General features: G+C 44.0%; 1 long non-coding RNA gene across 1 annotated transcript; it reads right to left on the reverse strand.

The window, feature by feature from the left end:
* Nucleotides 1–15,189: 15,189 nt before the first annotated feature.
* On the reverse strand, nucleotides 15,190–37,384 carry LOC139082506 (uncharacterized). Its single transcript, XR_011538570.1, has 3 exons — nucleotides 37,281–37,384; nucleotides 34,514–34,640; nucleotides 15,190–20,392 (listed from the first exon to the last, which is right to left on the reverse strand). It is a non-coding gene; the product is annotated as an uncharacterized lncRNA (long non-coding RNA).
* Between the last annotated feature and the right edge of the window lie 34,705 nt (nucleotides 37,385–72,089).

Genomic DNA, 72,089 nt, shown 5'->3' on the forward strand with positions numbered 1-72,089 from the left:
ACCCTCTTGTCTGAACCAACAACAACAAAATGGATCAAAAAGATGAAACAAAGGTTTTCAAGGCACTGCAACAGGCAATGGAGGACAGTGATCCCTGAGAAGTAGGAAATAAATGAGGTAACCCCTATGATTGCCCCAGCTTACTGGTGGCCTCTCCAGCCAGGGGGCAGGGAGAGGGATGTCAGGAGAATCCAGGACTTCCTAAGTTGAGGAGACAAAGCTGAAGGTACCAAGGCAACTAGACTTGGCAAGGCAGAGTACCAGATAGGAAAGAGCTTCACAGAGAGAGAACTACAGACCCGCACAGGGTCTCCCTTGCATGTTCAGCACACACATGCGAGGAAACCAACCCAAGCCTGGAGAAAGGATCGGAGGAAATAGCACCTTGTGTTCACACAGTGCCAGGAGCAGTGCCTGTTCCCACCAGACAGGTTGGAGAACCTCACAACTCAAGAGCTATTGGGTAGAGTACTCAGAGGGCCTTGAGTTGGTAAGGGGGGATAATTTGTCTGAAATTAAACACTGTTCCAACCCTACCTAACAAATCTAAAAAGAAAGACCCAAATAGATTAGACTGCTTCCAAGTAGCTTAACTGCATCTCAGAACAAAGCTCAAGAATATTCATAGGAATATAAAAATATCTAGGACCTGGGGCCTGCCCAGTGGCATAGTGGTTAAGTTCGCATGCTCCACTCCAACGGCCTGGGGTTTGCTGGCTCAGATCCTGGGCAGACTTACACACCGCTCATCAAACAATGCTGTGGTGGCATTCCACATGGAAGAACTAGAAGGACTCACAACTATTATATACAACTATATACTGGGGCTTTGGGAAGAAAAAAAAAGAGGAAGATTGGCAACAGATGTTAGTTCAGGGCCAATCTTCCTCACCAAAATGCATAACTTAAAAAAAAAAAATCTAGCACCCAACAAATGACTGGCAATGACTGGCATCAAATCAAAAATTACCAACAGACAAAGAAGCAGAACCCATAATGAGAAAGAAAATGAACCAATTAACACTGACTCAGAACTGACAAAATATTAGAATAAGCAAACAAGGACACTAAAATAGTTATAAATGCATTGTATCTTTTCAAAAATTAGTTATATGGGAGGCTGGCCCCATGGCCTAGTGGTTAAATCAGAGCACCCTGCTTTGGCAGCCCAGGTTCAGTTCCCGGGCATGGACCTACATGACTTGTTGATGGTCTTGCTGTGGTGGCAACCCACATACAAAATAAAGGAAGATTGGCACAGATGTTAGCTCAGGGTGAATCTTCCTCAGCAAAAGTAAGAAAAGAAATTTGTTACATGGAAGATATAAAATAGAGGCAAATTGAACTTAGAGCAATGAAAACTACAATGTGTGACATAATAAAATGAAAAATATACCAGATGGGATTAACAGCATATTAGACACTGCAGATGAAAAGATTAGTGATCTTGAAGATATAGAATCTACCTAAAATAAAACAATGAAAAAAAGAAAAGAACACTCAAAAAATGAAATGAGTAGAGAAAAAGTATCTGAAGGAATAATGGTAAAAAAAAATCCAAATTTGATCAAAACTATAAACCCACAGATCCAAGAAGCTCAATAAACCTCAAGCTCAAGAAACATAAGGAAAACTATACCGAGGCTCATCATAATTAAATTTCTCACAATCAGTGATAAAAAGACAATCCTAAAAGCAACCAGAGTAAAAAGACATATTACAAAGATAAGGAATACAGCAGATTTCTTATCTGAGACAATGGAAGAAAAAAGACAATAAAGTAATATCTTTAAAGTTAAGTTTCTTTCTTGAAAGAACAGACAGTGAGAAAAAGAGATTCACACTGAGTAGAACAGAAACCAAAAGAAGACTCAGCTAAGATAGGGTTCCATCAATTTCACAGAAGCTGGAGTTTTAATGCTAGGCTTATTGTTCAAAAAAATGGACTTTAATCACCCTCACACACAAATATAAATTCCGGTTGGATTAAAGCTATAAATAAACTAAAGTTCTATATCCAGCAAAAATATTTTTTCAAAAATATAGATTCTTTTTTTGAGAAACAAAAAGCTAAAAGACTTCATTACCAGCCCTGCACTACAAGAAATGTTAAGGGAAGTCCTTGAGGAAGAATGAAATTGACACCATAGGGAAATCTGGATCTACACAAAGAAATGAAGAGGGTCAGAAACTGTAACTACATGAGTAAGTATATACAGTTTTGTTCTTATTAACAAAAATAATAACAATGTATAGTGAGGTTTATAACGTGTAGAACTAAAAGGTATGACACCAATAGCACTAAAGGCCAGAAGGGAGAGGATGGCAGTACACTATCATAAGATTTAAGACTGCATGTGAACTGTGTAATTACACTTAAAGATAGTTAACGCTGTATACTATAAACACTAAAGCAATCATCACATTAAATGTAAGCAGTCTAATTACCCCTATTAAAAGGCAAATATTATCAAATTGAATAAAAAAGCAAGACCCAACTATGTGCTGCCTACAAGAAACGCACTTCAAATATAAAGACACAAATAGATTAATAGGATAGAAAAATATATACCATGTTAACATTAATCAAAAGAAAGCTGGAGTGGTTATATTAATATCATACAAACTGGATTTCTACCTGTAGCAACTATATCCAGGTAGAAAATGTGGAGGATAAAGGTAGATAATTGAACACCCTCATTTGTCTGTACTCCTTCTTGAAATCTCTATGTAACACAGTAAAAGCGTGTTTTTTTTAATGTCATAAACCCATGAAGACAAAGATGATAGGAGAGATGATAGAAACAAGGATATTTTGGCAGCTGGAGGTGGATGCTAAGTAGTAACTAACTGACTAAACCTGAGGAAATGGACTTTTAAGCCAGATGTGGGATAGGAAATGTGCCACTTGATTTACACCATCAAATTCCCACAAAACTCAAGAATTAAAGCACCAGAAAAGATGGTTTAAGTGGGCTTATAGAGAGCTGGAAACAAGAGAAGCAATTGAAAGTATGTTTAAAAGGAAGTAAACTCATTTCATCTCTCGCTGAAAGTGTCTGTGCAGTGGCTCCTCTCCCACCCAGCAGTGGTCACAATGTCTATGTTCTTCAGAGAATAACACAAAGGTATCTGGGCCAGGAGACAGTACAGGGTGCTAAAGGCGAGGGTACCATACTGAAAACAAAGATTAAGAGAAAGTTTATGTGTGGAATACTGAGACCCTCCCTCTATCTAAGCTGCCTCTCTCTCTTGAGCCCCAAATTTCTGGCAACCAGGCTTTCTGCCTCCATGCAGGAGATCATAGAGCCTTCTCTGGACAATCTGCCTGGCCCGAGAGGAAAGCCATCAAAATGGACCAGCCAGGTCACCCCATGATGAAGCCAGTTTGTTAATAAGCTTGTTTGTGCCTCATTCTTAGTTGTATACACACAGCCAAAGTTGAGAATAATGGTCAATACTTATATAGCACTTACTGTGTGCCAGGAACTATGAGGTAGTTAGTATCACAATTCCTGTTTTACAGATAAGGAAATAGATACTGAGAGGCTGAGGAACGTGTCCAAGTCCACACCACTGGAAAGCAGGTGGTGCAGAGCCCATGCTCCTCTTGCTCTTATCTTGGCATATATTATCATGATTTTAAGCGGACCTTTTTCCCTACCCTGCACTGTTCCTCTTCATCCCTACTACCATGATTCCAGGCCTCTAAGCATTTCCAATGTTTCTCCCATGGAACTTTCTTCAGGAAGTTCCTAGAGGATGGGTTTTACCAAATGAGGCAGTAGGCCAAAAAGAGAAGATGAGGAGGCATCCAGAACACAGGAGACCCAAAGCAAGAGAAAGATGAGGGGAATTCCCAAGATGTGGTGTCAGCAGGCTGAGAAAGCAGCCTCTCTAGATTGGAGCCTGTCAGGAGGCTCCAGGAACAACTTCCTTGATAAAACCTGATATGGAAAATACCTGAGTTTTATGAGCATATTGAGAGGAGATATATACACCCAAGGAAGAATGTGGGGTTGCAGTAGTAATCAATATAGAGAAAAACTCAGTTAACAAAATTAAGAGAGTTATTAACTACAGGAGAAAAAACAGTGCAAGAAGGAAAATTAATTCATCTTAATTTATGAAATTACTGATTTGTAAATAATGTTTACATAATCAAAATAATAGAGACACTGAATATTGATTCAAAAATAATATGTCATAACCACATTTGGAGGAGATGCGATGGGAAGCATGAGTTCATCCAAGAAAAGGGGAGTAGAAAGAGGACTAAATTGTCAGCCTCCACATCAAGAAGTCAGTGGATAACACCTAAAACCAAAAAGTCAGGAACTAGCAGTACAGTGTACTTTGTAGAAATGCAGAGGTAGATGTAAAACAATCAGCCAAAAGAGGGGCAAGTGGTTGACTCCAGAAAGCAGGCAAGGGGCACAGAGGGCTGAGGGGTTTGTAATGTGACCTTTGAGCTATCTCAGTCTTTAAACAATATATATATTAGCAAATATATGTGTTTAATAAATATGTAAACATAATTTTTAAAAGTAAATGAAACAGAAGAAAAATCCATTTAAAATATCAACAGTAACATATACCCAAAAAAAAGAAGAAGAAACCCTAGAAATAAATTAGAACAAATACGCATACCCTCAATATATAAAGTTTTAAAACTCTAATGAATAACATGAGAGAAAATTTGATTGAATGGAAAACTATGCCTTTTTGTATATGAAAACTAATATTTTAAAGATCTCAATTCTTCCTAAATTGATCTAGAGATTCAGATGATCCTAACAAAAACAGCAAAATTATGGGGGTGAGTGCATATCTTAGTCTACCCAGGCTGCCATAACAAAGTGCCACAGACTAGATAGCCTAAATAACATTTATCTCTCACAGGTCTGGGTGCTGGCAGGGTCAGTTTCTGGTGATACCTCTCTGCTTGGCTTGTAGATGGCCACTGTCTTGCTGTGTCTTCACTCGGCCTTTCTTCTGTGCACATGCCCTCTGGTGTCTCTCCTCTTCTTATAAGAACACCAGTCCTATCGGATCAGGGCCCCACACTTACGACCTCATTTAACCTTCATTACTTCCTTAAAGGTCCTGTCTCCATATACAGTCACATTAAGGGTTAGGGCTTAAACACATGAACTCTAGGGGGACACAATTTCCCTGTAACAGGGAAAATCTGACAAAGAGACACTAAATTTGTCAGAGAAAAAAAACTGAGGATAAGCAGAAAAAGTGTATTTTAAAAAAGAGTGATGGAGTTGAAAAAGGAAGATATGCAGAACTGACCCAATGAGATATTAGGTTGAACCATACAAAATTGCCATTTTTTTACTAGCAAATCGAATACAACAATACATTAAAAAGATCATACGTCATCATCAAGTGAGTTTCATTCCAGGGATTCAGGGATGGTTCAACATCTGCAAATCTATCAACGTGATACACCACATTAACAAAATGAAAACTAAAAATCACATGATCGCATCAATAGATGCTGAGAAAGCATTTGACAAGATATAGCATCCATTTATGATAAAAACTCTAAATGAAATGGGTATAGAAGGAAAATACTGCAACATAATAAAGGCCATATATGACAAACCCACAGCAAATATCATTTTTTTCAATTTTTTTTTTAAAGATTGGCACCTGAGTTAACAACTGTTGCCAATCTTTTTTTTTCCTACTTTATTTTTTCCCTCCCCAAAGCCCCCCTGTATGTAGTTGTATATTTTAGCTGTGGGTCCTTCTAGTTGTGGCATGTGGGACGCCGCCTCAGCATGGCCTAATGAGCAGTGCTATATCCTCACCCAGGATCCAAACCCTGGGCTGCCGGAAGCGGAGCGGGAGAACTTAACCACTCGGCCACAGGGTGGCCCTGCAAATATCATTCTCAATGGAGAAAAAGTGAAAGCTATCCCTCTAAGAACAGGAACCAGACAAGGATGCCCACTGTCACCACTCTTATTTAACATAGTATTGGAAGTCCTAGCCAGAGCAATCAGGCAAGAAAAAGAAATAAAAGGGATCCATATTGGAAAAGAAGAGGTGAAACTGCCACTCTTTGCAGATGACATGATTGTATATATAGAAAACCCTAAAGAATCCACTAAAAAAGCTTTTGGAAACAATAAACGAATACAGTCAAGTTGCGGGATACAAAATCAACATGCAAAAATCGGTTGCATTTCTATATACTAAAAATGAAGTAGCGGAAAGAGAAATTAAGAATACAATCCCATTTACAATTGCAACAAAAAGAATAAAATACCTAGGAATAAACTTAACCAAAGAGGTGAAAGATCTGTACACAGAAAACTATAAAACATTGTTGAAAAAAATCAACAAAGACACAAAGAAATGAAAAGATATTCCGTGCTCTTGGATTGGAAGAATTAACATCATTAAAATGTCCATACTTCCTAAAGCAATCTATAGATACAATGCAATCCTTATCAAAGTTCCAACAACATTTTTCACAGAAATAGAACAAAGAATCCTAAAATTTATATGGAACAGCAAAAGATCCCAAAGAGCCAAAGGATTCCCAAGAAAAAAGAACAAAGCTGAAGGTATCATACTCCCTGATTTCAAAATATACTACAAAGCCATAGTAACCAAAACAGCATGGTACTGGCACAAAAACAGACACACAGATCAATGGAACAGAATCGAGAGCCCAGAAGTAAACCCACACATTTATGGACAGCTAATATTCTACAAGGGAGCCAACAGCATACTATGGAGAAAGGAGAGTCTCTTCAATAAATGGTGGTAGGAAAACTGGACAGCCACATGCAAAAGAATGAAAGTAGACCATTCCCTTACACCATGCACAAAAATCAACTCAAAATGGATTAAAGACTTGAATGTAAGACCCAAAACCATTAAACTTCTAGAAGAAAACATAGGCAGTATGCTCTTTGACATCGGTCTTAGCAGCATATTTTCAAGTACCATGTCTGACCGAGCAAGGGAAACAAGAAAAAATGAACAAATGGGACTACATCAAACTAAAAAGCTTCTGCACAGCAAAGGAAACCATCAACAAAATGAAAAAACACCCTAACCATTGGGAGAAGATATTTGCAAACCATATATCAGATAAGAGGTTAATATCCAAAATATACAAAGAACTCATACAGCTCAACAACAAAAAAAACCAACAATCCAATTAAAAATTGGGCAAAAGATCTGAGCAGAGATTTATCCAAAGAAGATATACGGATGGCCAACAGGCATGTGAAAAGATACTCAACATCATTAACTATCAGGGAAATGCAAATCAAAACTACAATGAGGTATCACCTCACTCCAGTCAGAATGGCTATAATTAACAAGACAGGAAACAACAAGTGTTGGAGAGGATGTGGAGAGAAGGGAAGCCTCGTACACTGCTGGTGGGAGTGCGAACTGGTGCAGTCACTATGGAAAGCAGTATGGAGTATTCTCAGAAAATTAAGAGTAGATCTACCATATGATCCAGCTATCCCACTGCTGGGTATTTATCCAAAGAACTTGAAAACACAAAGGCATAAAGATACATGCACCTCTAGGTTCATTGCAGCATTATACACAATAGCCAAGACTTGGAAGCAAACTAGGTGCCCATCAAGGGATGAATGGATAAAGAAGATGTGGTATTTATACACATTATAAACAATGGGATACTACTCAACCATAAGAAATGATGAAATCCAGCCATTTGTGACAACATGGATGGTCCTTGAGGGTATTATGCTGAGTGAAATAAGTCAGAGGGAGAAAGTCAAATACTGTGTGATCTCACTCATAAGTAGAAGATAAAAACAACGACAACCAAACACATAGGAATGGAAATTGGATTGGTGGTTACCATAGGGGAAGGGGGGGGAGGCAAAAGGGGTGATTAGGCTCACATGTAAGGGGATGGACTATAATTAGTTTTCGGGTGGTGAACGTGATATAATCACAGAATTTGAAATATATTATGATGTACATCTGAAAGCTATATAATGTTATAATCCAATGTTACTGCAGTTAAATAAATAAATAAATAATTTTGAAAAATTGCCATCTTTATATCAAAAATGCTTGATATTGCTGATTGTATACATTTTAACTAATACAACTTATTCTAAAGCTATAATAGTTGAAAGTTTGGAAATCCAGAAATAGATTCAAATATATATAGGAATTTAATATATAACAAAAGTGCCACTTAACACTATGAAAGAAAATATAGACTATTCAATAAATTATATTAGGCCAAGTGGCTAGTAATTTTAAACAAATAAAGTGGATTCTGACCTCATTCCCTAAAATAAAGGTATTTAGAAAGTTCTGGAAATGCATAGTGGCAATGGTAATACAACATTGTGAATGTACTTAATGTCACTAAATTATACACTTAAAAATGGTTTGAAATGATAACTTTTATGTTATATATATTTACCACAATGAATTAGATGAGGTGGGTGGAGAAGAAAGCCCGTGCATATGAAACTCTGGAGTGTTAGGTAAGCCATCCACAGAGAAAGAGGTGGCTGCCAACACCTGTCAGTCCCACAGGAAACCCCTAGAGTGGGGCTGATCCTCTTGGATGTCAAAGTTCTTGTAGCATCTAGCTCCTCAAAGTGTGGTCTGTGGATCAGATGCTGACTCTGATTCAGTAGGTCTACCTGAGATCAGAGGTTCTGCATTTTTTACAAGCTACCAGATGATGCCTGGAGTTGCAAGCTTGTAGAGCTGTGGTTCTCAGCTTTGGTTGCACATTGCAATCTGGGGAGCTTTGTAAAATGTCACTGGCTAGGGCCCCTCTCTAGACCATTAATTAGAATCTCTAGGGGAGAGGCCAGATAAGATATATTTGGATTTCCACAGCTGGTTCTCATGTGCAGCCAGAGAGCACAGCTGCTGATGTAGAGACACAGATAAGTTTAGAAAGGTTGAAGACGTTAGTGAGGAACGTCTTTCTTCCCCACTCCCAGTGTTTCCTTTCTCTATGAAGGGAGATTGATTGGCATAACCCTGGGTCTCGTTCCATCTTTACTCACACCATCTGGGAGATGGAAACTTGGGATTAAGAGCAAAAATGTTCAGCTCAGCTCTGCCCTTTTCTATCTCAGGAGCAAGTCTCCCAGCAGAGAGTACACATTTCACCTGTGTTCCTCTATGACATGAGCCGGCAGTTCTCAGAGTGTGGTCTCCACACTGGCAGCATCTGTATCACTTGGGAACTTGTTAGAAATGCAAATTCTGGGGCCTCACCCCACACCTACTAAATCAGACATTCTGGGTCTGAGGCCCAACAAGCCGTGATCTAGCAAGCATTCCTTGTGATTCTGACGCTCACATAATTAGGGAAGCTCATTCCAGTGCACTCTGGCCAGGGACTGATGGGAATATCCGTTTAATTCTTGGCTTCAGAACTAGAAGCTCCTTTGGCTAACAGACCTAAAGCTACATCCTCTATCTTGGCTTTAATCAGTGATAAAGGTGATGAAGTAACCTTCAAAATAATAATAATATTTACAAGAATCAAATAGTTAACGACAAAAATGAAAATGTAAACACAGTTTTGATGGCTTTAGATTATGAAAGCAAAACTAGAAGCTAAAAAGAAAAAATAAATTTGTCTACATATAAATTAAAATCGCCTACCAATCAATCACCAATATAGCCCAAAAATAAGCAAGATCAAAAATGAAAGTCAAATTGAAAAACAATGCTACACATACAGCAAGCAAACAGCTAAAATATACAGTAATTCCTTAGAAATCAACAAGCAAAGAAAACCAGGCCAATTGAAAATTCAGCAAAAGACTTAAAGACAGTTTGGAGCTTTGTTGTCCAATATGGTGATGCAGCACCTATTAATGCTGACAACTGAACTTTCTCTCGAGCTCTGTTTCACCTTGGCCTTTCTGCATTCTGGCTTAAAGAGAGGAGAATCTCCCACTATGCTGCTAAGGAGACGCTCTGACTTCTACACTTTACACTGGTAATTAATCACCCTCAGGCTTTCATTATTTTCTCCAAAGTGTCGATGGCCCCCAGCAACAGCCATCTGATTCCAAAGTCCTTACAATGACTACCCACCCCACCCCCACCCAAACTCTTAACCACCTGATACATTGCACCTGACGCTGTGCTTCCTCCCACCAGTACCCCATCTCAGCTCACCACTCTAAAAAATTCAATAAATATGCCACATCTTCACGTCAGGGGCTATCAGTGCTCCACCCACCCCCAGTGATGCCAGTGATTGCCAGGAGGCCAATGAGTGGTCTATCTTCAAGATCTAATTTTAGATTTTGTTTCCTAGGACCGTTTCTGGTACCAAATGTCAAATATCACCAAAGAATAGTCTCTAAAGTTCTGAGCTTTTCATACAAAATGTTTATTAGGATTGCTCTTGGGAATCACATCTATAATGGGTCAGGGAAGCAAGACTGAACAGAGGAAGAAGTTGAAATGCCAGGAAGTCGCAACAGAAAGTTCGGCTGATCCTTTTGTAATCTTTGGAGCTAGAATGGCTAGAATGGTGTTCTTTCTTCTTGAGGCCAGAGGTCTGGGCCTTGATACACCTCCAATCATCAACCAGTCATTGGATGCAGGCTGCCCACAGGAAGTGGGTAACCTTAGGCAAGGCAGAGGGCAATTCCAAGACAGGGATTTAGCTATGAACTATCAGCTGCCAACACAGACCTCCTCAGTCCTGAAGGGCGATCTGGGTGGTACTCAATAGCATCTGCTACCCTCATCATAACACTGTGAGTAAAGGAAAACAAGTAGTTTTGCTATCATTTAAAACTCTTGGAAGTAGATAAATACTTACCAGTATTCCTTTCCCCAGCCCAAGGCTCTTTCCACTGAGAGAAAGGGAGAGGCTGAAGACTTTATACTGCTCTAGACTTCATGAAAACACGTGAAGAGCAGACGGCAGAAGGCTCCAATCCCCATCCAGCAGAAGTATCTTTCAGCCTGTCTCCCTGTCTCCATTCTGGCCTAAACAGGCCACAAATGGCCCACAGTCTTGCTATTTGTACTTGCTATCTTGTACTATTTAATACAATTCAAGATATAAGCAATTACTATTTATGGAACACCTGTATGTGTCAGACCCTGTTGTAAGTGCTGTGTGTTTACATATATATGTGTGTCTTTCTGTGTTTTCTTGTAACTCATTGAGTTCTTTTATGATAGCTATTTTGAGTTCTTTGTTATTTAGGTTATGGATTTCTGTGTCTTCAGGGTTGGTTTTTGAGTACTTGTCATTTTCCTTCTGGGTTGGAGATTTAATATACTTTCTCATACTGCTTAATGGTGTGGATTTTTGCCTCTGCATGGTGCTATTATCTGGTTGCAGCTGCCATGTGCCTCCACAGGATGGGGATCAGGTGCTGTGTATTCTGAGCCCAGCACTATCAGGGGCTCCCCAGCTCCAGCCACTGACTGCTTTTCTCTCTGTGTGATGCTCTGACCAATGGTAGATCTGGAGCACTAGGCAGGGGGAGGGGTACTCTCCCTCACCTGCACTTACCCCAGCCTCAGCATCTCACACTGGGCAATCACAGGGCTGGAGTGCCAGGCAGGGGAAGGGGCAATTTCTTACACCTGTGTGCCTCCCCCAACCACTGCCTCTCTCTCTGCATGGTGCTCTGGGCACTCACAGGGCTCCACCAGCTGCTGCCTCTCTCTCTGCACTGTCATGGGCTATCATGGGGCTGGAGTGCCAGGCGGGAAAAGGGCACCTCTCCTCACCTGCACACCTCCCCCAGCAGCAGCCCCTCTGTCTCTGTGCCACACTCAGGGCGAGCATGGGGCTGGAGTGCCAGGTGGGGATGGGGTGCCTTGCCTCACCTGTGCACTTCCCCAGCCACAGCCCCTCTCTTTCTGTGGAGCTCCTGCTGATCCACTTACACTTCCTCCAAAGGATCCAGCCCCACCACCACCATCAGACGTATGGTTTCATGGGTCTCTCATACATCTTTTGTGTTGTGTGTATGTCCTCTGTTGGTGTGTGAATGTCCTTTGGGTTGTAGTTTAGAGAGGAGAGTCCAAGGGAAGAGCTCACTCTGCCATGATGCTGACATCATTCCCTATGCTGTTGTCTTTCAAATGAGAAAGGAGAAAAAAGTTAGAAATAAAAAACAATTATTCTGTCTTTTGTATTTATCTATGTGGTGTTCTTTATTTTTTCATAAATTTGAACTAATGTCTAGTGTCTTTTCATTTCAACCTGAAGGACTTCGTTTAGCATTTCTTGTAGGGCAGGTCTACTAATGAAAAACTCCCTCAGTTTTTGTTTACCTAGGAATGTCTTAATTTTGCCTTCATTTTTGAAGGATAGTTTCACTGTATAAAATTCTCTGTTGACAGACTATTTCTCTCAGCATTTGAACATGTCATGTCACTGTCTTCTGTCCCCATTTCAGATGAAAAAGAAGATCATCTGGTAATCTTATCTAGAATCCCTTGTATGTGATGAGTTGCTTCTCTCTTGCTGCTTTCAAGATTCTCTCTTTGTCTTCAGCTTTTGACAGTTTGATTATCATGTGTCTAAGTGTGGATCTCTGAATTTATCACACTTAGGGTGCATTGAGTTTCTCTGAGGTATAGACGAATATTTCTCATCAAGTTTGGGAAGTTTTCCATGATTATTTCTTCAGATAGACTTTCTGTCCCTTTCTCTCTCTTCTCCATCTGTGACCCACCCCCATTACGTATATTTTTTATGCTTAATAGTGTCCCACAGGTCTCTTAGGCTCTGTTCTTTTTTCTTTATTCTTTTTTCTTTCCATTCCTTAGATTACATATTTTGAGTTGATCTATCTTTAAGTTCACTGATTCTTTCTTCTGCCAGCTCAAATCTATTGTTGAGCCTCTCTAGTGAACTTTTCATTCCAGTTATTGTAATTTTCAACTCTAGAATTTCTTTTGGTTTTTTTCTATCTCTAATTGATATTCTCTATTTGGTGAGACATCATTCTCATACTTTCCTCTAGTTCTTTAGATGTAGTTTCCTTTAGTTCTTTGAATGTATTTTAAAAAGCTGATTTAAATCTTATTTAGTAAGTACAATGTACAGACTTCCTCAAAGGAAGTTCTGTTGACTGCTTTTTTTCCCTAAACAGGTGTACCTCAGAGATGTTGCAAGTTCGGTTCCAGACAACCACAATAGAGTGAATATTGCAATAAAGTGAGTCACATGAATTTTTTGGTTTCCCAGTGCATATAAAAGTTTTATTTACACTATACTGTACTCTATTAAGTGTGCAATAGCATTATGTCTAAAAAAAAGTATATACCTTAATTCAAAATTATTTTATGACTAAAAAATGCTAACTATCAATTTGAGCCTTCAGCCAGTCATAATCTTTTTGCTAGTGGAGGGTCTTGCCTCTGTGTTGATGTCTGCTGACTGATCAGGGTGATAGTTGCTGAAGGTTGGGGTGGCTGTGGCAATTTGTTAAAATAAGACAACAGTGAAGTTTGCCACATCTATTGACTCTTTCTTTCATGAATAGTTTCTCTGTAGCACACCATGCTGTTTGATAGCGTTTTACCCACAGCAGAACTTCTTTCAAAATTGGAGTTAATCCTTTCAAAACCTGCTGATGCTTCATCAACTAAATTTATGTAATACTCTAAATCTTTCGTTGTCATTTCAACAATCTTCACAGCATCTTCACCAGGAGTAGGTTTTATCTCAAGAAATCACTTTTTTTGCTCATTCACAAGAAGCAATTCCTCATCTGTTAAGGTTTTGTCATGAGATTGCATCAATTCAGTCACATCTTCAGGCTCCACTTCCAATTCTGGTTCTCTTGCTATTTCTATCACACCTGTAGTTCCTTCCTCCACTAAAGTCTTGAGCCCCTCAAAGTCAACCAGGAGAGTTGGAATAAACTTCCTCAAACTCCTGTTAATGTTGATATTTTGTCCTCTTCCCATGAACCACAAATGTTCTTAATGGCATCTAAAATGGTGAATCCTTTCCAGAAGTTTCTCAATTTACTTTGCCAGATCCATCAGAGTAATTACTATCTATGGCAGCTATAGCCTTACAAAATGTATTTCTTAAATAATAAGACTTGAAAGTTGAAATTAGTCCTTGACCCATGGGCTGCAGAATGGACATCATGTCAGCAGACATGAAAACAACATTAATCTCATTGTACATCTCCGTCAGAGCTCTTGGGTGACCAGGTGCACTGTCAATGAGCTATAATATGTTGAAAGGAATATTTTTTTATGAGCAGTAGGTCTCAACAGTGTGCTTAAAATATTCAGTAAACCATGTTGTAAACAGATGTGTTGACATCCAGGCTTTGTTGTTCCACTTATAGAGCACAGGCAGAGTAGATTTAGCATAATTCTTAAGGACCCTAGAATTTTCAGAATGAGCATTGGCTTCAGCTTAAAGTCAATAACTGCATTAGTCCCTAACAAGAGAGTCACCCTGCCCTTTGAAGCTTTGAAGCCAAGCATTGACTTCTCCCCTCTAGCTATGAAAGTCTTAGATGGCATCTTCTTCCAATATAGGATTGTTTCATCTACACTGCAAATCTGTTGTTTAGTGTAGCCACCTTCATGAATTATCTTAGCTAGAGCTTCTGGATAACTTGCTGCAGCTTCTACATCAGCACTTGCTGCTTCCCCTTGCCCTTTTATGTTATGGAGATGGCTTCGTTCCTTCAACCTTATGAACCAACCTCTGCTAGCTTCAAACTTTTCTTCTGCAGATTCCTCACTTCTCTCAGACTTCATAGAATTGAAGAGAGTTGAGGCCTTGCTCTGGATTAGGCTTTGGCTTAAGGGAAGGTTGTGGTTGGTTTGATCTTCTGTCCAAACCACTAAACTTTCTCCATATCAGCAATAATGCTGTTTCACTTTCTTATCATCTATATGTTCACCAGAGTTTCAGTTCTCATTTCCTTCAAGAATTTTTCCTTCGCATTCAAAACTTAGCTACCTAGTCTTTGGCCTGTCTTGGCTTTCAACATTCCTTCCTCACTAAGCTTAATCATTTTTAGCTTTTGATTTAAAATGAGAGATGTGTGACTCTTCTTTTCACTTGAACACTTTGAGGCCATTGTAGGGTTATTAATTGGCCTAATTTCAATATTGTGTCTCAGGGAATAGGGAGGCCCAAGGAGAGGGAGAGAGATTAAGGAACAGCTAGTCAGTGGAGCAGTCAGAACACATACATTTATGAATTAAGTTCACTGTCTCATATGGGTGTGGTTCACGGCACCCCAAAACATTTACTATAGTAACATCAAACATCGCTAATCATAGATCACCATAGCAAATATAATACTTATGAAATTTTGAAATATTGCAAGAATTACCAAAATGTAACACAGAGACATGAAGTGAACAAAACCTGTCAGAAAAATGGTGCCAATAGACTGCCCAATGCAGCATTGCCACAAAACCTTCAATTTGTAAAGAACAAAATATCTGCAAGGTGTAACAAAGTGAAACATGCCTGTATGTGGACCATATTTTCTTGTTTCTTTGCATGCTGAAAACTAGACATTTTAAATAATATAATGTGGCCGTTCTGGAAATCAGATTCTACCCACTCCCCAGAGTTTATTTTTGTTGCTGTTTGTTGTTGTGGCTGTTGCTGCTGCTGTTTGTTTAGTGACTTTCTTGAGCTAATACTGTAAAGTTTTATTCTTTATTATATCTGGCCATAGAAGTCCCTGCTCAGTTAGCTTAGTGATTGGTCAATGATTGTACTTAGATTTCTTTAAAGGCCTGGAAACAATAAATCTCCTACTCTTTGCAAAGGGGCTCTGTGTGCATTTCGGGACATGCTTTCAGGACCCATCCAGGAAGTTGACGACTCTGCCTTAGCTTTCACTTCTTGCTTTTCAGAGCCTCAAGGTCAGCCAGAAGTGAGAGCTTACAGCTTTCTTGCTCTAAAAATATGCACAGCCCTGGGCATGTGCACAACTCTATGCTTACATGTGGCCTTCTAGAGTCCCAGAAATACATCAGAGCTTTTCAAAACCTCCTAGGGACATCTCAATCTCCAGCTTTTCCTTTGGGTTTTTTTTTTTCCCCTCTTCTTTTGGGTTTTTTGGTCAGTTGTCTGCCCCAACCACTGTCACCACATCAGGCAGCTGCAATGCTAAACCATCACTCCTGATTGTTTTTGACAAATGCCTCTTGTTTGCACTGGACAAGCTCCAAGTCAAGTCAAACAAAGGCAACTCTTGTGAGTGTAGAATGACCAGACAGGTCAAATAATGACAATTCTCTGCAAATGGGTCTTTGGAGAAGCTCCAACCCCATTCTGCCCACTCTAGTGGCTGTTAGGCTGCTCCTTCTCACATTTGCTATGGATTGTTGGTTTCCAAGGCTAGTGCAAAGCTGAAGAGAGGTGATGGGCATACGGCAAATCAAAATGCCATAAAGCTAGCTGTTCTTACCAAGATTCATATTTTTTTTGAATGAATGCTCCCTGGATTGTAGCAAGCCTTTTGTTAATTTCCAGAGTACTGAAAAAGTTGATTTTGATAATTCTTAGCAGTGTTCTCATTGACTTTATGGAGAAGAGGATTTTCTGAGGTCCTTACCCCACCATTCCCACTGACATCCTTTCCACATGCACTTAGGACTACATCAGAGTTATAGCTTTTGCTTCAATTGCCAAACATAAATTGGGAAACTCAAGAGGAGAAGAAAAGTCTATTGTATTTAACCATATTTTTATTCACCATGTTGTTTCTTCCTTCCTAACGTTCTTAGATTTCTTCTTTTATTGTTTCCTGTTTAGAAAACTTCCCTTAGCTATTCTTTTAGGGTGGGTCTGCTAACAACAAACTCTTTTAGTTTCCCTTTATCTTAGAGTGTTTTGATTTCCCCTTCATTCCTAAAGGGTGATTGCACTAGATATAAGATCCTGGTTTGACAGTTCCTTTTTCTCAGCACTTGAAAAATGTTGTGCTACGTTTTTCTGGTCTCTGTGGTTTGGATTTTGATAAATCCAAATTTGCAAATTGCAAAGGGGCTCTGTGTGCATTTCAGGACCTGCTTTCAAGACTCAGCCAGGAAGCTGACGACTCTGCCTTAGCTTCCACTTCTTGCTTTTCAGAGCCTCAAGGTCAGCCAGAAGTGAGAGCTTACAGCTTTCTTGCTCTAAAAATATGCACAGCCTGGGCATGTGCACAACTCTATGCTTACATGTGGCCTTCTAGATTCCCAGGAATATATCAGAGCTTTTCAAAACCTCCTAGGGACATCTCAATCTCCCGCTTTTCCTTTGGGGTTTTTCCCCCCTTCTTTTGGGTTTCTTTTGAGCTTGAATTATTTTTCCCCCATAGGTAAGGAGATATTTCTCCTTCACTGCTTTCAAGATATTTCCTTTGTCTCAGTTTTCAGAAGTTTGACTATAGTATGTCATGGTAGGGATTTATTTGGATCTATTTATCTATCCTGTTTAGGGTTCGCTCAGCTTCTTAAATCTGTAGGTTTGTGTTTCTTGCCAAATTTTTGAAGTTTTCAACCATTATTTCTTTGAGTACTTTTCTAGCCCTGTCTTCTTTCTCCTCTTCAGTAATAATTATTCCATGAAAAAAAATCCTACTAGATTATGTTGTATCGCTATAAATATGCAGCTAGATAAGTGTACTTAATTTATTTGGAATTTTTATCTATAATCATAAGTGGAAATAGTCTAATTTTTTTACAGATTTTTGAATTATATTTTTGATAGTCTTATAAAACAAATTGTGGAACTTTCCAAATTTTTCTATGGTCTAGAACAGTTTAAACCAGAGATGGTAATATATAATCTTAAAAGAATAATTAGAAATCACCTCTCAAAATCCATTTGGATGTTTTTTAATAGAAGCTATCAAAGTGCTTTAACCACCTCTTCTGTGACTTTTGATCTATTTGGTTTTCTGCTCCTTCTTGGGTTAATTTTGGTGGTTTAAATTTTTTCTAGAAAATCATTGATTTGTTATGCCTGTCATATTTAATGTCATTGAGTTACACATGATATTACTTATAATTTTTCATCTCTCTTTTATATATCTGTGGTTAATCTTGCTTTCCCTCCTTTTCCTTGATCATCTATTAGGGATTTGTATATTTAATTCACCTTTTAAAAAAACCAGCTTTTGCATATTTAATTTGTCTTTTATAAAAGTTATCTTCAGTTTTGTTTACCATTTCTACCATTTTAACATCATTAATTCCAACTTTGATCTTTATCAATTGCCTGCTTCTCACGGTTAATGTTTTTGTTTGCGCTCCTGGGTTTATGACTTATAATGCCGACCCCTGACAGCTCTTCAAAGGCTGAGCCCATGAGGAATTCATTTTTATGTGCTTCAAACTGCCCAGCACATTGCCTAGCATAGCAGGTGTACAGCAAAAATGAGTTGATGAGATGACTGCCACTGGATTTCCTAGACCTGAAAATCTGCAAATTGATAGCCACATGGTTGGGATACCAAAAAAAAAAGTGAGATGCATATCTTTGCCGTCAGAGAGGTTAATTTCCCAGGAATTGAGGGTGAGGGGAAAAATATGCAAGATCATGTTGAAGTGTCATCAGAGGACTGGAGGCCACAAAAATCATTTCAGTTCTGCTGGGTCCAAGCTGGTTCATGTTCCAGTCCTTTCTCACCCTCTTGCTTTACACTCCTGCTATAAATGTGAGAAAATCCAGACTGGAGGCTGTTTTACTGAAAATCCCTGGGCTACAAACAAGAATTTTCTCCACACTTGTCTAGTGGAAACAGATTGTGACATATGCCATCTCCAACTCAGGCACCTTAAATGATGCTGGTTTGGTGTGCTTTGGAGTGTGAAATTAATCAAGAGAGCAACGAAAATATCTCAGTCTTTCTGGAGGACATTGCTGAGTATGATTGTACAGGATCTTCTAATTGCCTCCAAACAACTAAGAGCTAAGCAGCGATTGTGTTTTCCCAACTATCTGCAACCATTGTACCCACTGAATTGGACAACCACAGCCTGTGGCCACTGGTGCTATAAGAATCACCCATGTTAGACATCAGAGATTTCCTGGTCCTGGTAAAAAAGCTCTTCCACCTTCCTGTCATAACAGTCACGTGAGTAATAAACACTTACAGCCCTCTTTGTAAATTTGGGGAGTTGAGCAAAGAGGAGAAAGATATTTTCCCTCCTTTGACACTGGAGATATGTCAGTACTGCAGAGGCACAAACAGCCCTTAAGACTTACACTGTCATCCACTAAACCTCGGATTCACAAGGAGCCTGAGATTTGGCCTAATTAACCCTCCTGTAAATCTGGAATTAACTCCACAGTGTTCTCGTGAGGTAGTTATCCACTTCTTCTTCTAGCAATGGGGTCGTAGCCCATTGTGGGCAGTCCCGCTGGTCAGCCTCACATGCATCCCCAATGCTTGGCACTGTCATGTTCACTAGATGTTTGTTGAATGAATGAGTGTAAGAACACTCTTTTTGTTGAGCTGATCTCAGACTCCCCCCTAATTCCACTCTCCTGGTTTTTCTCTCCTCTGAATCACACACAAATACACACTTTTCTCAATTGTAACTTTGGATACATTTTTTTTTGTAAAGATTGGCACCTGAGCTAACAACTGTTGCCAATCTTCGTTTTTTTTTCTCCCCAAATCCCCCCAGTACATAGCTGTATATTTTAGCTATGGGTCCTTCTAGCTGTGGCATGTGGGATGCCACCTCAACGTGGCCTCACGAGGGGTGCCATGTCCACACCCAGGATCCAAACCCTGGGCCGCCCAAGCGGAGCACTGGAACTGAACCGCTTGGCCACGGGGCCGGCCCCCACGGACACATTTTTTTTCCACTTAGACTTAGTTTTCTTCGTTACTAAACGAAGTTGAACTGTGTTTCCCTCAATTTGATAGTCTTTTGTTTTTGTGTGTTTCAGTCGTTTGGGGCTGGGGACTGAGAATGGTTTGCTGGCGGAGGCTCCCCAAGCACTGGAGAGATCCAGGTGGTAAGTTAGTTTGAATACACTGTAACTAACCCTCCAGAGCTGACCTGTAAAATTCCAGGGGGCCTCTGGGGTCCTCAGCTCCCACGAAGCTCTGTCTGCCTGACGCCCACCTTCTATTACTGAGCTCCCCGGACCCAGGGCACATGCAGCCAGCCTCGTCCATCCCACATGCTTTGGGAGAACAGCGCTCCCTCAGACCTTGTGCAGGCGGACCCAGCTGCAAGGTTCCTCAAGGTGCTCTTGTGTCTTCTCTAGTCAGGCTCTTTCTGAGGACGACCTGTTTTGGCACAGACACTTTAGTCCTCCAGAGGTGTTCTCTTTGTCTGCACGCATCCTGGGGGCCCACGCAGACACAACAGTCAGGCCTCTGGAGCTGGCCCGGGAAGTCCCAGCCGGGCACTGCAGAGCAGACAGAAGCCGGAGTTAGTGATGACCCAGGACGAATTCTAGGGAGGAACAGGATGTGAGCATTTTTGTTTTAAATTTCCTTATCACTATTTTCCTATTGTCACCTTAATGGTAGCTTTTTTAAAGTTTTTTCCCAGCTTTATTGAGATATAATTGATGGATAACATTGTATAAATTTGTGTACAACGTGATTTTTGCTGTACATATACGTTGTGAAATGATTATCACAATAAAGGCAGTTAACACACCCACCACCTCACATATTTTTTTTAAAATAGTAGATGTTTTAAGATGTCTATGATACAGTGATAATATCATATAGTTAGTGCGCTGTATAGAAAAGCTCTGTCTCAGGGTCTCAAATACAATTTCCTGCAGGTGCCAGGACAACAGCACACACTTAGTGAGGCGGGCTGGGTGGGGACCCGTCTGAAAGGACAATGACGACTTCACTCAAGTTGCATTGCTGCACAGGAGCCTGACCTGGTGTTGCTCCTTTAAAATATTTTTTAAAGTCTTGGATTTCAAACCAAACACATCTGCAAGCCAGCTATGGCCCAGGGGCTGTCAGTCTGCTAGCTCTGTCCTGCGCCATCACAGCTTGGAAATCTTGACTGAGAAAGAAAGAGTACAGTCCAAGTCAATACTTTCCGACAGTCCCTCTCACTTAATGACTCCCTGTAAAAGTTGACCTGGTCCAGCATCAAACCACAGGCAGGACGACACCCAACAGAGATTTTGAAGGAGACACATGAGCAGATTGTAGGGAGGCCCCCTCGCCCCAAGCTCAAGTCTGCACAGCCAAGGAGAGACCCTGGAGGGTTCAGCCTCTGGTCCAGGTGAAAGCTGGCAAGGACATGATAGAGGGAACTAGCTGAGGAGATGGGGAGCAGAGGCCTGACACATCCTCCAAAGCTGTGGACTTCAAACCCGTGGATTGTGGTGGTGGTGGTGTTTTGCATATGCCCCAGGAATTATGAAAATGATGCACATTTTAAAGATGACATTTGAATTATTTGATCTTATATTTTTATAATTGCAAGGGATGTAATTTGCATATTATAAATATTTGCAATTTAAAACAAAAATATTACAACACTTATTTTAAATGTATCTAATGGAATTTAAATGCCTTGCAATTTGATACTATCATTTATTTAAAAATATATTTGAACCTAGCTCTTTAAGAGCTGGAAATTTAACAATGTTCCTTTTTCTCCTAATTGTATTTCCATTTCCCATTTCCACCACTGAATTTTATCCTAATATATTTTATGGCTGAAAGCCCATGATTGATTACTTTATCTCACTTCCCTGCAGCAAAAATTTGTATGTAATTGAAATACAGATTTTTTAAAACGTTGCCTCTGATTAAAAGGCTCTAATAGGTGTTAAGAATGTTTATTTTTTAGTTGAATCATCATTATAATTATTATTAGTATGCAATTCATGAAAATAGCATAAATATATTTTAAATTTGGATAATCAAAGTACATGAAAAGGAAAATTTTTTTTTTTTAAAGATTTTATTTTTTTCCTCTTTCTCCCCAAAGCCCCCCAGTACATAGTTGTATATTCCTCGTTGTGGGTCCTTCTAGTTGTGGCATGTGGGACGCTGCCTCAGCGTGGTTTGATGAGCAGTGCCATGTCCGCGTCCAGGATTCGAACCAACGAAACACTGGGCCGCCTGCAGCGGAGCACGTGAACTTAACCACTCAGCCACGGGGCCAGCCCCATGAGAAGGAAAATTTTATGGTAAATTTATTGCTTAATGAGATGAATGGGATGTTTATAAATTACTTCATGCATACAAAAGTGAGTATTAACTATTCTTCAGTTTTTTAAATCTGAGCCTTGAGAAACTTTGTTCTCTTGAATAAGTGGATGAGAATGAGGTTTGTCATAGAGATGTCCCTCAGTTCTTTGAATCGTTCCTAGTTATTTGCCAAAAATTAAACAATAATCTATCATCAAATATTATTTTCAGTGATCTGTCAGCTGACAAATTGATTCAATTTTCCTCCAATTTTGTTGAAAACAAAGAATAGGAAACTATGTGGCCTGCAAAAGCATGTATTACCCACTCATTCAAACAATTCTTTTTCTCAATGTTCAGTTACTTAACTGAGATATTTACACACCAGGCAGTGCAGCAGAGGAAGATCTGGGACGAGTGAGAGGTTCCCCTTCCTTTGGTAAACTGACAAAGGGCCCCTGTGACAGGGGAAGGGAGCTGCACAAGGGGAGTGGGGAAGGGAACCCCGTGTGACCTTTATTGAAGTCCAACTTTAGGAACATTGGTTTAGAGAAATGTACAAATGAATGTGGGAATTCATTCTGTCAAAACTATCTATGCTTGCATATCCTTTTGTAAATCTTTGTGCATCCCCAGGATAGGTGTATCCCAATTTGAAGACCACACATCTAAGCTTTCTCTGGATGAACGGTGTATATTTGTGTGTGATTCAGAGGAGAGAAAAACCTGGAGAGTGGAATTAGGGGGAGTCTGAGATCAGCTCAACAAAGAGAGTGTTCTTAAACTCATTCATTCAACAAGTAGACATTGAGCGTGACTGTGTATCAAGCACTGGGGATACACGTGTGGCTAACCAGCGGGACTGCCCACAATGGGCTACGACCCCATTGCTAGAAGATGTGGATAACTACCTCACGAGAACACTGTGGAGTTAATTCCAGATTTACAGGAGGGTTAATTAGGCCAAATCTCAGGCTCCTTGTGAATCCGAGGTTTAGTGGATGACAGTCTAAGTCTTAAGGGCTGTTTGTGCCTCTGCAGTACTGACATATCTCCAGTGTCAAAGGGGGGAAAATATCTTTCTCCTCTTTGCTCAACTCCCCAAATTTACAAAGAGGCCTGGAAGTGTTTATTACTGACGTGGTTGTTAAGACAGAAAGGCAGTATAATTTAGAAAGGGGTAGGCCAGAGTGATCGTGGTCGTTAATTTTATGTGTAGGCTTGACTGGGCTAAGGGATACCCAGAGAGCTGGTAAACTACCATTTCTGGGTGTGCCCATAAGGGTGCTTCTGGAAGAGATCAGCATTGGAATTGGTGAACTGAGCAAAGCAGATGGCCGTCCCCAATATGAGCGGGCTTCATCCAATCTGTTGAGGGCCTGAATACAACAAAAAGGTGAAGAAAGGAAGAACTCACTTCTCAACTTGAGCTGAGACTTCCATCTTCTCCTGCCCTAGGACATCGATGCTCCTGGTTCCAGGCTTTCAGAGTCAGACGAGGACTTGCATCATCAGCCCTCCCACCCTGAATTCTCAGGCTTCTGCCTCGGGCTGAATTATACCACCCCCTTTCCTGGTTCTCCAGCTTGTAGATGGAAGATAGATTATGGGACTTCTTGGCCTCCATAAGCACATGAGCCAATTCCTATAAAAATCTCCTTATATATATTATCCTATTGATTCTTTTTTTCTGAAGAAAACTGATCATACAGTTATATGGTGATTTTTCTTAATGGCAAGCCTGATGGAGACTTCTCTTGGCTACAATGCCTCTAATGTTTCCCACCTCTTGGCATAATGCTCAAAAGCCTGGTCTGGCATTCACGTCCCCATACAAGCTGGCCCCAGTGTAGGTGTCTCTCAGAGCTGGTAACTTCCCATGCTAGCCACAGTCATTCTGTCACCCTGCAACCCCGTCACTGATATTCGTCCTCCTCGGAACTCAGGCCCTCTCCTGCACTTTTCCCCTACTTGGTCAGCTGTCTTCTCTAGTGCCCACTCCACCCCCTGCCCGTGGAGCTCTGCCTCTAAAGAGCTGGTGAAACCACTGAGATTCCAACACACAAGGAAGACGTCTCTTGTCCCAGTTCTGTTCTTCTCTCTCTTAGCTACGTGGAGCAACCAAAGAAAAGTCCATCCTAATCACTTCCAGGCTTCCCTCCTTGGGGGGGAAATGGCAACTTACTTTGAATTCTATTATCCTTGTAAACCCCCGGAGCAGCAAACAATATCAACAGAGATGTTATACATCCTGTCGGCAAGGGCTAAACATAACTTAATTTTATGTACAAAATTTTAATTCAAAACTGATGGGTCAGGAACCATTTCAGACATTCTCAACTTCTCTTAAGATTCTGTTTCGTTTTCAAAATCCATCCCATTAGCGCCTCAATTCAGTTCTGTGCTTTCTTCCAGAACAAATTAGAACCTGCTTCCACTTTCCTTTCTTTTCTCGTTTTCCCGCCTCAACATCCCTCTTGGATTTTAAGCTTTTGTTTTCTTTCACTGCCCACTGGAATGATTGCTCTGTCCTGCGCAGCGTGTTCTTTCCAGAATTACTCAATCATGCTTCCAGTTTCACTTCTCCCCTCCGCTTCCCCTCCTGCTCCCGCTCTGATGGCATCATTTTATTGACTTTGGACCTGGTGGGCTTTAAATCTTTTGTACGTTGGAGAGGAGAACTGCATGCTTCCCTGCACGTGTTCAGTTAGCAGACCACATCTGACCACAGCTCAGACCTGCTGTGCAGCCTATCAAGATGCTGTTTATAAGTTGGTTTGCTTGCTCTTGAGTTGCTTAATAGGGGCCCCTGGCCAACATACTTTAGAAGGGGGCTCTGGCTATCTGGCCTTGTGTCACCCTGCCCCTAGTCCACTCACCACCACTGGAAGGCAGCTCACAGCTAACATTCCAGCTCCCTCCCAAGCCCCATCCCTTCTGTGCCTCCCTCCATCCTGTCACCATATGGGTCAATTCTATAAGCCCTATTTAAGATCCAGATCCACCTGGCTCGACCCTATTTGATAACCATTTCCCCAAATGGACCAGTCAGGCCTTCTGTGTCCAGTGTAAATCTGGCCATTCCCAAGCTTCCATGGCAACTTGAACATGTGGATTTTTAGCTTTGAAAGTGGTCTTAAGGAACTTCTGCCATATTTGCTGTGTCTCTCCAGATACAGAGTTATAGAGCCTACAAATGCACCTGTCATGGCATCGTGTGCAGAACCGGTACCTGCTGTTCACGCACTGTTGACTCTCCCAGGACAGGGACATAACCCACGTGCCCTCTGACACATGACTGGATACAGCCTGACCACTGGACTGGGAGTCAGCAGAAAGACCTGGTGCTAGTCCCGTATCCTTCTACTCCCTAGGCAAGTAAAATCACTGCTCTGAACATCACTTTCTTAGTTTTTTCAAAAAGGATGACAATATTCCCATGCTTAATTCATAAGGCTTTAATGAGAATCAAATAAGATAACACATGTTGGGAGAATGTTGCTGAAAAAAATCCATAATAAGAAGATACAGTTGACATCATTATGTTGTTGCTTTGAATAAGTAACTGCGCTTTCATTTGTCAAATTTCAGTTCTTGATCTCAGGCTCGATAACTGACAAAACCACCTCTTCTCACACGAGGGGTGCTTGGAGGCGCTGAGGACACATTAGCCAGGCGAGGGCATGGTCAGGATGGAGAAAGAAAGAACCTGTCATCACTGTCAAACTTCTCAAAACACCTCGCACAGCAGGAGTCAGACATGTTCTGGTCCCATGTTCTCTGTGTCCTGGGGCACTGATTTCAGTTTAGCTACCAGGAGACTGAATCAGCTTAGGATAACGACACACTTGTAACAGTGAGGATGGGTTCCAACAACGCAAGGCCCAGGCCGATTCTGCCTTTCCAGATGTGCTGCTGTGAAAAAATTCTACCATGACTGCACGCTCCTCAAAGGACCTCATGAATGTTACTTCATTTCACCCCCATCACAACCCTGCGTGGTGGGGGTTATAATGCCATCTCTCAGCTGAGGATAAGAGAGGTTAAATAACTTCCCCAAAGCCACCCAGCAGAGCCAAGACTGGAACTCATACCAACCTAACTAGAAAGCCCAGGCCTTCCACGCTGTGTCCCTCACAGATGTACGGGGGGATCTGCACTGGGAGAGCCCTGCGAGCTGTCCAGGCCACTTTAAGGCCACCATGGCCCTAAGTTTCAGGGCTCTTTGCACCCCTTTTCCACGCTGTGATGCTTCTCTTAACTGTCACCTTTTCCTTGATTGTAGCTTACAGGACTCATGCGTCAGACCCCTGAGAGTCATGATGGTACACAGGTTCCCCCGGCGGTGGACGCTCTCTTAGTCCCCTCTGTTAGGTTGGCAAATTGAATCTATTCATGGCCTGTTTGCCTTCCTTACCCTCATGAGTCCGTGAAAGGACAAACTGTACAGTTCCTGGGGGCATTCTCTTTCCCCGAGTAACATGGTTATTTTGTTGTGTTCTTTTTCTTTGGAAAGTCATGTTACTTCAAACTCCTTTCCCTTCCCAGTAAACGAAACCTTAGTGGCTGTCTCCAGTCACCATCAGTCTGTTTGTCATCAGTGCAGCAGTCCCTCCTCATCCGGGGGGGATACGTTCCAAACCCACAGTGGATGCCTGAGACCACGGAGAGTACCGCACCCTAGATAGACTATGTTTCTTCCTATACATACCTCTGATAAAGTTTAACTTATAAATTAGGCACAGTAAAAGATTAACAGTGAGAACTAACAATAAAGTTGGCTTTGGGGCCATTATTAAGTAAAATAAGGGTCACTTGAACACAAGCACTGAGATGCCACTACAGTTGTTCTGATACCCGAGATGGCTAAGTGACTAATAGGCACATACTGTACACAGTGCAGATACGATGGACAAAGGGATGGTTCGCATCCCATGTGGGACAGAGCAGGAGGGTTCAAGATTTCATCACACTACTCAGAACAGTGTCCAATTTAAAACTTATGAATTGTTTATTTCTGGAATTTTCCACTTAATCTTTTCAGACCACAGTTGACCTCGGGTAACTGAAACCATCTAAAGTGAAACCGTGGATAAGGAGGGACTACTGTACAGGAAAGGGAGCAATAAGAGTAGTCGTCAGGAACAGGGACTAGGAGCACACGCAAGACCAAGCACTGTCCTCGATGCTGTTGTGTCTTGTCTGGTTTAATGCTTCCCAAATCCCCATGTTGCAGCTGATAAAGAAACCCGTGGTTGAAACCTGCACACCCAAACTGGGTGAATGGAGCAATAAACTGTGGTCCATCCAGACGATGGGACAGTATTCAGTGCCAAACAGAAATGAGCTATCAAGCCATGAAAAGACGTGGAGGAACCTTAAATGCATATTACTAGGTAAAAGAAGCCAGTCTGAAAAGCCTGCATATTGTGTTATCCCAACTATGTGACATCCTGGAAAAGGCAAAACTAAGGAGATGGTAAAAAGATCAGTGGATGCCAGGGGTTTGAGGAGAGGGAGAGATGAACAGGCGGGGCACAGAGGGCTTTAGAGCAGTGAAATACTCTGGACGATACTGCCATGGTGGGGACATGTCATTACCCCTTTGTCCAAACCCACAGAAGGTACAACACCAAAAGCAAAGCCGGATGTAAACTATGGACTTTGGGTGATAATGATGTGTCAGTGTAGGTTCATCAATTTAACAAATATACAACTCTGGTGGGGGATGTTGATAGTGGGAGAGGCTGTGCATGAGGAAGAGTTAGGCGCGTATGGGAAATCTCTGTACTTCTCTCTCAATTTTGCTGTGAACCTAAAACTTCTCTAAAAAAATAAAATCTGTTTTTTCAAAAAAAGAAAGAAAGTGACACTTGAAGAGGTCAGATGATCTGCCCAAGGTCACACGCTCGTGATTGACGGGGTTAGAATCTGGAGTCCAGTCTTGTCTGGTCCATCGCCCACTCTTCTAATGAGTAGTCCCTGACTTAGCTTTGCCTTTGCGTAGTTGCCTCGTGTGGCCTCCACACCACAGGCAGTTTCTCTTTCTCAGTCTCTGGGCTGATTCTGAGCAGAGAGCAAGGGAATGTCTCAATGGGGCGGCCCTCAGAGTGCCCGTGTGACATGTGAGAAGGGACTCGCCCAGCCCCACATGCAGAACGGAGCTGGCATCACAAGCTGCCACATTTCTGTCTGCTGATAACGTAAAAGTGGAGGCCATCTGCACACAAGGAAATGCTGATTAATGAGAAACGGAAATTGAAACACCGTAAATCAGGTGCCTTCCATATGTTGAGGAGTAGAGTCAGGAAGATGAAGGTGCAGGCCAGAGCCACACAAGGCCTGACCGGGTGGAGATGGGGGAAATCCTCACACTGGCCACATCAGGGGGCATCCCAGCGCAGGCGGGGCTGTGATCGCTGCGCCAGCGCGGAGTGAGGTCAGACTTAGAAAAATGTGGCTATCTACCCAACAGAGTCAGCGGGCTTTATTTACTGGACAAATAATCTCTTTGTAATCAGGATAATTTTATCCATCACCTCTTAAGGGTAGGACATGAATGGTTTCCTTGTACCACCAGAGGAAATTCTTCTTAGAGACGGGGTGCTTGCCGGGGAAACTATTTTATTAAGTATTCTGGGTGAATATAATACTGATTTCAAACAACTGTAGCTGAAGTCATCAAGAAGTACAATGGTCATTGTACACACAAGAATCAGGGCTGCATTTTATCTCTAGGTAAAAACTATTTTTAAGGTATTTCATAAATCACTGGCAAGGTCGACCGCACTAAACATTCCGTAACACACAGGGGAAATCTCCGTGGGCGTGCCCAGACCTCCAGCCTGCTCGACTCATTGTTCTGGTGCTTCCTGCACCCGGCACAGCGCTGTCCCCCGTCGTCAGCAAGTCTGCAGAGCCGCAGCAGGGCCTGCGGGAGGAGGCAGGCTCACCACACCAGCCCACAGACGCATATGGCGCTGCGTTCACACCTCCTGTCTCCAGGCAGCAGGGTGCCCCAGCTCTGGGCTCACCCCTGCAGGCCCGCTGTCTGCATGCAGCCCTCAGGGTTGCGGTGAGCAAAAGTGAAGCACTAAACCCAGAGCACCGTGCACCTAGCCTGTCACACAGTCAGTGCTCAGTAGTGGTCAGGGCTAGGGACACTGGCCTCATCACCAGGCGCAAGTGCACATATCAAAGCAGTATGTTCAGCCCTGAGGCTCGAGATAGTCATGAATAAACGAACGCAGGCATGAATAATGAAGCACAAATGAGGGAAGAACTCCCTACTTTCACAGATGAGGATCGTAAGAGTCAGAAAAAGTGTATTATGTTGCCTCCCTTGAGTCAGAGGTGGCCAAGGAGATACAAGTGGAAGTTGTGAGTGCAACTCCCAGGAAAGCAGGTTAGGAGGGAGACTGACTAATGGCATGAGACTTTCTTGCTCTCCTGTCCTTCCTTTTTCTAGAGGTGAGGATACAGATGTGATGGCTGGAGTTCCAGCAGCCATTACAGACTCTCAGTTGACCTTGAAGATGAAGTTGCAGGCTAACAGTGGCAAAACTTAGATAGATGTCTGTGTCCCCAACAGTGAGGCCACCATGTCACCCCTGGGCACACATCTCACTTTTTACATGGCAGGGGGAAACATCTTTCTATCTCATTCCAGCCATCATTATGTTTGCTCTCTGTTACTAGAAGCCAAGTGCATTTCTAACTGAAAAAGTTCTGTGACATGACCACCTCTTGTTTTTGACCACCATACTGCCTGCCTCTCTCAGCCTCCTTTGCTGGGCCCTAGTCTTCTCCCTTCTCTAAACACTGGATTGACATAGGGCTCAGGCCTACAAATCCCACACTTAAAATATCATCCACAAGCTGATGATACCCAAGTGATATTAACTCAGACCTCTCCTCCAAGCCCCTAGACTCATATCCTCGTTAGCATCTCCACATAGCATGTCCAAAAGAGAACCTTAATATTCCTCACCCCTCAAAAACCTGTTTCTCTCCCTACCCCCCACCTCAGAACATGACTCCACTGTTGCTCAGACCAAAAGGCTAAAAACCTTCCCCGGTCCTTTTTTTCCCTCAAGCCATCACAAGGTCTGTCTCTCCAGAGCAAGATCCACAACAGCCCACATCTCCGCAGCCCCCAACCACCATCATTACTACTCCTCTGCCCTGGGCTCCCGGCATCCATGTGGGCCCTGGCAGCCTGCCCTGCACATGGTGTCACTTTTCTGCTCAGACCCTTTGACAGTGTCCTGTGGCCTTAAGAATACAATCCACACACCTCGCCATGACACCCAAGGCTCTGTGATCTGCGCTTGCCTTCCCCCTCTGCCCACATCTACTGCCTTCCAGCCACAATGGCTTCTTCTCTCCTTCTGAGACGTGCCGGCCTCCTTCCTCTCTCGGGGTTGTTGCACTTGCTGTCCCAGCTGCCTGAATGTCCCTCCCCAGGATCATGACAGGAATGGCAGCTTCGCCCCCCACACTGCAGCTCAAATCTCACCTTGCGGTCTCCTGACCGCCCCGTGCAGGCAGCCTTCCGCTCTCTCCATTCTCCCCCTCCATTACTTTGTATTATTTTCTTGGTACTTCATCACCATCTGAAAATTGTCTCATCAATGCCTTCATTTTCTAGTGCATGATTTAGAGTACGGGCCTCACAAAACCAAGATTTCTGTTTGTCTTCATCCTGGGCTTCTGATCTGTGCCTGCTCAGAGACCCTTCTCAGTCTGCACACATCCATCAAGAATTCAAGAGCCACACCATTATCAAGTGACAGTTTTTATTTATTATGTATCTTTAGCCTCGTTCTGATCTCTGGCTTTTTCACTCAAAATGGCAACATGCAGACATTTATCAATTGACCCATCCCTGAGTCCTTATGTCTGATTCTTCTCTCGGTCATGATAGTATAAGGTTTAGCAGACTTTCGGAGTCCTTGCATATAAAATGTTTTCGTTGTCTTAACACATACAAGTTAAATTGGGGGCAATAAGCATGATTTCTCTGAAAACTTAGAAGTTGCCCCATTATCTTCCAAAACTGACTGCTGTGAATGAATACCTAACATTAGTGATTGGCTCCTTTCTGAGTAACATGTGCTCTCAGATGAATGCTTCCATGCCTATTTTTAAATCACTGATAAAATTACTAGGATATATCTATGTTTGGTGGTTGTTTTTTGAGCAAATTTGCCCTAAATATAATTATTTAAGTCAGTCTACAAACCAAGTTTATTTTTTCCCAGCTTAGAAAAGTTTTCCAACATTCTATCTTTGATTATTGCCTCTTTCCACTTGTTTTCATTTCTTCCTCACAATAGCCATACTACTCAGGGTCGATTTACTTTTATTAGGCTCTGTGACTGTGATATTTCTTCTTACTATTTTGGTCCTCCTGTCCTCTTTCAGTGAATTCCAGGAGAGCAATTCAAGTTGGCCCTCAACATCACAGCGCTCTTCTGCTGGCTGCGTTCTTCCCTTCGCGGCGCTGCCAGACCGCAGCTCTGCCGTTACCCGTCTGTTCTTCAAGGCTCCCCCTTAGATCAATGCTTGCCTTCCTCTGCGCTCCTCATGTCAGCCTACTGCTTTTTCAACATCCTGATCTCCTCTAATAATCTCAGACATTCTTACAGCTAACTAAGAACATGAAATACGGGTCTTTAAATCACTTTTTATTCCCTCCTAAAAATAATTTTTTCAAAAGTTGTGTTTTCAAATGTAGTCAGTGTGCTCAGTTCAGAACTTTTTCGTTCACTCGCTAGCGGTTCTGTATTTTCATCCTCCATAAAGGTATTTTTCTGTATTTTCATCCTCCATAAAGGTCTTGTTGACAGAAGACATGCAGCACAGTTTTACCCTTCGGGCCAATTCCTGAATCCCCCGGTGCCCTGGGGAATGCCCCCTGGACCGCTGAAGCCGGAGAGCGAAATCGGTACACGCCCCGTCCTGATGTCAGTGCTTTGGTGTCAGGCACTCATTTGGCTCATTTGGCGTTGTCTGCTGGGCTGAGGACAGCCCGGTTCTCTGACACACTTAGGGACAATTTATGCCCTCGTAAATATGGGGAGGGCTTAGTTTTCTTTGACGGGATACAACGCACAGAAGACGAAACACGGCTCTTCCTCCCTCAGCACTGCCAGCAGCATGGCACCTTTGGGGGCTGCCTTTCGGGATTGTAGTGACATGCACACCCCCTCCACCTACCCCGGACGCAGTGGGCAGGGTGCTGTTCAGTACTCTCCTGGCTTCAAGGACTTCTTTAGACCTCGTGGGAGGGGCACCAAGGCCTCTTCTCGCTTACCTCTGGCCAACAGAGCCACTAACAGTGCAGATGCGGTCAATTGTGCTTCTGAAATCCTCTCATTGTTGCTGAAGATAATGGAAACCCCTCCCAAGGCTAACCATTGTTGACAGCGTTCCTGTGAGTTTTCGTGTTGTTTTTGGTCATTTTCTGTACTTTCATGTGTATTTTAAGGACAAGTTGGAAGATAGATTAGTCGGGGCTAAAATAGCCTCAGGTCACAGCCAGTCTGGTTGTCTTTGCCCACAGCATGGAGCCCAGGAGCTGGCACACAGTGGGTTCTCAGTGAGGAAAGTACAGACACTTCAGAGTTTGAGCTGAGATGTTTGGGACTAGAAGCTGATGTGGAACATCAGGGCTGGGATGTAACGGGTCACACAAGAGCAGGAGCAGTCCAAAGCTGTCTGAAACTACAGATAGCAGGAGGGAGGCCAGGAGGGGAGTCTGGTGTGTAAAGCAGGCTGCAGAGGAAGAGTCAGCTTAGGGCGTCAGGAGCCCAGAGGTCCCTGTGGAGCTGATGTTGGACCATCGGGGATTCTGAGGTGTTGCTATTCCTCCAGGGAGAGCGTCAGTGATGGCTGAGCTCAGAAATGCCCTCACTCTGCTGCAGGCCTCAGGCCACAGGATGTGAGACCCTGACTCTGTGGCCAGGCTCCCAAGGCCCGTCTGCAACATCTCCAGCATGAGGCTCCATCCTCACAGGCGCTCCTCAGCATGCAGGGACCCGAGGCTCCCACAAGCCTTGCTTCCATGAATCTGTTCCAGCCGCTGGTCCTAGTTCTACCCAAGACAATGCCTCCTTCCCCCTCAAGACTTTCAACCTGTGGTCGTGTGATCGTTAAGACTCCCCTGGCCCACGAGTCTTGCCAAAGTGTCCTTTATAGATGCCCATCTCCTCCCCACCTGTTTACAGAGCAAGTGCAGGGAGAGGGGGCGTGGCCAGGAGAGGCAGGGGTGCTGAACTCTCCCCTGCTCTGTAGGGCTGAGGACAGCAGAGCCAGAGAGGCGAGAAGTCTCTCCCTTCCCCTTGCCCAGGTCATCAGGGGAAACAGGCAAGAAGAGCTGTGGAAGAGCAGAAGAGCCAGGATGCTCTCAAAGTGCTCTGAAACCACCTGCCACTCCAAGAACTGCACCGGCCTCTGCAGGGCCACTGCAAACGCACCATCACGCTGCCCCCCTGTCCTCTCCTTGCCCGGAGGATGAGGTTTTGGCAGAAAAACTCTCCCATCCCGGTTCTACTTCAAGAAAGGTAAGAAAAAACATGCCACCAGTCAAGGGCAGCCCACTCTCCAGGACACCAGCCCACGTATGACAGTTGTCACCCAGGGACGTCCCTGAAACATTTTCCATGTTTAGTGGTTTGTTTTTAAGTTGTGCTTGCCTATAGGAAGCAAGGCAGAACACTGCCAGATGGCCAAACTGGAATCGGTCCACACCAGAAAGGTCCAAGATGGCAGTGGGGGACCGTGACCAAAAGAAAACTCGTGCAAATGGTGCAGTGCGCAAGAAGGAGATTTGCGCATGCCCCAAACGCCCCCACCCAGAGCGATGACACGGACACCCCTCCCCTTTCACGTCCCATAAGAACCCTGTTCACCTTCCCTTTTGGAAAGAAGGTGTTTGGGCACTGATCTCTGCTCCTCCGTTCATTGATCAACGATGACGTTTCAGCGCTGCTCTGCTGAACCGGCTCTCCTTCTTTTGGCGCCACTGGCTCCAAACAAAAGGACCCACGCGCAGTTCACTGGTCCCTTAGGGCTCAGTAACACTGTCCAAGCTCAGAGGGTCCCCAACCTGCTCCTGTCCCACCTCCTGGAGCAGTCAGGACAGAGAGATTCTGCATGTGCTTTCAGAAGAGAATAATTCTTTCTTGGGGCATCTGGAACTATTCGACAGCACATGCCACGTCCGCCTTAAAGGGAGGTTAGACACGCCTAAAGAAGGGGGAGCGACTTCACGAGCTCTGAAAGTCCCCAGCTCGAAGAGTGGATGAAAGGTGAAGATACGGGCGGGGCGGGGGACTTAGGAGGGGACCCACCTGCAAACACACCTCTGTGCTTTATGCTCCACTCTTCCAAGCTGCCCATCTTCACACTGCGTGCCAGTGACGCACATCTACACTGGACGAAAATTAAAACTTCCTACTGTGCAAGATACTGCAGAAGCTGAAAGACAGAAATTCAAACCCATAGTAAAAGAAAGAAAAAAAGTCATCTTACTTTTTAAAAAATCACAGACTTGTCCCACCTATCAAATGTATTTTTGTTATGCAAAGAAATGGGGGTAAAGAAGCATAAAGTACAAATATAGCAAAAAAAAAACCAAAACAAAACATTGTTAGAAGAGACAAAGAGGATTAGATAATGTCCCTGATATTAATAATACTAAAAAATATTTAATGTTAAGTCGGTCACTGAACTGAGTCTACACCTGGGCATGAGCCTGGGCTTTGTAAACTAGCAGCAGAGTGCTGGTGGTGTGCTGGTGATTCTCTCTGGCCGCCTTCTAGTCACTGTAGAAAGTGGTGTATTATTTTTCCCATTAGCACAAAGTTCAGCCTGTAGCCGTGTGTGCTCAAGGTATCTCAATGACAACATCCAAACCCTGCTTCTCACCCTCAGGGCCTTCTAGGTGTGACTCAGCCCGTTTTTCTCATCTATCCCCTGCTGGTCCCTTCAGTCCCTGTAACGTGAAGCTTTAGTCCTGTGTGCACCACCATCGGCCATCCCTTTCCCGGGGCTTCTGTCAAAATCCCACTCAGCCTTGAAGGACGGTTTAATCCATCTTCTCCAGGGAGCTGTGCCTGTGCCTCAGCCTGGAGGAATCTCCTCCAGACTCTGGTTTCCCAGCACATTCCATACTTTCCTTTATGGTCATTTGTAAGCGTGTCGTCCTCCCTTGGAGACCGCCAGCCCCCCGAGGGCAGTGACAGTCCCTCAGCACGTGCACTGTTCCCGGCACCTGGACATGCAGCAGATTTGAGAGTGACTGAAGCATGAGGGCTCTGCAAGCTCTCCTACTAGCTGTGTGAGCTGGTCTCATGAATTGTCATGATGCAGGGAACATGCTTCAACATTTCCATGACAAGGAGAGAAAAGAGAAGATGGGAAAGAGGAGGAAAGAAGAGGAAGAGGAAGGATGGAAAGAGACGCTTGAGAGAAACAGGTATAGTGAACTCCTCAGCGGTGCCTGGAATCCTGGAAATACAATAAGTTCTTCTCTTCAGAGTAGCACATCCTACAAAAAACAAAACAAAACAAAAAAAAAACCAAAAAACTACTACCTGGCTGTGAGTTTAAATACGTAGTTAGGCAGAAGAATGTGATACTCAAAATTCCTATTTATTCAGAAAAAAGCTTCTTACTAAGCCCATGAAGGGTAAAAAGCTGAGTGTCTGGGGGGCATCTAAAGTTGGGAGGGATGGTCCTGCCTGGACACAAAGGCTGGCTATGCAGGGATGGGTGTGAGAAGGGGACAGGAATGGGGAGCAGACAAGATGGGCAAAGCCGGGGGACAGGCATCCGGGTGGTGGCTTCACACCATCGGTACAAGGGTGCAGAAATCACGCAGTGCTTGCTGTACGTGGAGCTGTGGAAACCAGCAGTGAGCAGGTTTCCCTACCCACGACCGCGGCAGAGCAGCAAAGCTGTCACGAACCTGAGGCCATGGCTCTGCCTGTGAGCAGCAGGGCTCACAGATGCGCAGGGTCTTATCACAGCCTGAAGAGTTGGGATTTGGGCCAATTACATCAACATATCAGCATTCTCAAGGGGCAATAGGGGTCTCGGCTTTCATTCACTCACACACACACATACACACACACACGCACAGAGGCTTAGCACAACGCCTGGGACAGAGCAGGTGTTCCACATGTTTATTTGGATCAAACTGAGTTGGTTTGAAATGACAAGTGGCAGTTTGGGAGCAGGGTGCTGCCACCAGAACCTCGCAGAAGTTTCTGTAGATAGCACGGTGCCCTCCACTGCCCGTGTTCTGATTCTTCCCAAGCTTTACACAAGCTTTACGCCAGAGGCGGGCTCTGCATGGCCGGCTATTCTAAGCGGGGACCCATGGAGGACCCAAGTCGTGTCAGATTCGGATCCTCAAGACACTCCACTGGGTGGCCCCTCTCCCCACAGGGCCATGCACACGTGCTCACAGAGCGGGCTCCGTGCCTCTGGGCTGGGCCTCGTGAGTCCATTTGGAGGATGATTAGAAAGGGGAGGGAGGGAAGGAGGACACAGTAAATAATGTGGAAAATGGAGTCTTGTTTACTTTAAAGATGGAGAAGACAGCTTGCCAATAAAATACGGCTCTCCATTTCCCTCTAGAATTCTGTTATTAAAAATAATCTGCGATGAACTCCCAGCACCTCTCTCACACAGCCTTCCAAAAGCTTTAAAAATAATAATAATAAAGCATGCTCAAGAAGAGCGGAACGCATTCCAGCAAGACAGCTGGAGCAAATTGCCTTCTGCATGGCTGGGGGGAGTGGGAAGGACGGCAGCTGGTGGCTTCATAAATTAAGCAGATTAAGGACAAAATTGGTAAATGTAAGTAAAAGAATGTTGTTCCTCCAGCTCTTCGGACACACCTACAAACACAGTCTAGACGTAAACACGACTTCAGCTCATAGACCCACTCCTACATACACACACAAACACCGCAGAGACACACACCCGCAAATGCAGACCCACAAACACACGTGCAGACTTGCATACAATCACATCCTGACACACGAGACACATAAAACACACATTTTTGCACACATGGACACACCACAATAACAGCATATGCACACCAACCTGGAAGTAAATGCACCAGCGCTTTTCCATCCATTTCAGTGTTAACCTCATGTGCTACTGCCTTGCAGGCCTCTGCGAGTGGCATGGGTTGGGTGGGGTGGGTCAGAGTCTCCACAGAATCTCATAGAGTCATTCTGGCCAGAGTAAGTGTTTTACATAATCCTCTGGCCTGGAATGGTGAAATAATAATGCCTGGAGGGTTTGCTGATCACCACAGAAAATGAGGCCTTGTGGATTTCCCCTCTCCTTTCCCAGCCAGCCCTGAAGAATGCTTGGGTTCAAACTGTGCAGAAACTATCTCAGGGTCCCCGTGGAGGGGCACACCCTGACCCCTTCCCCAAAAAGCAGTCATCATCAAGATATGCAGAGAGAGCTTGCGGTGGCCCAACCCTGTCCAGGTGGAGAAAAAAGACATTGTTTATTAACCTCCACTGCCCTCCATTTTAAAGTCAGTAATTTTACAAAATGTTCATTTAAAAAATCAAATATTTTGACTTTGAGAACACATATATCTTGTAGGATGTAGCTGGTACAGTGTGCACTTGTTGTCTTTCTCTGCCTCATACCACTACTCTTCTAGTAAGGACACCAGCCTTCCTCGAGGAAGGACCACAGAGGGTAAGTGACCAGACTCTGCTCCTCAGGGTACAAGAGTCAGTGCACAGTGAGTACAGGGCCCCAGCCTGGCCAACTGGAGTCTTGCTTTGAGGCTTTGTGTTGGGACTCAGAAGTCGGATGCTCTCTTCCCTGTAGATTTGCCAACATGGATGACCTAAGCCTGGTCCTCTGCAGCCATGCCCTCCCTTCCCCACTTCAGGGAGAGGGTAAGTCAGTGCAGAGAGTGGAGCCAAGAAAGAGAACAGGGGAGGGGAGGAGAGGCATTGACTTTGCTGGAGTCCTGAGGGCAGCTAGCTTGACTTGAGCGATGATCAACACTGATAAAGTCATGTCTAGAAGACTGAGTCTATTAAACTCAAATCTTATTATCACATTTCACATAGACATTAAAACTTCTCAGATAGCCACAGCTATGTGTGCTGGAGGTAGAACTGGGGATTTTCAGGCATTGGAGAAATTCTTTTGACAGGAGAAACCAATGTGATGAAGGAAAAGGGCAGATGCTCAAAGTGGAACTGGCTCCTGGGAGCACTGAAATAGAAGACAACATGCTTCTCCTGAAGAGTGACAGTCAGTCCCTGCAGGGGTTAACCGTCACATCAGCGAGGGCCTCTGGTGGGGGGCACACTGCGGCCACAGAGCCTGTGGAGATGGGGGCTGCCCGTCTGGCAGACGCAGGCACAGCACAGGCAGGATGGCGGAGCCTCCCACTTGGCCTGGGGGTGATTCCTTGGTGCGGGAACGTCTCTCTTTCTCTATTTTAGAATATGACGCATAGTAAGAGCCACATTCTAAAAGGTTTGATTTTTAACTAAAAAATAATTGTTCAATGAAATCGTGGAAGATACCCACCTCATAATACACAATGAGCATAAAATTTTTTGTGCATCTTTATTACTACATCTTTAAATTCAAAATAAATCAAAACAAAATTTTCTCAGATAAAATGTAATTTTGTCCATACAATGGATTCCTTTCCTCAGCGCAATTGTCATTAAACTTTATCGGAAGCCTTCCCTCTATTATGAACGGAAAGAGCAAGTGTGAATGATACTATTTTCTTTTGGAAATATTTTCTGGATTGCAGAAAAGCATGTTGAGATCCTTTCAATTTATCTGGAATAAACTGATGAGTCAGAATTAATTTTCTTCAAAACTTTCAAGACCGAGCCTAGAGAATTAATGCCTGCACACATGTGCACATACACACTCACACACACTCACAGTGCCGTGCTAGCTGCCATGGGGAAATTAAGAATTAATAAGATGCAGCAGAACCTGCTGCTGAGGCCTCCCACTGCTGGGAGAGCTAATGCAGACCCATAAATAACTCTACAACAGGCCAGTGTGAGGCTGTCAGAGCGTTTACAGAGGAAGTGAGTTCCGAGGTGGGACTTGAAGATGGCAGGGCTTCCTGTAGTGAACATTCTCAGAGGCAGGGGCTGAAGTGTAGTTTGTAACCAGACGGTGGTATGTCCTCAAACTCCAGCCTCAGAAGTCTGAATGCTATTTCACAGGCAAAGCGAAGTCAGGGAAGGATGAGAGCCACAAACTGACATGCTCAGGTCTGTGTCTCATTGAGGACATTCTAGTGGCAATGCGGAAAGTGGACTGAACTGAGTGAGGCGGGAGGCCTCTGAGGGTGTGATTGAATCCGCTGAGCTGCAAAGGTGAGGCCAATAGACAGGATTGGGGTTTCTTTCCGACCGGCAGAGTAAGTGCAAGGAGGAGTCAAAAACTCTGACAAGAAAAAAAAAAAAAAAAAACTCTGACAAGACAATGCCATTTACAAAGGCCAACAGACAGAGAGAGCCTAGGTATCCCCAAGAAATTAGTTCTAGAGAGAAAAACAGCAGTCCCCTTATCCTGGTGGGAAAGTTCCACCAGCAGAAAAAAAAACAGGAGACGGCAATTCTCCTATATTGCCTTCATATTCTCAGTTGAAGAACCATTAAACCCCCCAAAAAAGGGGAAAAAAAAACATTAAACCCCAAGTGAGGAAGAAGAGATGCTGAGGATATCCAGAATGCATGCGTGAGTATTCTAGAAATGCACGTGGGTTTGGAGAAACCAAAACCTACTCTGGTTTCAACTTTTTCCTAAAATGGCAGGCTGGGTGCTTGCCCTTTGGTAGGACTGTGCCTTTACTTATAGCAAACGCTTTGCGAATCTCCTCCTTGCTTCCTGCTTGGGTTTTAATCACTGGGAGTTCTCCATACACGCACTAACCTCCACACTGATTTCCCTGGGACTCCATCATTATTTGGTGGCAACCATGTCCTCATATTGTGATCAAATTATTTCTTTTGAGGAATGAGGTAGTCCGATGGGACCATAGTCAGGGTATGTATTATACTGTTTCTTTACAATAATCTTCCTGTCAGTGCTTTCTTACTGTTTAAAATCGCTAAGGAGGAGGCATGGGCACCAAGGGGAAAACCCAGAGAGTGGCTGAGGGGAGCTAATGAGAGGAGAGGGTGAAGGGCAAGTTTGGGGCACCCAGGAGTGTCGGTCCCAGGTCAGAGTCAATCGTGCATGCTCCCCTCCTCCCAGCCCCTCTGCTTGTCACCAGAGGGCTGACTGTCCCCAAACCACCGTTTACATTGACCATTCAGCCACCAAGAAGAATCCTACATGTTGAAAGCACACTGGAGAAGAGAGAAAGAAGTCTCAGGAGCATGGAGGCCAGAGCAGACTGTGGCTGGGAGAGGGGATGAGGGGTGTAGCAAAGGTTGACCTGGGAATGTATGCAGTGGGGGGAGACCCAGGAAAGGTCAAAGGTTAAAACCTGCTCTTGATAAGCCTTGACAAGGGGCCCTGGAGTCCATTCCATGTGCTCTAAATGGTCAGGGTCCTGCTTCTCTACCACAGCGTGGTGCCTGGATCACAGCTGTGCCATTCACTGTGCGCGACCCTGCCAGACAGGGCCTTTGGCCACCCGGCATTCTCCTTGAGCAGAAAGATCTGGACTTCGGTACATAAACATCATTTATTCAGCCTGTTCAAGCAAATTTATCACTGATGGTGCTGGAAGCTCATCAAAACAGAGCTTCCTTTTCAGCCTCGACAGATAATGTTATCATGTATGTTAATGTCACAGGTCAAAGGCCATAGAGATTGCCTTTACCTTAGGGAATCTAATTTTTATTTTACTGAATATTGTTTGAGATAAATGCACTACTCAGAGGCCTATTTTCCTAAACAATGATTCAATCCATGAACCCTTGTGGATGCTGCATGTATACTGGGAACAGAGGCCGTTATAGACCTGAACAGTTTGACTCCTGGGGACTGACTGTCACAACCCATGTGTGATGTAGAGACAAGGGAGCCACCAAGCACCAGGGTGACCAGCGAGCCCAGGAGGGGACACTGAACAGGGGTCAGGGGGACAGGAGGGGATTGGCTGGGCAAAGAAAAAGAGAAAGGCAGTTCAGAGAGAGGAAATTCCTCATGCAAATGCCAAGATCTTGAAGAATTAGACTTAGGAAGTAACAATATAAATAGAGAAAGGGGAAAAATACAAGAGCTAAGAAAGGAGAGTGAATGCCAAAGACCTTGCATAATGAGGTTAAGGAGCTGAGGCATTAAGGGTGACCCCAGTGTGAGGGTTGAGGAGCCGGAGCCAAAGGTGGTGTCTCTGACTGAGATTGGGAATAGGAAGAGCAGGTTCCAGGGAGGAAATGAGTTCAGTCTTGATCATGACCGTGGGACAGTCCAATACAGGTCTCTACTCGACTAGACTCCTCTGGAAGTCAGGATCAGGGTCCATGGCAGAAGAAAACCCAAGGGGTTTGAGTGACACAGAAAGAGCACCTGATAAATTAGCAGAGAGCAGAGCTACGTGGAACACATATTCCCTACTGAGTTTGTAGAATGAAAACGTATATGATGTGTGCAGAGAAAGAAGATCTGGTTTGTGTCGAACATCCCAAAATCTAGAAAGAGCAAGTGAAGAGCGGACTGGTAAGCCCTGCAGTCATCAGCAGCAGGGCGCTTTCTGTGTGCCAAGTGCATTCTCTCCAAAGCCTCGTCAGTCTTCTCGAAGACCGTCAATCTTTGCTAGTCTTCCCATTTTGTAGGTGAGAAAAGTGAGCCTCGGAGCTGTTAAGTGACTAGTCCATCATCACACAGCCGTTACATGGCAGAGATGTGATTCAAATTTACCGCAAAGCACATGTTCTTTCTACGATGACGGCAGCACCAGGATTGTCAAAGAAGAATGCAAAGTCACACCTTCAGATTCTGGAAAGAAAAGAGTTGAGAGACTGAAAATCTCCTGTCTGCCCTCATCTTAGGGCATGGTTGCCCGCCCTGTTCCCGTGGAGTTTGGGAAGTAGGAGCTGGACTGAGTGACTAAAGAAGAGATTGGAAGGGGAGCAACATATGCCAGGTTCTCTTCCAGAACCTCGAGTGCAAAGATGACACAGACAGCTTTCACACAGGCTTCGGAGCAAGAGCATGTTTGTTCTCTCCCCCTTTTGCCGCTGTTGATGTTTTAAGCTTGCACATGCTCATAATCTGCAGGGAAGGATTCAAAGAAGGAAAAATTGAGGACTCAGGAAAGCAGGGGTCAATTACAGGAAGAAACAAAGTATCTAGGAAAAAGGAGGTAAGGCGTCAAGATCTGAGATGGAGGAATCATCCCTGGGTGCAAGGTTGGCCCCTTTGCTTCAGAGCCCCGAGAACAGCAGGGAAGGACATTTGTGGGTTTGGGGGCAGGAAGCTGGAGGAAGTCTCATCTACCTTAAAGTAGGAGGTGCAAGCAGACGCTGAGCCGGGGGAGTGCGGAGAGGGACTGGAGGAGAGTGGTAACGGTAGAATGGTCATTCAGTGAGAAAGGAGAGCTGCCAGGCAGAGTCCTGTGTGCGGTGGAGCATGAAGGCCACACACTGGTCCTTGAACCAACAGCATAACTCTCCAGTCTCTTGACCAGCTCTCAGCTGCAGGTGAGCAAGAAGGGGAAAGCAGACGGCCCTACTGACTCACGGTGGGGCGCTGGCAGAAGGTCAAGGGGAGAGGGATCAGACAGGGCTGGAATGACCTTGAAAAGACATTTACGAGAAGAGAGGCATGTCGCAATGTGTGTTGTAATGGGAATTGGCAAGACTCTTAGATTACCAGGCATCTGTCTTCAGTTTTAACTAATGTTGAATAGCTCTCCTTAAAGCTTTGTTTCAAGGTTTCCTAATCTTGAACCCCCAACTCTCTTTCAACACACAGTAGATAAATGCTAAATAGACAAACTTCCCAGTTTGCCTCAGTAGATAGAGAAGAACAAAGCTGTCGGGTCATCTAAGACGTAAACGGGAAAATGTGAAATGTCTACATGCACAGGCAGCTTGCAGTGCCCCCCAGTGGCCCTGGGCCCCGAGGACCTCAGGACTACTGATGCTGTTCTCATCCTCCAGGATTTGTAAGCACATCCTTCAGGGCTCGGTTTCCTTGGAACCATCTTCTTCCACATTCTTCTCCTTGCAGCAGTATTTGTTCCTTTATCTGTCAAATAGGGCCCAGGACTGTGAGAGACTCTGTGCCCTCAATTTCTAGCAGTTCATGACCCTTCCTTCTCATTGAGCAGTTGGTCTATAGCCATTTCCTCTGCGTCCTCCTAAGATATCCCCCAATGCAAAGCAAAAACCATTCAACTTAGTGTGAGAGCCATTGGGAGAATGAGGGAGACCCATGTGGAAATGATAATTCTTTTCGGAAAAAAGTGAGCAGACACTATAGGAAAGGGCATGCTAGGCCCTAGAGTGCTGGGTCTGGGCCCCTTCCTAGCTTCCAGGTGGATGCCAAGCCAATATCAGAGGCATGGGCCTTGGGAAGACAAGAAGAAAGAATGAAAAACAATGCCACTGTTTGACCATCTTCCCAGAGTCTTGCACCCCTTCACCATAGTCCTTTTTTTTTTTTTTGGAGGAAGATTAGCCCTGAGCTAACATCCGCTGCCAATTCTCATCTTTTTTGCTGAAGAAGACTGGCCCTGAGCTAAGATCCATGCCCATCTTCCTCTACTTTATATGTGGGACGCCTACCACAGCATGGCTTGCCAAGCGGTGCCATGTCCGCATCTGGGATCCAAACCGGCAAACCCTGGGCCACCAAAGCTGAATGCGCAAACTTAATCACTGAGCCACCGGGCTGGCCCCACACCATAGTCTTAATAACCATTTAGTCCAAAATATTACCTTAAAAAATGTGTTGAAGATATGCTGCTTTCAAAAAATCATGCAACTGCCACTGTGAAAAACAGTATGGTTGTTCCTCACAATATCAGTCATAGAATTATCATATAACCCAGCAATTCCACATCTGTGTATATACCTAAAAGATTGAAAATAAGGATTTGAACAGATATTTGTACACCCGTGTTCATAGCAGCATTATTCAAAATAGCCACAAGGTGGAAACAACCCAAATGTCCATCGACAGATGAATGGATAAGCAAAATATGGTACATACACACAATGGAATATTACTCAGCCTTAAAAAGCAAGAAAATTCTAATATATGCTATTACCTAGATGAACCTGGAAGACACTATCGTAAGTGAAATAAGCCAAACACAAAAGGACAAATATGGTATGATTTCACCCATATGAAACCTAAATGTCTTAGTCCATTCAGGCTGCTATAACAAAGATACCACAGAATAGGTAGCTTATAAACAACAGAAGCTTATTTCTCACAGCTGTGAAGGCTGGGAAGTCCAAGATTAAGGCGCTGGGTGATTTGGCATCATAGGCACCAATGGTTCACAGAGTGCCAGCTTCTCACCATGTCCTCACATGGCAGAAGGGGCAAGGGAGCTCTCTGTGGTCTCCCTCATAAGGGCACTAATCTCAATCATGAGGGCTCCACCCTCATGACCTAATCACCTCTCAAAATCTCTGCCTCCAAATACCATCACATTGGGGATTACGTTTGAACGTACGAATTTTGAGAGAACACAAACATTCAGTCTATAACACTAGAGTATTCAAATTCATAGAGACAGAAAGTAAAATCGTTGTTGCCAGGGGCTTCCCATCCCAGGGGGTATGGGAGGTTATTGTTTAAAGGGTATAGAGCTTCAGTGTTACAAGATGAAAAGGTAGTAAAGACGGATGGTGGTGATGGCTGTGCGACAACGTGAATGTATTTAATACTGAACTGCATGCTTAAAGATGGTTAAAATGGTATATTTTATGTTATGTATATTTTACCACAATAAAAGAGTATCTTTTAAAATCATTCAAATGCTTCCTTCTCCTTTTCCTACTCCAAAACCACGACCCATGCTTCCTTCCCAAGGAGTATGGCTTCCACAGAGTGCACGGGGTCAACAAGAGATGTTGCTCCCATGCACTCCTCTGCCTGGAACCTAATGACAGATCCACACAGACAGAGGATCCCTTGCAGAACAACCTGGCATGGAGGTGCCTCCTGCTCTGGCAGCAGCCAAGACTTGAAGAGGGAACCAGGAACCTCCACTCCTCGTGGGCCGTCCTCGCGCAGCACCTGGCAGCCACCACGTGCCATGTAGCCAGTCCCCCCACCTGCCAGTTTCCCCATCTGACATCAGACCTTGGATTTGTGACCCTACACAGCTCTCCTGCCCTGAGGCGTGGTTAATTTCTCAGTCTCCATCAAAGATGCACACTCCCGAAATTCTAGGACTAGCTCACAGGAACAAGCGCGAGGCCGAGCCGCCACTCCTGGAAGGAGCATGCAGTGTTCACAATGGACAGAGAAGCAAGGTTGACACAGCTTTGGGTGAATGAAGCATGGGCCCATCGAGGACATGGTTCCTGGGGCCTAGCACACTCCCCTCCCACAGCAGCCCCTGCTGACCCATGGGAGAGCAGCTTCTTCCCATAGCAAGACCAGGCCAGGGGTGCGCACCTGGGGGCACAAAAGAGCGCTCCCAACAATGATCTGCACAGGTAAATGCAAATCCCAACTCTCCAGAGGGTCTAGGCTTCCTGGCGGACATCGTCCCTCTAAATCCATGGGGTGAACCGGTTTACACTGAACCGAGTCATGAAAGATGCAAAAGAGTTAAATGGGCCAGGTGGAGGTGGAGAAGGGCATTCCCCACAGAGTCCAGTAAGAGCTTGGGTATGTGAGGAGCTATACTAGACAGCAGAGGCCTTGGTTCTCTCTTCCCTGCAAAGACTTTATGCAAAGGAGTCAATACTATGTAAAATAGCCTGGCCTACTTGCTATACAGTCTTTCTGCAGTGAGTCAAAGGAAGGCAGAGGGCGCTGGACAGGCCCGCCCTTCACAAGCTGCCCCCAGCACAGCCACCCATTGGCACAGGCCAGCCCAGCTTTAGTCCTGTTCTCTGCCTACACTCTGTCTCTGTCTACACGCACTCCTTGGGGATTTTGTCCACTCTCGCAGTTTAAACGCCACCTATATACATCAAAGTATATTCCTCTCACATGGAACTTCTCGCCTCAACTCCATACTTGCATTTCCAATATTCTACCAGAAAGCTCCTCTCAAACGCTGAATCTTAAACAGGAAAGCAAAAAGCAAAATCCTGATCCCCCCCACAAAAAAGAAACAGCTCCCCCTGGATCTTCTTTTCCCCAGTAAATGGCAGTCTCTTTCAGTTGCTTAGCCACAAATCTCATTTATCTGTGACAACCCTCCTTCTCCTCCGTTCCAAAGCAATGCCAGCAAATCCTGTTGGGCTGCACTTAAAGCAAATCCAGAATGTAGGCACTTCTCATCACCTCCATCACTATCAGGCCAGGCCAAACCTGCACACACCCCCACCGTCTCCCCCAAATCATAACGTGAGCCTCTTTTCCCTGCTTCAGCCCTGGCATCTGCTCCCACCCCCAATCTAGTCACAACACAACAGCCAGAAGAATCTTTTCAAAGCTCAAGTGAAATCATGTCACTCCATTGTCTAAAATCCCTCAATGCCTTTCCCTCTCAAAGGCCTTAAAATGGCCCAAATACTGACCATGGCCTGAAGTCCCTCACCATCTGCCCCAGCCATGGCCTCCTCTGTGGAAACTTAGCCTGACTCCACCCACACTGGTCTGGGCTCCTATCTCAGGGCTTCATAGAGATGTCCCCTTGCTTGGAATGTGCTCCCCCAGGTCTCCTCCTGGCTTGTCCCTCATCCCTTCAGGTTTCTGCTCAAGCTACTTTCACAGCAGGCTTTTCTTGCTACTTTATTTAGAATCGTGGGCTCCCTCCCTCCTCACTACCCAACTCCTCTTCCTGTTCCCACTGTGTTTCCAGAGCTCTGATGACTTTCTTCCATTTGATACATTTTAAGTTGTTTACTTGTTTATCCCCACCCCTCCCCTCACTGCACAGAAGCTAAGCAAGCCAGGATTTTTCTTTTATTCACTTGCAGTTGCCCACTGCTAAGGTCAAGAGGAAGGCTTCAATAGATATTTGTTCAATAAATGCATTAAATAATAAATCATGTCTCTCTTCACATTCTCTCCTTCTTTATGTATTCTTTCCTATAATTTCCATCACTTTTTCTTTTTTATTTTTAGGAAGATCAGCCCTGAGCTAACATCTGTGCCCATCTTCCTCTACTTTGTATGTGGGACGCCTGCCACAACATGGCATGATAAGCAGTGCGTAGGTGTATGCCTGGGATCCGAGATGGTGAACCCCGGGCCACCGAAACCAACTGCGTGAACTTAGCTGCGCCACTGGGCCGACCCGCACCACTTTTTCTTTCTGCTCTGATCTGTGAGGATCCCTCAAGTTACACTCCTCTGCCCTAGATTTTAGAATCTGTTTGTCACTCGTTACCTCTACTGAGTTTTGTTCTAATTTGGGCCATTGTGGACGGTTTTATTTCCGAGAACACTCTCTTGTTCTCCTGCTGGTCCTTTTTCCATAATTGTCTACACTTTTGTTTAATCAAAGCAGTGGCTCCCGAACACCTTCGGAGACTGTCGTGTAAAGACACTCTGTTTACTGCGCTATTTGGGCCGGGGTCCTTTGTTTGATTGCCTGGCTAGCCCGGTCCTTCTGCACTGCTGGCTCACAGAGCCACCCAGTGGCCCTTTGTGGCCCACCCATGTTTGTGAGCAGAGGCCTTGATGGATAGGCTTGTAGTCAGAAACCAGATGTCAGCCTCCTGCTGGAGCTGCCCCTCGGGCCTCACTGCCCACCTGCCTGATGCAGGGCTGAAGTAGACGGTCTTTAACCCCCTTTCCAGATCCTGCAGTTGGTGAGTGCATGAGTAACATACTTAGCAGCATTTGATAGCTACTGGGTATTTTCTTATCACTGAGGTAATTATCAAGGTAATTCCACTTCCTTGTCATCACTGTCACACAATATTTATAAGGTACCTTGCCAAGCATGGTGTGGAAATCATAGCCTTAAAAAATAAAATGATGCCTGTTGAGCACCGCTGCATGCAAAGTTTTAGGTTTGTCAGGGGACACTGTGATCCTTGTTCCCATGAAGCTTACACACTCATTGGGGAGTGTGCTGGTTATCCGCAGCTGTGGACCAAACAAATCCAAACCGGGTGGGTAAAAACAATCGCTACTTCATTATATCTCACAATTTCTCAGCTCAGGAAATTTGGTAAAGTTTGGCTGCGTGATTTTTCTGTGCCACATGGCATTGCAGAGATCACGTGCTGGTACTGAGCTGGCAGGTGGGTCCTTTTGGAGGGGCCAAGCTGGTTTCACTAACACATCTATAGCAACTTGGAAAAGATGGAGGACCGCTCAGCTGGGACTGCCACCGGAGCTCCCACACGTGCTCTCTCCAGCATGGTGGTCCCAGACTAGCTGGACTTCTCAAATGGCGCCTCAGGATTCCAGGAGTAGGTGTTCTGGTAAATAAGGCAGAAACTGCATGGCCTTCTATGGCCTAGTCTCAAAGTCACATAGCATCACTTCTGCTATATATCATTGTTCATAGCAGCCCACTCAGATTCAAGGGGAAGGGACAAGGACACCACCTCTCAATGGGAAGAGGGTCAAAGAATTTGCAGCTACATTTTAAAATCTCCACAGGAAGCAATAATACTCAAAAGGAAGCTCTTTAAAAGAAAAGCAATTAGAAAGGAACTTCTTAAAAACAACTTGACCTACACATGAATGTTTATGGCATGTCTGTTCACAGTCACTAACAACTGAAAGTAGTCCAAATGTCCTTCAGCAGTTAGATAGATAATCACCCTGTGGTATACCCATACAGTAAAAGACACAGGGGCCAGCCCCGTGGCCGAGTGGTTAAGTTCGCACACTCCATTTCGGCAGCCCAGGGTTTCACTGGTTCGGATCCAGGGCGTGGACATGGCACTGCTCATCAGGCCACGCTGAGGCAGCATCCCACATGCCACAACTGGAAGGACCCGCAACTAAAAAAATATATACGACTAAGGACTGGGGGGATTTGGGGAGAAAAAGCAGAAAAAAAAAGATTGGCAACAGTTGTCAGTTCAGGTGCCAATCTTAAAAAGAAAACAATAAAAGACACACATTATTGATACACACAACTTGGATGAATCTCAGGAGTATTATGCTAAGTGAAAGAAGCCAGTTTCAAAAGTTATGTACTCTGTGATTCCACTTGCATGACATTCTCAAAATGACAAAATTACAGTGACAGGGAGTAGTTCAGCGGGTGCCAGGGGCTGGAGGTGAAGGGACGGTGTGACTGTAAAGGAACAACACCAGGGAGTTTTTGGAGGGATGGAATGGTTCTGTGTCCTGACTGTAGCGGAACGTATACATGTGTGAAAACTCATGGAAATGTACAGCCCCCCAAAAATCACACTTACTGTATGTTAATTGTTAAAATGAAACAACTTTGATTCAAGCGACAGTTAACTTATTCCGGACTGAATACATGACACTGAAGCAATTCTAAATAGAAGACTGACCAATTGCGCAGACTAATGATGTGTGTGCTGGGGGAGGGAGGGGGCAAGCCTGTCTCAAGCTCTTCGCCCCCTCACCAAGGCTCCCTCAGTTCATTGGCACCCAGCTCTGGGGAGCAGAGCCTGCACCTGAGGGCACAGAGGCACAGGACCATTCAGGAACCTGCAGAAGTCACACACCACATCGGCAGCTCTGGTTGCCAGGACCTCCTGCTTACAAGCTCCTCACAGCCGTGTGAGCGCCCGACAGCAGGCACAGGGACACCAGCCAAAACTCCTCCAGACCCCTCCCCACATTTCATTTGTCAGCAATTAAAACATTTGTCAAAGAGGATTTAATCCTAGTGTTGTAAAGTGCTATGTCAAACAGATTTGGCTCAATATTTTTAAACGTTCTGCGAAATGGCTGTTCCCACCAGTAATTCAACTATGTTACCATGGCTTTAAACAAAACAGCAACTAAAAAGATCAGATTTTGATGTACCAGGAAAAATCATTTAGAATCACAGAGTCATGAATACTTTGGCAAAAAAGAAAAAATTAAGTCCAATGTAAAAGAAATCCCTAAAATGAAGTCTCAGAAAACCTACAAGTCAAAGGAGGGACAAACGCAAATCAAAGGAAAGCAGAGGTCGTGATAATAATACCAAACTGTGCAAGAGAGTGATTTTTTGAGAAATCCTCAACTCATTTTACCCCCATTTCTACTCACCACACTTTGCTTGGATTGCCCCTCTGGATCAGGAGTAGTCTGAAAAACAGTGCTTGTGATAAATCCAAATTGTAAAGTAGATAGCTATTTCCATAAGTAAAATATAAGTATTTGTAGGGCTGCCCAGTGGCGTAGCAGTTAAGTTGGTGCAAAACAGCCCAGGGTTCATAGGCTCAGATCCCAGGCACAGACCTAGCACCACTCGTCAAGCCACACTGTGACAGCATCCTACATAAAATAGAGGAAGACTGGCACAGATGTTAGCTCAGGGCCAATCTTCCTCAAAAAAAAAAATACATATATATATAAAAGTATCTGTGTGAGTAGGATGAGTTCATTTATGTGAAAGAGTATTTGCAAATGTTAAGAACAGATTGTGGCCTGAGGAGGTGCAGGGAAGAGAGGGGGAAATGAAAGGTAATGCAAAGAAGGACAGATGGCTGTGAGGTTCAGGGACCTGGAGAACAGGGCAAGCAGTGAGCATAGCAAGTGGGGGAGGACAACATGGTGGCAGGGAGGAAGTGGTGGGTGTAGAACGTGGCTGGAGGCCTCACAAACACTTAGGAAGGGACACAGCCCTCCCTGCCCAACTCAGACCGATGGCCCAGACTCCCAGCCATCACTGCATGCCTCGACTACACCCAGATCAGGAGATGAAAATCTCATGCCAGCCACCCAGAATGGACCACTCTACCTTGGGTCTCCCTGAGGGCCACCCCTGTCTCCTTCTCCTCTCCCTGTGAGCGCCTCCAAAGCACTCATATTACCGTTGCACCATGAAATATCTCAGGTTCTTTCTTCTCCTTGGCCTTCCATGTCTTCATTTTTATTTGTTTGTTTGTTTGCTTGTTTGTTGCTGGCAAATAAAGAATAAATGAGGAATAAACAATCCTTTACAGAAGCCAAAGTTGCGCTTTTGTTCTTGGTCTGTTACTAAAGATTTAATTAAGAACTTTCAATTGTTTTTTCTTTTTAATTTTATGCAACACACACAACCTAGAATTCTATGGAGAAAAAAGAGATGCAAAGGCATAAAAAGGATCATATCATGATGTTGGGAGGCATAATCAAAAAGAACATTTGACCCGCGCAATGGTTCCAGGCCCAAATAACGTCATTAGTCAACACATAAAATAACTCTTACGGGAATTATAAGAACAAAATAGAATAAACCAGTGTCCTGAGAGGTTTTAACATATCTATTTTAATAGACATTTTTAATAGATAAAGTACATTAAAATGAAGATATTAAGGATCTAAATAAAATATACTCAGTCTTTGGTTCAGAAGCACTCTCATTATTTTTTGTGGTCTATTTTCAGAATAGTGCTTTAGGGGAACTTATATCAATCATGTTTTCAATTACAAAAAGAAAATGAAATGTTAATTCCAAATGTTTACCATAAAACTCATCCCTCTGCTCAGCTTCCTGTGAGTCTCCTGGAGAATGATGCAGCCGTGCCCAGTTGTGTCCTATTAAATCTACACAGGGGGGTGGTGAAGTGCACAGTCCCTGGGATTGAACCAGCTGCACCTGGTTCCAAAGCCTGTCAGTAACAGTGTGACCTTAGGCATCTCTTTCTACCTTAGTCGTCGTCTTCTTTAAAATGGGAAATTGACAGTCTTGGCCTCAGAGCATTATTGTAGAGATTACAAGCTATACACATAAGATGCTTCTGAGAGAGCCCAACAAATAGTGAGTGCAGCTATTACTACTATTACTACATGATTTGGGACTTAAAGACACTATGTAAAAGCAGCCATTCAAAGCAAGAAATAGTTTGAGAGATTTGTGACTTTAAGATCGTAAGTGAGGGGGCATCCACAGAAAGGGAAGTAAAAGTCTTGCACAGGAAATTACAGAGAATAATTGTCATTCTGTATCACTCAGGAGCTTCACAGTGCACATAAGAGAAAGCCCAACCCAGCCCCGCTTAAAAACAAGTAAAATACGTAACTGGAGGTCCAAGCGAAGACAGCTTCAGAAGTGGTTGACTCAGGGACTCTCCAGTGTCATAAAGTTCTAAGGTCCCTTCTCTCTGCCACAGTGGGAGCTCCATCTCCTCGTGACTGCAGTTTGGCTGCCTATGAAAAAGCAGACTACAGGCTTCTTCATTCTCGCCTAGAAAAGTCCCACCTCTGCACGCTCTGTACCCCTGCCTCAGAGGGTATGGCCAGGGCAAGAGCCGGGGCTGATCCGCAGCAAGAACTGGGACGGGTACAGCTTCATCCCAAATGGTAGAAGATGGAAACAGGGAAAAGTTCAAGAGAGAATGTGGGCGATAATAGAGGCTGAATCGTTCCCCACGGGGTCTGCTGTCTCCCTGAGTGGGTTTTTCAGGACACAAATACTGTCTAGTTAATTAACTGTGTTCAATACACACAGTCTATGATCCTTTGAGACAAATTTGCCACGTGCAAGTGGGCCAGTTCTGCCCAAAGGGTGGTCAGTGAGCTATTCTGTCAGAAACCATTTGCTGATCTAATTAAATATCCAGAGAGATAGTAACATATCTATTTATGTTATATAAAGAGTTATATAGTTATAGTTATAATAGTTATATTAGTTATAACAGTTAAATAGTTATGTGATATAAATAGATATGTGAGGGCTTCTCACCTGTCCCTTTCAGCCCAGTGTTTCTGTGCTGGGTACCACGAAAGTCCAGGTTGATTGGTCCACTGGGCTCAAAATGGAGACGTGGCCCAGGAGGCCCCGGACTCCCAGCGCCTGGGGCTGAGATCCAGTGCTGACCCAGACCCAGGGCACGCTCCATCCATCATACTTCCTCAAATTAGCAGTCCTGATTTCATAATTACACAACATTCTAAATTCATCCAAAATTCTGAGAAAACATTTTTTTTCCAAGTCTGGTTTATTTCCAAAGGTGAAAAAGTCTAAATTATAAAATAGTGCAATGTCTCAACAAAAGTAAACAAAGGAGAATTAGGTGAAAAATCATAGAAGTTTATAAAAACCCCTACACAGAATGAAGAAGCCCCAAGGGGATTTTGTCTGGTTTAAATTAATAACTTATGCTATGATTAAAACACCATTTATATGAATCCTCCAGTTACTCCACTTAATGAGAAAGGTCAAAGTATGACCACGTGTGATGTATGGGTTGGGGCCCGGCTCACATTCTTTCATTTGGAATGAGAGCTCTCCCAGCTGAACCCGGAGCCTCCGAGCTATCGGCACAGATGCACGCAACTCCTGGAGTGTCAGGAACCTGTGACTCCACTTCTAGAGCGGAGTGACAACAACTGTGGGCCCTGTACCTTTTTGTTTAAAATTCAAAAAACAACATACATATCTCCAAGATATAAATAAAGAGCTGAAGATAAAGTAAGATATTTCTTAACTGACTTAGGCAGAATCACTCAGACAATCAGAGCTTAAAGAAAACATTAATTTAACCCTGGAAACATTTATTCTCCCGGGAAGAGTGAAGGACTATTGTCACATCTATTTAGGGGCATCTGTTTACCTTTTCAAGGTCCGCACTCAGCAGTTGCTCCTGGGGAAGAGTTCTACAGCTTCTCAAGTGTGTTTTCAGCCATCCATTCAGGAGATTACAAGGTTATTTTGTTTGTTTCCACCTTAGTAACATGCTGAATAATGTTAACAGATTTCCTTTTGTTGAACTATCCTTGAACGGCTTGGACAAACCCTTCTTGGTCCGGACCTACTGCTCTGTAAGAACAGTTTAATCTGCTAACATTTTAACGGAGATTTTGCTTCTTTGTTTATGAGTGAGATTAACCTATACGTTTTCCTCTTTATGCTGTTGATTTTTTCCAATGTGGGATCAGGTTTATGTTCACAGTTTAGAAAAAGATGAGGATTGTTTCATCTTTGCTGTGTTCTGAAACAATTTAAATAACAGAAATTATCAGTTCCTTGAAAGATAGTGACTATTTTAGTAATACATTTGAGAACACATTTTCAATATCTTCCATAGTTATTGGGATTTTTTTGGACCCTTCTTGAATCAAATTTAGAAATTTAGTTTCCCAGAATTTTTTTTTCCATCTAGGTTGTTTAAACACATTCATAAACGATTTCTTATTTTAAAACATCTTATCTTTCATGAACCACACTGAGTTTCTCATTCTTCTCTTTTTCTCCTGACTACTGTCAAGAGGTGACCCATTTTGATATTTTCAAAGAATTATCCTTTTTATTTCACTTGTTAATCTTCATTAACTTGCGCTTTTTTGTTGTTTAACGAGTCCTTCCTACTAATGTTGTTTTTGTTAAATTTGTTTTTCTTATCTTTTTTTCTCTCTTGAGTTGAGTCCTTATTTTTTCTTATCTAAGAAATATATTTCAAGGCAGGCACATTCTTCTGACTTGCAGTTAGACACAATATTTCATTTCTAAATAGTCTGTACTTTCTAATTGATGTTCTCTATAGCCAAGAGTTGTTTAGAAAAGTGACTTTGTTTCCTTGGTTTTGCTTTTATTTTCAAACAGATCAGATTGGAGGGACTCTTTTTTAGTCATTGCCTTTCAGAAAGTGCGGCATGTATATTTCTTATTTTTGTAATAATAGTCAAAATTTCCATGGGTGTTGGAAAAGAACATGTATCTTAATTAAATATTATAGCAGACAAATTATATTAATTGTATTATTCAAATCATCTACATTGTTACACAGTTTGTCAATATTCTGGCAATTTTCTGAATGACATACAAAAACCCACATGATTAATGTATCTCAATAGACTTTTTAACTTTTGTAATATGAACACTGGCCCAAATAACTATAAAAATTCAAAAAAATTCATTAATATGGATTTATGGATGGATAAAGGGATAGAAAAATGGATAGGTATTTAATAAAACAAATAGACCATAATGTTCATTATAGAGTCTAGATGGGGTGTATACAGGTGTTCAGCGCATAATTTTTTCACCTTTTCTGTTTGAATATTTTCATAATAAAAATGTTTAAAAGAAACAAATTTTTAAAACCAACTTCATGGATGTGTGCTTTAAGAACATCCACCAAGGAGGAAGATCCAAGATGGCGGCGTGAGTAGTCTTCTTTGTCTCTCCCCCTTCATTTCTACAACTAATTGGACATTCATCGCTTAACAAAGGGTATCCATATAGCATCTCAGGACGCCTGAGAGACCCACGCTGCTATACATCGGAAGGCAGATGGACTTCCCTCTGGGAGGAGGTGGAGATAGGTGAAAACGCTCCAACCCCGACCCCAAACAGCCCAGTACCTGCAAGTGGTTTTCTTCCAGCGGACGCCCCCAGAACATCGACACACACCTAGGGCAGGAGGGAGCACACACCAGAGGAGCGATGGTGGAAACAGGTGACCAGAGCCCTACCTAAGCCCCCCGCAATTACACCTAAGCCCAGAGGGAAGCTCCAGAGTTACAGACCTGAGTCCGCGGGGAGAGCCTCTGCCTGCCATTGGTGGGGAGGCCCCACCTAGCTACCACGGTGCCGGGAGGGTCCTGGAGAGAATCCCAGATGGCGCGGCTGCCCGCCAGTTGCCGCTGCCGGCCCCACTGACTGATGGGCGGGGCTCAGGACTACTGGAGAATTCCTGGGAGAGGACTGGGGCTGGGTGGAGCTCCAGCGGCCGGCTCCGCGGCCCAGGGGGGAAGCTCCAGAGTTCCACCTGGGCAGCAGCCAAAGTCTCTGCCTTCCATTAGCGGAGAGGCTCCGCCCAGCAACCACAATGCCGGGAGGGTCCCGGAGAGAATCCCAAATGGGGTGGCAGCCCACTAGCTGCTGCCGCCGGCCCCACCGACTGCTGGGCAAGGCTCGGGACTACCGGAGATCTCCTGGGAGAGGACTGGGGCTGGGTGGAGCTCCAGCGACCAGCTCAGTGGCCTGGGGGGGATACTCCAGAGTTCCGCCCCGGCAGCAGGCAAAATTTCTACCTAACATTAGCGGAGAGGCTCCGTCCAGCATCCACAACACCAGGAGGGTCCCGGAGAGGAGAATACCAGGCAGGGCAGCAGCCGGCCAGCTGCCACTGAACTCAAGGTCTCCGGCTATCCCCCAGACAGGGCAAGGGGCTCCCTGAGATCCTGGGGGAGAGGACTGGGGCTGGGTGGAGTTCCAGCTACCTGGCTCCGTAGCCCAGGGGGAAACCCTACAGTCTCACAGCAGCCTCAGCGAAAGCCTCTGCACAGCACTATTAGAGAGCACCCATCCGGCAGTCACAAGGCTGGAAGACCCTGGGACAAAAGAGGCGTAGCTACATGAGGTAACCACAGACTGCAGAAGATGCCCATAGCTCTGCTGTGACCCATAGTGGACAAGTGAGATTTTGTGGGTGCTGACAGTGACAGAGCTGCAAATATAAGTGATCCTGCCCCTGGCCGCTGGGAAAGCCCATAACACCACTGCAGACCCCAAGGAGGGAGCATGTCTAGGTGGTCTGCAACAGTAGGCACCAGCAGCCTGAAGCCCCCTTGTGACGGCCCCCACAGCTGAAGAGGGAACCCACAGGACCACTGTGACTACGAGGAGCGGCCCAGGCCCAGTTAGCAACAGCTGATAGGGTTCCTGGTTGGTGCAGTATAAACAGCTGCTCCCCCACCACACCAGTAGAAACAAGTGGAAGCAGTAACTAAACTCTATCTCTACGTGGAGGCACAAATCTACAACATCAAGCAATATGAAAAAATATATTAAATCTCCAGAACAGAAGGAAAATAACAAATACACAGAAAACAATCCCAAAGAAAATGAAATATATAACCTAAAGGACGATGACTTCAAAACAGCCATCATTAAAAAACTCAATGAGTTAAAAGAGACTTCAGATAGACAACTCAATGAGTTCAGGAGCTATGTCACAAAAGAGTTTGATACTATAAAGAAGAACCAAACAGAAATGCTGGAAATGAAGAACACAATAGAGGAGATTAAGAAAAATCTAGATGCACTGAACAGTAGGGCCGATAATATGGAGGAAAGAATTAGCAATTTGGAAGATGGCAATATAGAAATGCTGCAGGCAGAGGAGGAGAGAGAACTAAGACTAAAAAGAAATGAAGAAACTCTCTGAGAATTATCTGACTCAATTAGGAGCTGCACCATAAGGATTATAGGTATACCAGAGGGAGAAGAGAAGGAGAAGGGGGCAGAAGGCCTGTTCAAAGAAATAATAGCTGAGAAATTTCCAAACTTGGGAAGAGAGATGGAACTTCATGTGACAGAAGCCAATAGATCTCCAAACTTTATCAATGCAAGAAGACCAACCCCACGGCATATAGTAGTGAAGCTAGCAAAAGTCAATGACAAGGAGAAAATACTAAGGGCAGCCAGGCAGAAGAAATTAACCTACAAAGGAAGCCCCATCAGGCTATCAGCAGATTTCTCAGCAGAAACTTTACAGGCTAGAAGAGAGTGGAATGATATATTCAAAAATCTGAAGGACAAAAACCTACAGCCAAGAATTCTCTACCCAGCGAAAATATCCTTCAAATACGATGGAGAAATAAAATCTTTCCCAGATAAACAAAAATTAAGGGAGTTCATTGCCACAAAACCTCCTCTTCAGGAAATCCTCAGGAAAACCCTCATTCCTGAAAAATCAAAAAAAGGAAAGGGGCTACAAAACCAAGAGCAAAGGAGATAAGTAGAAGGACAACAACAGAGAGTAGCAGCTCTCCATCAAAACAGATTAAACCACGGGACAAGAAACAAAGGAAATTGAAGAAAACTGGAAAACAAGACATAAAATGGTAGCGGTAGGCCCCCACATTTCAATAATCACTCTAAATGTAAATGGATTGAACTCTCCAATCAAAGGACACAGAGTGGCAGGATGGATCAAAGAACAAGACCCAACAATATGCTGCCTCCAGGAAACACACCTCAGCCCCAAAGACAAACACAGACTCAGAGTGAAGGGATGGAGGACAATACTCCAGGCTAATAATGAACAAAAGAAAGCAGGTGTCGCTATACTAGTATCAGACAAAGTAGACTTCAAAGCAAAACAGATAAAGAAAAACAAAGAGGGAGAGTACATAATGATAAAAGGGACTCCCCACCAAGAAGACATAACACTTATAAATATATACGCACCCAACACAGGAGCACCAAAATTTGTAAAGCAACTCTTAACAGAACTAAAAGAAGACATCAACAACAATACAATAATAGTAGGGGACCTCAACACACCTTTAACACCAATGGACAGAACATCCAGACAGAAAATCAACAAGGAAATTTAGAATTAAATGAAAAATTAGACCAGATGGACTTAATAGATATATATAGAACACTTCATCCAAAAACAGCAGGTTACACATTCTTCCTAAGTGCGCATGGAACATTCTCAAAGATAGACCATATTTTGGGAAACAAAGCAAGCATCAATAAATACAAGAGAGTTGAAATAATATCAAGCATCTTTTCTGATCATAACGCTATGAAACTAGAAATCAACTACAAGAAAAAAGCAGAGAAAGGTGCAAAAATGTGGAGACTAAACAACACGCTTCTGAACAAACAATGGATCATTGAAGAAATTAAAGAAGAAATCAAATATTATCTGGAGGCAAATGAAAATGAGAACATGACATACCAAATCATTTGGGATGCAGCAAAAGCAGTCCTAAGAGGGAAATTCATTGCAATACAGGCTCACCTCACTAAACAAGAAAGAGCTCACATAAGCAACCTCAAATGACACCTAACAGAATTAGAAAAAGAAGAACAAACAAAGCCCAGAGTCAGTAGAAGGAGGGAAATAATAAAAATAAGAGCAGAAATAAACGATATTGAAACTAAAAAGACAGTAGAAAGGATCAATGAAACAAAGAGTTGGTTCTTCGAAAAAATTAACAAAATCGACAAACCCTTAGCCAGATTCACCAAGAAAAGAAGAGAGAAACCTCAAATAAATAAAATTAGGAATGAGAGAGGAGAAATCACAACAGATACCAATGAAATACAAGGGAAAATAACAGAATACTATGAAAAACTATATGCCAACAAATTGAACAACCTAGAAGAAATGGACAACTTCCTAGACTCCTACAATCTCCCCAAACTGAATCAGGAAGAAATGGAGAATCTGAATAGGCCAATCACAAGTAAAGAAATAGAAACAGTAATCAAAAACCTCCCCAAAAGTCCAGGACCAGACGGCTTCTCTGGAGAATTCTACCAAACATTCAAAGAAGATTTAATACCTATCCTTCTCAAACTATTCCAGAAAATTGAGGAAGACGGAGTACTCCCTAACACATTCTATGAAGCCAACATCACTCTGATCCCCAAACCTGACAAGGACAACACAAAGAAGGAGAACTACAGGCTGATATCACTGATGAACATAGATGCAAAAATCCTCAACAAAATTCTGGCAAACCGTATACAGCAATACATCAAAAAGATTATACACCATGATCAAGTGGGATTTATACCAGGGACACAGGGATGGTTCAACATCCGCAAGTCAATCAACGTGATACACTACATTAACAAAATGAGAAACAAAAACCACATGATCATCTCAATAGATGCAGAGAAAGCATTCGACAAGATCCAACATCCATTTATGATAAAAACCCTCAATAAAATGGGTATAGAAGGAAAGTACCTCAACATAATAAAGGCCATATATGACAAACCCACAGCCAACATCATACTCAATGGACAAAAACTGAAAGCCATCCCTCTGAGGGCAGGAACAAGACAAGGGTGCCCACTTTCACCACTCCTATTCAACATAGTACTGGAGATGTTGGCCAGAGCAATTCAGCAGGAAAAAGAAATAAAAGGAATCCAAATAGGTAATGAAGAAGTAAAACTCTCGCTGTTTGCAGACGACATGATCTTATATATAGAAAACCCCAAAGAATCCATAGAAAAACTATTAGAAACAATCAACAACTACAGCAAAGTAGCAGGGTATAAAGTCAACATACATAAATCAGTAGCATTTCTATACACTAACAATGAACAAACAGAAAAAGAACTCAAGAACTCAATCCCATTCACAATCGCAACGAAAAGAATAAAATACCTTGGGATAAATTTAACCAAGGAAGTGAAGGATTTATACAATGAAAACTACAAGACTTTCTCGAAAGAAATTGACAACGACATAAAGAGATGGAAAGACATTCCATGCACATGGAAGAATAAACATAATTAAAATGTCCATACTACCTAAAGCAATCTACAGATTCAACGCTATCCCAATCAGAATCCCAAGGACATTCTTTACAGAAATTGAACAAAGAATCCTAAAATTCATGTGGGGGCAACAAAAGACCGCGAATTGCTAAAGCAATCCTGAGCAAGAAAAACAAAGCCGGAAGCATCACAATCCCCGATTTCAAAACATACTACAAAGCTACAGTGATCAAAACAGCATGGTACTGGTACAAAAACAGGTCCACAGATCAATGGAACAGAATTGAAAGCCCAGCGATAAAACCACACATCTATGGACAGCTAATCTTCAACAAAGGGGCGGAGGGCCTACATTGGAGAAAAGAAAGTCTGTTTAACAAATGGTGCTGGGAAAACTGGACAGCCACATGCAAAAGATTGAAAATTGACCATTCTTTTTCACCACACACCAAAATAAACTCAAAATGGATCAAAGACCTAAAGATTAGGCCTGAAACAATAAGTCTTCTAGAACAGAAGATAGGCAGTACACTCTTTGACATCAGTTTCAAAAGAATCTTTTCGGACACTATAACTCCTCAGTTGAGGGAAACAATAGAAAGAATAAACAAATGGGACTTCATCAGACTAGAGAGCTTCTTCAAGGCAAGGGAAAACAGGATTGAAACAAAAAAACAGCCCACTAATTGGGAAAAAATATTTACAAGCCACTTATCCGACAAAGGGTTAATCTCCATAATACACAAAAAACTCACACAGCTTAACAACAAAAAAAACAAACAACCCAATCAAAAAATGGGCAGAGGACGTGAACAGACAAAGAAGATATAAGTATGGCCAATAGACACATGAAAAGATGTTCATCATTGCTAATCATCAGGGAAATGCAAATCAAAACTACACTAAGATATCACCTCACACTCGTTAGATTGGCAAAAACATCCAAAACCAAGAGTGACAAATGTTGGAGAGGTTGTGGAGAAAAAGGAACCCTCATACACTGTTGGTGGGAATGCAAACTGGTACAGCCACTATGGAAAACAGTTTGGAGATTTCTCAAAAAGTTAAAAATAGAAATACCTTATGACCCAGCCATCCCACTACTGGGTATCTATCCTAAGAACCTGAAATCAGAAATCCCAAGAGTCCCTTGCACCCCTATGTTCATTGCAGCATTATTTACAATAGCCAAGACATGGAACCAACCTAAATGCCCAGAAACTGATGATTGGATAAAGAAGATATGGTATATATACACAATGGAATACTACTCAGCCATAAAAAAGGACAAAATTGTTCCATTCGCATCAACATGGATGAACCTCGAGGGTATTATGTTAAGCGAAATAAGCCAGACAGAGAAAGACGAACTCTATATGACTCCACTCATAGGTGGAAGTTAACATATAGACAAGGAGAACTGATCGGTGGTTACCAGGGAAAAGGGGGGGTGGGGGGAGGGCACAAAGGGGGAAGTGGTGTACCCAAACATGACTAACAATAATGTACAACTGAAATCTCACAAGGTTGTAATCTATCATAATCTTAATGAAAAAATAAAAAAAAGAACATCCACCAACAAAAGTCCTCAAAGCAAGTTAACTTATCCTCATCACCCACAGGTATTTAATGGAATGAAGTTGATGCAAGAAAATGTAACATCGCTGGTCTTACACATAAATGTTCAAATTTAAAATCTAGCTAGGGTAATAACAGCAATTAACACATTAAATGTTTACCCTGTGCTAGAACATGTATTATCTCATTTTATCTTCACAACAGCCATTTTATAGGTGAGAACCTGAGGCTCATACAGTGAAGGGATTTTCCGAAGGCTGAACAGCCCATGGGCGGCAGAACCAGGATTCAAACCCAGCTCCATGTGACTCGACAGCTAACCATCTTTAGCCCGCTCTGCAGACCTGCTGTGTTGACACAGCGGCCATTAGTTACTAGTGGCTGCTGAACACTTGAAATAGAGTAAGTATAAATTGAGATATGCTCTGAGTATAAAAGACACACCAGATTTCTAAGACTTGGAACAGAAAAAAAAAAGTAAAATATTTCTGATCATTTTTAATATTATGTGTTGGAATAATATTTTGGACATATTGGGTTAAATAAAACATATTTTAAAAATTGATTTCACCTGCTACTAGAAAATTTTTAATTATATATGTAGCTCGCATTAAATTTCTACTAGACAGTGCTGGTCTAGATCTATTTGACTGTAAAATGAATTGTTTGTTTCTTTCCTCTACTTGAATCAATAGCCTTGTGACAAAAATAAGAACACTAAGAAAAGTGGGGAAAAGAATCACTTTAGGAGCACATTGAGCCAACCTGAACTTCGAGGAAGGGGGAAGGAGTTGTCCTGTGAGGGTCTGTGGCGGCAGGCATGTTTAGACTGGCTGACAGGTGACATGGGAGGACTTGTGAGCTGTGTTTTAGCTACAGGAGGGGTTCTCATTTGAAGACCCAATAGATCAGCACACACGAGGTGCCTCCTACACTACAAAGGATTGTCCAAGGGTGGGATTAGCTGCTTACTGAGTGCCCGCGACATGCAAGCTGCTCTGATCTTGGCTGGATTTGCAGAGGCTTATGGTTGTTTGGTAACATTGATCCTCCCTCCCTGCTCATCGCACATCCACTGCACTACAGTGTGATTAGAGGTCACGTAGAACCCCAGAGCACTGAAGATAAGGCAGCACCTCTGCTGATACTCCTGGCCCTTCAGCCACGGAGCCCGGGAGCACTGTGGGCCCCCGACTCAGAAATCTGAGCTCACACTGAGGCCAAGACTGGAATGAGGGCATACGAAGGGAAGTAACAGTCTTAGGTGTATTGGTGCCAGAGTGTGAATTTCTTTGGAGTGTATCCTAAAGGAAATGGGAAACCACTGAAGGTGCAGCAATGGGAGGCAAATTAACATCAGGTTGGCAAGAAGAACAGCATCATGGAATTTAATTGAAAAAGACGGAAAAGTTTGCTAGATTTCCAGGAGTGCGTGCCAAATGTGACACCTTAGCAAGATGGGAGACTCCTGCAGACTGCCAGGAGGGGCTCCCGTGAGGCTGCTAAGTCCCGCTAGATGTTGAATTTCACTCTGAACCATTTCGAACATCCTGTCCATTTCTGAAATTCCCTGACCCTGTCATATTGTAATGTCGTGGTTGTTTTTGTTCATCTTTCCACATGTTTCTGAAGAGGAGTAAGTGATAGGCCATTTACTGATTATAGGTAAGCCAAAGAGATGCACACAACATGAGTATGTTACAATAAAAATGACCATTCAAATGCATAATAAATATTTCAGTTCCAATATCCTAGCTATATCCTCTGTCACATAGGAAATAATACTAATTCCATTCTATGCACCAAATTACATGAAATTATCCAAAATATTGCATTTGTTATTGTTTTAATGAAATAAAACAGCTAAGAGTGGAATGATAGTACATGTCCTCTAACCCAGTCCTTGAAACCACCCCCATTTAGTTGCCAAACTGGTTTTCCATTCTTGTAGACCATGGTATTTGTCACGATTTACTCACAACCACATTCATGGCGGTGGCATTCACCAATGTGAGGAGCTTTGCTGGTACCTTTCATACGTGACTTTCTAACACAACTCTGCAAAGTGGGAACTGACAGGAAAACTCAGGTTCAAAGACCTTTATCCCCCACCCAATAATGGAAGCTCTCCAGATCCCATGCTCTCTCTAGGACCCCCTGCCACCTCTTAACACCTCCACACAGACTCCAAATATCAGAAGAAAGTTTTCATATGCCCTACCCTCACCCTGAATTCTCTCTGGGCTGAAAACACTCTGCCCCTTCCACCATTCCCCAGGATTCTGAATCCTTCTCCATCCTAGTTGCCTTGTCCCCTTCCAGTGACCTTCCCACCCACCTCTCACCCCCCACCCCAATTTCCACTGTTGTTGATCTAGTTGGCATCCACTCCATATCTTGAACCCAGGTCAGTTGTGAGAGCTGTAACAGGGAGATGTGCCTGGAGCAGGCCCACTGCTAACTCAGAGAGATGCCGCACAAGTGAGAACAAGGTACCTGTTCTTCACGACACTTTCCTGCCACCTGCTGGAAAACTGCTACAATAATATACAGATCTACCTGACTGTGAATTTGAATAGTGCTCCCTTGGAGTTCTGCAATGATCATTTGCTCAATTTAAGCAGTGGCCCCCAGATCGGGAAATATAGAAAGGGGAGTAACCAGCTCACAGGAGTGCTGGAAGATGTCATGCAAATGACAAAAAGATCTCTCTTCCAAAACTCCCTAGAATTTGTTAGAGAGGAGGAAAAAGGGAAAAGGGAAGGAAGAGATCTCCTCGCTGCTTATTCAGTGCTTTCCCCCACACTGAAGGTGTTTTGCAAACAGACAGCCTTTCTCAGGTGAGTGGGTTCTCACAGACTTTCCTCGACCAGACCCTGGAGAGACAGAGAAGGGAGAGGCCATTAGCACCTGCTGGTTCAAGCACACTGCATGACAGTCCTTCTAAGCCGCAGTGAGTCCACACAGCACTGGGCTTCTATTAATTTTGAAAGGACTCGGAGCTGAGAGCCAGGAGAACCTAGTGAGCTAAGCTTTTCCATGACTCTATGACCTTGGGACAACACCTGACCCCCTCCCTGTTTCTCTGTCCCTTCCTTGAGAACAACACTAGTAGATGTTGCTATCTCACGGAGGTTATGTGACAGTGGAATGAACAACATTTGCACAACATTATGCTGAGAATGCACAAGCCTGTGACCTGCAGGCTGGAGTGAGAACGGGAGGTGAAAGAAAAGGTCTGGTTCTACTTATGCAGAGTGTAATAGAAAAACCGGGAAACCCTAGAGGAGAGTCCATAACATGGCTTCAGGCTTTCAGAAGCTACCAACAAATCCCCAGGTGTCAAAATGAAACAGAAAAAGGGTCAGGTACTCAGACCAAGGGATATTTACAAAGACTACAAGGTCCACCATCTCTAATTTAAAACCCAAACCTTTGCTATTTACTCTAGGGAAGCAGGAAAGAAGGAAACAGGGGGTGACCTGTTTCTCCCTGACCTCAGGCTCCCGGACATCTCCAGCACCCTCAGGCAGGTTGAGATCCAGGTCAAGAGTTCCCACAGCAAAACAGGTGTGTGCAGACAGAAGCCCCAGGAAGCCCAAGGTGCATTTCAGCTGGATTTCGGGGGGCCTGGGATGCAGAGAGCCCCTTGTCAGGCCTGGGGTGGGGGTCAAGCATAAAGTGCAAACGTAAGACCCAGATCTGGTAACAAAACTGTCCGAGGAAGAGGCAGGAGATCCCAGTGTTATGACAGCTGCACAGGGGCAGCTCAGCACGGAGGACACCTGTGTAGGGACAATGGGTCCTTTGTGGGTGCAAGGCAGGTCTGTGGAGGGGGCAGTGTGCTGGAGCCCGGGGCCCCTTCAGCATTCTCCAGGATCCCAGGAAGGGAACTCTGCATGCGAAGGGCTGAGTATTAGGGCTCACCCAACCCTGTGTCTGCCATGGACTGACAAGGCCCTTGATGAGCTTTAAACACTAGTTTCCATTGCCTCATCCACATCCACAGTTTAGCATGGCTAAACTTCCATGTTGAAGCTTCCATCTGGGAATACGGGGTTTCTCCGGGCCTGGCATGTTGAGGAGACTGCCTTCTTGGAGCACAGAAAAGTGCTGGGCATAACACCCCTGGCACACAAAACATAAGCCAATGTTCAATTCCACTCGGCCCTGAATTAGGAATGGGGAGCCCCACTGGCTCACTCGCCAGCGCTTTCTACAACTATCTCAGGAGGCTCAAGAGCGGGACTCAGGCTCTCCTCCTCCCTTCCTTTCTCACTGCTCCCATCTCCCTTTACCCCCAGCCCCCACGAGGCAGGTCCGCAGGGCACAGCTGCTCTTGGCCTCCATGCAGGCGAGACTCTGTCCTCAGAAAGTGGGTAGTGTGCCCTGTGCTGCTCACAAAACCACAGGCACGACATCCTCCCCATCTCCCAACACACCACCACAATCTGAGCTCGGGCTGTAACTTTTAGTGGGAATTTCCTGAAGACCTGGGAATAAGCCCAGGGACGCATAACAGAGGATAACTTAGAAGTAAGCCCACATCTGTCCTAGGGGCCAAGTGACTAACTGCGTACGTAGCTCAGTCAAGAAACCCTCCGCGTGGCCGGCGGTGACCACCCACCAGCATTAGTAAGGCCATGCTTTGGCCTCTATCTGCCACATTTGTGGGACATTTCTCAATTTGTTCAGAACTCAGGCATCTGGGGGTGTACTTATTGTAGCTGCTCAGAGACCCACACCTGCCCAGTCCCATGTCCTGCCCTAGGATCCACCACCTCCCCAGATGATTGACAATAAAGGCCCACTCCCTTCAAGAGAAGCCCCTCCACTCAAGATGAGGTCAAGCCTTGGGCCCTTGACCTGACCATCCCCCATGAGGCACAGAGGATGGCGTGAGGATATGGACGATGATGCTGGCCTGCTCCCTCCACTCTCTGAAGAGCTCCTTCTGGTCCAAGAGCTCCTTCTGGCCTCCTTCCCCAGACAGTTAGACACAGACATGTCCAGTGCTTTGGGGAAAGGGAGTCCCTGTGAAATCAGAAAACAAAGACAATACACCCTTAGCTTCTCACTTGAAAAAATACCATCCAGGTCTGAGACTGAAGATTTGAAAGGCGATGAAGCAGAAAAACACAAAGCTTTGTTATTCACCCTCTATCATCCTCATTCACATTGCACCCATTTATGTGAAACGAGAAGCTAAGGATGTATCTTCTTTATATATATTTAAAGAAAATATGTAATCTAGTTTGTGTGTGTGTCAGTGTGTGTCCTTGCATCAGTGTGTGTCTCGGTGTGTGTCTATATGTCTGTGTGCATGTGTCGGTATGTGTCCGTGTGTCAGTGTGTGTCAGTATGTGTCTATCTGTATGTGTCAGTGTGTGCCTCTGTGTGTGTGTGTCTCCATGTCTCAGTGAGTGTGTGTACACCATCCAAACTGGGCTGGAGAAGGAATTGGTGGGAGAGGAAGCATGAGACTTAGGCCCAGCACCCAGGCCATGCTCTCTCCTCTGTCCTCCTTGGGCTGAGTAAGGGAGGTTGGGGGATGGACACACAGTGCACTCTACCTGGAAGTCTGAGCATCTAATCTAGACTGAAACCAGAGACCAACCTGGAAGAAGCAGCAATAAGCCTTTTAGAGAGGCCTGTGTTGTCCAGCCTCAAGGGAGTAGTGGGTCTAGGTGTGTCTAGGCATCAGAAGAATCATAACAGCCCCACCTGGCCCCTACCTGAAAGGCATGAGAGGGCATCCCTAAGTTCCCAAGGGCCAAGTGGGACTTGAGAGTTAGATACCCAGGTGGCTCTATCTGGAAACTGCACCAAAGGAACCCACTTGGACAGTCTCCACTGAGGCCCCGGGGAAGATTCTGCTACTATCTCAGTAGACCTCTGTCCCAGGGAATCAAGGGACCACGGACGCCACTCCTGGAGCCCTCCTTCTGTGGATGGCCCCAGAGGACGTGAAACATATGCTGGAAGTAGGCAGAGGTCAGCAGAGGCCGCGGAAAGACAGAGGCCTCCGAAGGGGCCAGCCGCCCCATGGTGCCAGGTGTGTGGCTGCGTCAAGCCTTGTGCTTGCTAGATAGAATCAACCCAAGGATGGGGGGCGAGGGGCAGCCAGTAAGTTTTAAACCTAAATGGCTGAGCAGTTACCACTTCGGCAGAGTTAACCAAGAAATGGTTGACTTATCTCTATCTGGCATAAAATAGAAACTAGACTGGAATTACGGAAAATAACTTTCATACCCATTTCTTTCATACCCAAGTCTAACTGGGAAATTTGGACCACTACAAAGCATGTCCAACAATTTGCGAGTCTGTTTAGCACCCTAAGTCGCTACCAAGTGGCTGCACCAGGAGGAATCCACCTCCCCCTCCCCTCCATACAGGCCGGGGCCCCACCATTGTCACATCAGAGTGACAGATGTCCAAAGCAAGGGGGAAAGCAAGTTCCATCGGATCCATTTGATTGTAATTTATGCTGCTGCTTTTTAAAAGGATTCTTTCACATTGGAATGATTGAGTTGGGAATTAAAGTCAATAAACTTCAGACCATAAACAAAGATCAGGCTTCTCCAAGCTTTTCAACGATTTTGCAAGGTAATGCCCCATGCTGTCGGGAAAGAGGTTCCTAAGCGTGCCCGCACTGCCCCCTGCTGGAAGAGCCCAGCACCGACGCACCGCGGTCCACAGCCGGGGCCCCTCCAGCGGTCTGAGGCCGTGGGCACGCCCGGGGGCGCTCAGAGCCTTGCCCCGGCGTCCGCCCTTCCACCGCTAACGCGTCTGTCTTCATAAAACGCTTGCTAGGCGGCCTTCTAGGTAGCGTCGTTCTTAATTCTTGGAAATCACTGCGGGCCAGATGGTGACTTGGGTCCAGCGAGCTGCCCTGGGACCCCCCCGCCGGCTTGTGGACCGCCAGATGCCCAGAGCACAGAGCAGCTCATCTGACTGGGGGCGCCAAGCCTGAGCCAAAGGCGGCTCAAGGAGATGACAGATGTCTCCATGTGGGAACACGGGGTCTGTTGCCGCTGGAGTCCCCCGTGGCTGTCCCCTCTGGCACATCAGCAGAAAAGCTTTCCATGGCAGGGAAGGAAGTCCGAAGTGACTTGGCTTCTGAGCCCCGGGAAGTCGCCAGGACCGGCTTATGGAGGCGACCCAAAATCTCTAACTGGGCAGGAGTACCTCTGAGAAACCTCCTCAGTTAGGGGGAGGGGCAGCAGCTGAAGCCACGCAACAAGAGACTAGTGTAAAATTGTCATAATCAGGAAAAAAAAAACTTTAGAAAGCCACTCTACATTAAATTTCAAATTTGAAACATCCTAAATTTATGTCCAACAGTGTGGCAATGATTATGTTATAATTAATAGCCATTTAAATGTTTATTTACTAATATGACCACACCGTGTCTTTAAAATGCATCCAAAAAATAGAAGTGAAATTAGTAACAATTTTTTCCCTCTTATTTTTCTGTATTCTTATATTACATGTTGTATTGTTCTTCTAATCCTAAAAACATCTTTACTTTAGAAAAGGAAGAAACTTTGGAGATGAGAGGGTGTACAAAGGAGCAAGTTCCCCAAGAAGACAAGCAGGTTGGAGTGCTGGACCTTGGGCGAAAAGAAAACTCCATGGGCTTTCAAAAGAGCCTGAGGCCTGCTCTGGCAGCAGTGGGACAGAGGAGCTGGGCTCAGGCCTGGTGGTCCTCCCTTCCTCTGGAACAGGACAGGATGCTGTCTGCTGAGGAAAGGGCTGCCGGCATCAGACGAGGACAGCAGATACCTGAAACTAGAGCCTGAGGAGTGACCAAGGGAGCTGAAAGGGGTGGCATAGGGGGCAGGAAGTCCAGTGGTCAGAGGTATGAACCTGGGGAGGGACCTCAGGGGCTGGCAGCGCCACTTCTTGGCTTTGGGGCCATGGGCCAGCTCTTTACTGTGGCTGCCCCAACTAACCCCTCCTCTCAGGAGGGTAATAAAAGTTGCCTGCCTCATAAAGCTGTGGAGAGGGTACACAAGTCAACACGCACAGAGCACTTGGAAGAGGCCCGCACAGGCCCAGCCCCCAGCAAGTGTTAGAGGACCGTGCGTATCTGCAGACACCTCTGAGGAACCCTGAAACAAGCTGGGAGTGTGCCATTAGAGATGCGCTACCCTCTACCGGGTTCTTTAGAGACGCTTCACGGAAGTTGTGGCTTGCCTTCACAAACTTTGTGATGACAAATCTGTACATCGTGTTAATGAAAAAAATATTTTACTCTTTTTTTATTATTGTGGTAAAATATACATAACATAAAACTTATCATTTTAACCATTTTTAGGTATACCGTTCAGTGGCATTAAATACATTTGCATTGTTGTGCAACCATCACCACTATACATCTCCAGAATTTTTTCATCATCCTTAACTGAAACTCTGTACCCATTGGACAATAACCTCCCATTCGCCCTTGCCCGCAGCCCTGGCAACCACCATTCTAATTTCTGTCTATTTGAATTTGACTACTCTGGGTACTTCATGTAAGTGGAATCATGCAATATTTGTCCTTCTGTGACTGGCTATTTCACTTAGCATAATGTCTTCAAGGTTCATCCATGTCATGGCATGTATAAGAATTTCCTTCCTATTTAAGGCTTAATAATATTCCATTGTGTGTCTATATCACATGTTGTTTACCCATTCATCATCTGTCAATGGACATTTAGGTTGTTCCCACCTTTTAGCTACTGTGAATAATACTGCTATAAACATTGGTGTACAAGTGTCCGTTGAAGTCTGTGCTTTCAATTCTTTTGGGTATATACCCTGACGTGGGATTGCTGGGTCATATGGTAATTCTATGTTTAACTTTTTGAGGAACTGCCATACTGTTTTTCACAGCAGCTGTGCCATTTTACATTCCCACCACCAGTGCACAACGGTTCCAATTTCTCCACATCTTCACCAGCACTTGTTATTTTCTGAGAGATATATAATAGCCATCCCATCCGGTGTGAAGTGGCATCTCAATATGGTTTTTTTCCTTCTTCTTCTCCCCAAACCCCCCAGTACACAGTTGTATGTTCTAGTTGTAGATCCTTCTGGTTGTGCTGTGTGGGGCGGTGCCTCAGCGTGGCTTGACGAGTGGTGCCGTGTATGCGCCCAGGATCTGGTGAAACCCTGGGCCGCTGAAGCACAGCGTGTGAACTTAACCACTCGGCCATGGGGCTGGCCCTTCAATGTGGTTTTGATTTGAATTTCTCTAATGATTAGTGATGTTGAGCATCTTTTTATGTTCTTATTGGTCATCTATATATCCATTCAAGTTCTTTGCCCATTTTTTAATAGAAATATTTTTATGAAGACCTCTTTATCATTTTTTAGGGATTAGTGGCTTTTTTGTGTACTAAGAAACTTTTGCTTACTCCAAAGTCACAAAAATAATTTCCTATATAATCTTCTGGAATCTTTATGGTCTTAGCTTTAATTTTAAGGCTATGACTCATCTTAATTTTGTGTGTGAAGTGAGGTAGTGGTTTAGGTTCATTTTTTTCCATATGAATATTCAGTGTTTAAACATCATTTGTTAGACTTTCTTCCTACGTTAGGTTGATTTGGTACCTTTGCGGAAAATCAATTGATTATTTTTGTGGTTCTGTTTCTTGACTCTATTCTGTTCCATTGCTTTATTTGTCTATTCTTATGCCAATAAACAGTGTATTTATTACTTAGTTTATAAAAACTCTTGAAATCAGGTTAGATAAGTCCTCTAACTTTGTTCCTCTTTTTAAAGATTGTTTTGGCTAGTCTGGATCCTTTGCCTTACTCTGTAAGTTTTAGAATCAGCTTGTCTATGTCTACAAAAAAGTCCTGCTGGGACTTAGATTAGAATTCCATTGAGTCTATGAATCCAT

The sequence above is a fragment of the Equus przewalskii genome, chromosome 1, assembly GCF_037783145.1.
Source record: "Equus przewalskii isolate Varuska chromosome 1, EquPr2, whole genome shotgun sequence".
NCBI classification, from domain to species: domain Eukaryota; kingdom Metazoa; phylum Chordata; class Mammalia; order Perissodactyla; family Equidae; genus Equus; species Equus przewalskii.